General features: G+C 42.6%; 2 long non-coding RNA genes across 2 annotated transcripts; both read left to right on the top strand.

Moving 5' to 3' along the window:
• The first annotated feature begins 38,242 nt into the window (after nucleotides 1-38,242).
• On the top strand, nucleotides 38,243-60,883 carry LOC129143293 (uncharacterized). The gene is made up of 5 exons (XR_008546556.2): nucleotides 38,243-38,632; nucleotides 39,816-39,889; nucleotides 50,275-50,387; nucleotides 50,788-50,976; nucleotides 58,621-60,883. It is a non-coding gene; the product is annotated as an uncharacterized LOC129143293 (long non-coding RNA).
• Nucleotides 60,884-61,737: 854 nt separating this feature from the next.
• Nucleotides 61,738-65,233, top strand: LOC129143292 (uncharacterized). Its single transcript, XR_008546555.2, has 2 exons — nucleotides 61,738-62,817; nucleotides 64,833-65,233. It is a non-coding gene; the product is annotated as an uncharacterized LOC129143292 (long non-coding RNA).
• The last annotated feature ends 6,856 nt before the right edge of the window (nucleotides 65,234-72,089 follow it).

Genomic DNA, 72,089 nt, shown 5'->3' with positions numbered 1-72,089 from the left:
AGTATCTTCACCTGTATAAAACAGAGATGACAACAGTACGTACCTCAGTGAGTTCTTTCTGAAAACTGAATAAGAAATTATACTGTATAATTTATAATATATAGTGATATACATGCTATATGTGTAATATAGTATGTAGTATTATATATTTATACATAGGACATATAATACAGATATAGAATAATATATGGTATAGATATAGTATATTATACATGATTATATATAACACACATGTTATATTATATAATATAGTATATTATGTTATATACTATATATGATATACTATGGTTATAGCATATTATTATATGTTCCTTTAAGTGGTGCATGTAAAAGAGAATATCTTGTCTACTGAAATGGAAAAGAGAGCTGAGCGGAGCTGGACATGTAGGATTTCTCTGGCAGCAGCAAGGAGCTGGGCAGTGTCTATGGGGCAGGAGAATGGAAGGAAGGAGCTTTGACCTCTAATACACACGGAAGCAGTAGCAAGCTACCTAGAGAGAAGCAGGGGGTCAGATGACTTGTGTGGTGTGTGCTTAAGTGTGGGTGTCTGACAAATCATGTATGAAAGTCTAGAGAGGCACAAAGGGAAGGACAATGGAAGACAGCATTGGCTGATGGAGCCTGCTGAGGAGGAAAGGTAGGAAATGCTTGCATCACTTGGAGTGGACTTCCATGGTAAGCCTGGCATTATTGACACTGGTAACTGTGGACACCAAAGCAGATTGATTTCACAGATGATATTTAAAAATCAATAATTATTATATTAACCATCACATCAACTTACATTTCTATGTAGCCCTTTTTTACTTTCTCAGTGCATTTTTATACTGTGATCTTTCTTGTTCTCTCACCTCAATTCAGTAAAGCTGCAGATTTATTACTTTTCCTTCTTTACAAAGATGAGCAACCTGAGAGCAGAGGGGTTCTATGATTTTTCCAAAGCCACGTGTGTAACCTGAGGCACGCCTCTCAGCCATGGTAACTGGTAACTGGGGCGTCTTTTTATTGAGTTGTATCATTTCAGATATTATCCATCCTTTCTCTAAACCCTCTGAATAATCCTAAAAGTCCAGGTCCATCCCATTTATTTCCTTTGCATCCTTCATGCTCCTCCTCTTTCCAATTCCCCTCTTCACAACACACTGAAGCACCTCGAGATGCTTTACCCAACATGTGCTCAATGAATCCTCATGGAATGCTGGACCTTCACACTGGGGACACTGGCTTCAACCATTCACAATCCCAGCTGGCCTTCAGGGCTACTTGAAAACCTAAGTCTTCAAGGTTTTGCTGTGAGCACGGGATGAATTCTGGGAACCACTCCAGCTGATGCTCTGACACACTGACACAGTGGAGCGGCCAACTAGAATGAGGTGGATGCCAACCTGGAAACTGGCCATGCCCTGGGCCAGCCCCACTGAGAGCAAGCCACGGTGGTGAGGAAATGTGTCAGCCTTGGACGTGGTAACTTGAGGCACTGTTCTCTAAAGGGCTCACAAGTCATTCTGTGTTCAAGGGAAGGAGGTCATCATGTGAATTCTTTTTAAGCTGAAGGATCCTGATGCAGTGTTTCAGCTCCTTGCTTTAGAAATGGACAGAGGGCAAGGTGACCAAGTCTACAGGTCTCTTACTCCTGGAATAGAACAAGTTGTGAATTGATAACAATGTATTTTTGAGTTGGAGAGATCTTCCTTGTATGGAGATTAAAGTCCCCTGACCCAAAGGCTCTCTGGAGACAACTGAAATTTGAAAGATAGAGCCTAATAGCCAGCTAACCAGCCCTTCCTCTAAGTGCTCTGGGCTCTCTCCCTGTTCTGAGTCTGATCATCTGAATTTAATGTGGCTGGACGTTATTATCTTAGTTTGCCGCAGAAAAGCCTGAGCTGAAATAAGGTTTAATGTTATTCCCTTGGCCTTTATAGAGGATCGATAGGAGAAACATTTGAGGAGCATTCCTTTGCCTTTGCAGAAGTGCAGTGAAGACTGTGTCCATTATGCTAACTGGTATCCTGACTTAGTCCTGACACAATAAATCCTCTTTCTACACAATGCCAGGGAACGTCCATCTCTTCCAACTTGTATTCCTTTTCTCTTCAATTGTTATGGACTGGGTAACCCAGTGTGCATCTTTTCTTTTTTTCTTTTTGCCTTCGTTTCTAATAAACTCAGCATTAAATGCAACACTCAGCTACAGTAACTGGTTATTGCAATAATCAATAACAATTATTCAGTCACCATCACTATCAACATGTTTTTCTTCACTTTTTTATCTGTTTTTATCTTTTTTTTTTTTGAGACGGAGTCTCGCTCTGTCACCCAGGCTGGAGTGCAGTGGCGCGAACTCGGCTTACTGCAAGCTCCACCTCCTGGGTTCACACCATTCTCCTGCCTCAGCCTCCTGAGTAGCTGGGACTACATGCGTCCGCTACCACACCCGGCTAATTTTTTTTGTATTTTTTTAGTAGAGATGGGGTTTCACCGTGTTAGCCAGGATGGTATGGATCTCCTGACCTCATGATCCACCCCCCTCAGCCTCCCAAAGTGCTGGGATTACAGGCGTGAGCCACCGCGCCCGGCCTGTTTTTATCTTTTAATTGTCATTTTATATATGGCTAATTTTGCAGACTGCTCAAATTCTGCCTTCCATTTAATAAAACAAGAGGTAATAGATGATTGATAAGTAGAGATAGATGAATGATAGATCAATAGGTAGGGAAAACAAGCTAGCTTTGGGTGAATGGATGGAGGTATGGGTGGATGGGTAGACTGACCTATTTTATCATTGTGTCCAAGCAATTAACCCCAAAATGGAATCAGAAGTCCAGAGTTAGCCCTACTATTGGCTCAAGATTTCCATTCAATCCAATTTCACTGAAATGTGTTGAATATCTGTAACCTGAACACAAATTTCTCCAGGATATAGTTCATGTTGTATTCATATTTATGTTCAATGCAGTGCTGCCATATAGTAGGTGCTCACAAAATGTTTGAGACAAATTGAACTTACTCAAACTAGAAACTTACCAGGTGCAATACGCAACGCCCAGAGCCCAGCATATCCTTGGGGAGATATAATTCCCAGAACTGAACAGATAGCAATGGCCATATAATCAATAGGCCCCTCCTAGGCCATTTGGGCTGATTGCTGTAGGCCATTCTGGCTGCCTATTCCTGCTGTAGGCTTTTCTCATGCTATTTCCCCATTGACATTGCTCTCCCTCACCCCCATCCATTTAACCAGCTCCTACCAGCCTTTGAGACTTAAATCAAGTCTACCACCGTAAAACTTGTTTCCAATTCCAGCCTGCCCACATTTCCCCTTCTCTGATCATCCACTGTGCATGAGGCTTCTCTGATATCTTCAAGTGCCTGTGACTCAGCCACCCAAACATCCCATAGGCACCTCAGTTTCAGCCTGTCTAAAGTGGACCCCCACCTGACTGCTGTGTAATCTGAGTACTAAAGTGTGCAGGTGCTGTGGTGAAACAGCCTGAGATCAGATCTTTGTTACAGCACTGCATCAGCATCAGTCATCAGTCAGGGTTCACTCACAGAAGCAGAGCCACTAAGGGATGGATGGATGGATGGATAGATAGATAGATAGATAGATAGATAGATAGACAGACAGACAGACAGACATATACGTATATGTTTGTGTGTATACTTCAAGTATGTGTGTGAAACACATTATAGATATAGATACAGATATAGATGTGGGTATAGATATAGGTATAGATAAATATAGATACAGATACATATATAGATGCAGATTCGATATAGATAATTTGGATATATAAAGGAACTTTTTTTTGTAAGGATTTGACCTTACACAATTGTGGGAGCTGGTCTCTGTAAGACGTGTCTTTGCATCACGTGTTGGAGCTTTAAATGTGCAGGGCAGACCATTGGGAAGGGACGTTGGAGAGCAAGAGCCAGCTAGGCCCTACGAGTACAAGCTAGGGCCCATGAAGATGGACTAAGACCCAGGTCAGTCCTTTTGCCTCTGACCCTTGTAATGTGGGTCTCCTGAAGAAGCCAGAATCTTTGTTTCGGACTTAAACACACACCTGGCCCAGGAGTTGGGAAAGCTGAAGGAGGATTCAGGGAAAAGGTGAAGCAGATCCAACCGCTGCCTCACACCAACGAGGCAAGCCAGCAGATTAGCAGCACCAGGAGAGCCATGTCCATGCATGGGAGCTGCAAAGCAGTGACTGCCTCACCTCTGCCCTCCAAGTCTCCCACAGGAATCACTCCGTGGCCCATGATAACCAAAAACACACAAGAAAGGGAGTTTTGAGAAATTATCTTAGCCTAGCCACACTAACACAGTTCAAAGCCACCACAACCATGTGTATTTTTTGCGACTTTGGACAAGTGACTTAACTTTTCAAAGTGGCTTCACTTTTCAAAGCCTCAGTTTTACTATCCGTAAAATAACAAAAACATAGCAAAGCATTCCTATGAAAATTAAATATAGTTATCCCTGTTGAGGTGTTAGCACTCAACTACATGTTTGGCACATAGTTGGTGCTCAATAAATGTTAGCTGTTATAATGAATCTGGCCTCTCCTCTTATTCTCATATCTCAGTTGGTGGCCTTAAAATCCACCCTTTCATTCAAGCTGGCAACCTTGGAGTCGGATTCCTCATAGCCCACCACAAAGGCCATGTTCCTTAGCACATCCCTAGGGACTCTCCATGACCTAGACCCTGCCTCTTGTCCAGCCTCAATGCATGGAACTCAGTTAATCATGATCTTTGGTTTATGTCACAATTTCAGAATTGGTCCATGTATGACCTCTTTCTGTTTTCATTGATTTGTGTTTATTGCAAACTCACCACCCATGCAAGAACTAACACTGGCAATACTGTGTCTATGTGCTCCTTTCCATTACTCTTCCTGCCTCCCCCAAGCACAGGTGACCACCCATGAAGTCACTTGGAAAGCCTGATTCTAGATCTTTGTATAAAAGGGCTTGATAAGCCTCCCTGCCCACTCTACTTCCCACCTCTTGTGTTTTGAGGAACAGCCAACCAGAGGGAGAGTTTGGAATTGCCAAAGACACACATCCACACCCAGGATGGCTACCTCAGACTGCCCAGTGTGCAAAGAGAAGGAAGAGGTCAAATGCCCATTGCTCCAGCCTTTCAATAAATTAGCTCCACTCAACAAGAAACACTGATCAGTGGGAATCCTCCATTAGTCAGGTAATTCATTCCTCTCACATGAGTCAGAGCAGAAGACCACTACTATTTTAGTGCCAAGGTCTTTGACCATAGAGAGTAATCTCTGGAAAAGACTCTATTGATGGACTTCAGATAAATAAATTATCTTGCCATTTCATGCAAGCTAATGTGGGAATGTGCCTTTGTGGGTGATGGGGAAGGTTAAAAGCTTTCATCAGATTCTTGAAGGGATTCATGACCCAAACATATTTTAGAGCCACCCTACATGGAAACATGAGGGTCTGTTGCCCCTGATACTTGCCCAGGAGTGAGGGGTAGAGGATGAAAGGCCAGAGAGCCCAGCTCTGCCTCTCAATTCTGCAGAAGGCGGCACACATACTGTGGCTGACAGCTAATGTCTTGTGAGCCCACAGTGCCCTGTGCAGCCCTGCTAGAGTGCATAACTCTCCAGAAGGAGCATGGGCTAGATTACAGCATTCATTATCCCCCAGCTGGACAGCATGTCCAGTGAACGACCTACTCCATGGTACATAGTAGCCCTGGGAAGCTGCAGTTCCACTGCCAACCTAACCAAAAAGGGGACACTTCTCTTTCAGGATGTGGTCTCAGACAGTCAGGCCACCCTCTGTATGCCTAATGACTCATGTTCCACCACATGGCACTTCTTATACTGTTGTCTCTATGATAGAATAGCTCTTCTAGTGCCTGTGTTCTTTTGGAGGAAAAGGTATCACATTTCTCTATCCATTGCCCCAAGGTGTTTAGCATACCAGAGGTGTTGAGGGTCTGTTTGTCAAGTATTACCTGGCCCTCGGGCTGGAGCTTATGCACCTTTGTCCAGGCACAGCACATTGGTGAACATGCAGGACACACGCATCGTGTTCTTCCCAGCAGCAGCATGTATAACTGGATAGAATCCAGGCAGCCCTTCGCTCTCCCCCATAACCCATACTTTTTTCATTCACATAACAATCACATCCTCAGCAGGGAGAAGAGGAAGGCTGAAAAGGTGGGCGAGAAGGTGTATTTTCAGTGAGGGGGTAAGAGTAGAGAAAGGGGAGTTCCAGTGACTGGGAGAGGCAGTTCAAGAAGGAGCAAAGCAGGGGGTTATTCCCATACTGAGCAGTGGCCCAAAGGTACCCCTAAACCCTGTTTACTCAAGACTTTGAACACTTAACTTGCTGGGCACTGTGCCGGATGCCATGATTAAAACTTAGTCCTTGCCTTGTGGAGCTCACTACAGAGCTCACCTCACAGAGCTCAGGAGACTTGTTCCAGGTTGGGAGGTGAGGAAGAGCCAAGCCAGACTCACTCACGTCCTAGGTCTGCTAATTTTTAGCCCCATTTCTTTAAAACAACAGCCACTGCATAGCATGATTAAAAACTTAACAAATTACCACCCACCCTCCATGGCCCCAGGGCCCACGTCACCTGAGCAGGTGTTTTAAGGCCCAAATGCTTGTCAACTTCATTAGTATCTCATAGCCATTTGTAGGTCATTTTAGCTGTCAACCCAGCATTCCAGCAAGATGCACTGAAGTACCTGAGAGACTTCCCTCCTGAATTAGCTTGGGCTCCTCTGTTACATGCCCTGTCCCTACAGGAAGGCAACCATGAAACGATTCTAAGGACTTTTCTCCAGGAAGCAAATATATAAGATTTTGTGAGTTTGGCCTATCAGGGTGAGGATGCAGTGGCTCATGAGCATATTCAGACCAGGCGTCTTTCCTGCCTTTACACACATCACGTCTGCAATGCTGAGCAGTACCTATGCCGGGTCACTCCCGATGGAGCTGAGAGACTGGACAGCACTGCAGCGAGAGCAACACATGGGCGTCAGACCCAAGTTCCAGCACACACTGAGGCAGCAGGAGTTGAACAACTTGGGTGAGACACTGCCTGTTGAGTCTCCCTGTGTCCACTGTGTAAGACATTTCCCACTGAGTCTCCCTGTGTCCACTGGGTGAGACACTTCCCACTGAGTCTCTCTGTGTCTATTGGGCAAGAGACTTCCTGCTGAGTCTCACTGTCTCCATTTGCAACATGAAGGTGTTCAATAAGATCAGCGGCTATCAAGCTGTTCTTTTAGTCTCAGAACATTTTCTGCAAAAGAAAACAATCCCAAGAAGGACAACAAATAAAGCCAAAAGCAGCAGAGTTCCTCTGGTTGAAAGGGGCCATGGGCTATGAAAGAGGTCTAAAATTCTACCCCACACAGCTAGGTAACCCTTAAGGCAGCTCCATGGGACCCCACAGGACTCCACAGAACAGAGTTTACACAATGTTGTGCCAGACAATCCCTAACAACCCTTTCCTCCTTGACATTCTAAAGTCAGATTGTGAAGCCTTGTGGTCACTAATCTTTCTCACCATTTGCCAAAAACCCTTTCCCAAATTGGACTCCTCGTTTAAACCTCCCAAATGTTGCCTATTTTAATAATGAAATGAGCTCGCTAAAGTCAGTAGTTTATTTTCTAACAAGTATCAAAACAAAGTTTGCCATTCCTTACTGACCTTGAAAACACAAGTACCTACAAGAGTCAGGCAAATTCAAAACAAACAACCAAACAACATGAAAACAGATGACTGGGCCCCATCCCTCTGAGTACACTCTGAGTCAGTAGGTTGGGCTGGGCCCTAATTTCTATATTTTTAACAAGCTCCCAAAATGCTTATAAAACACACCAAGACTTGAGAATCCCAATAATATAATAAGAGTCCAGCTTAAGTGTGACCTCCTTCAGGGAGACTTTCTGACCTTCCTCTCCCACCAATCCTCCCCAGTCCTCCTCCATGATCCCAAAGTACCTTCTATTTACCTCTGTCTCAGTACAAATCACACTGCACTGTAATTAACCATCCACCTGTCTCCTTCCTTCCCCCAGAAAATCAAAAGCTCCTGGAGGATAAAAGTGTTCATCTCTGTATCCTCAATGCCTTAGTCTCAGCCTTAAAATGTGCTAAAATCCCTTCACTCAAAGAGATTGCAACATAGAAATTAAGACCTAAAGAGGTTTAAACAATAGTACAAAATAAGGGTCAATCCATCATACAAATACCAAGTAAGTTGTAAACAGCATGTGATTAATTAGAAAAATAAAAATAATAACTAACATTTATGGAGACTCTGAAAGGTTAAGTAATTTGCCCAAGGTCACACAGCCTGGGAAGTAACATAGTTTGAACTTGAACCCAAGTATCTGCCCAAAGGCTAGAGCAACTTAACAACTTAACAACTCAACTGAACAACCATTCCTCTCTGTGTATTAGCAACAATCAGTGCCATGGAAGATTAGAGAAAAGAGAGGCTAATAAAGCCCTGGAAGGAAGAACTGGAAAGATAACTTAGAGGGAGTGGAGGTGTGTAAGAAAGAATTTGGATTTGCCCAGTGAGAGATCTGGCTATGTCCCTAGCTCCTAGGAGGTAACCCATAAACTCTTTGCTATTCAAGGGGACCCCTTGGATCACACCTGATAGTTTCTGCTAATGAAGTGACTGTGTTCCTTGGGCCATATGATATCAGCTGGACATCTGGGGAAGGAGGGCTGGAGATTTAGTTCAACCACAAAGGCATATAGTCATTCACACTTGTATCATGAAACCTTAATAAATACTCTGGACACTGAGGCAGGGGTCATCTTCCCAAGTTGTCAATACTCTGTGTGAATCGCCACATGGATGCTGGGAGAATGTCCTGAAGACAAGACAGCTTCGCATTTGTATCCCTCCTAGAGCCTGCCCTATGCGTGTATTCCTTTGGCTGGCTTTAAACTGTGCCCATTCCCTGTAATAGATTGCAACCAGGAGTATAACAGCATTTCTGTGAGTGCTATGAGTGTTTTTAGTAAATCAAACCTGAGGATGGTTTTGGGAAACCTCTGAACTTGAAGTTGATGTCAGAAGTGAGAGTGGGCTGAGCACAGTGGCTTATGCCTATAATCCCAACACTTTGGGAAGCTGAGGTGGGAAGATTGTTTGAGCCCAGGAGTTCAAGACCAGCCTGAACAACATAGCGAGATCCCGTCTCTACAAAAAATCAAAAAATTAGCAGACGTGGTGGCATACACCTATGGTACCAGCTACTCGAGAGGCTGAAGTGGGAAGATTGCTCGAGTCCACGAGTTCAAGGCTTCAGTGAGCCACAATCATACCACTGCACTCCAGCCTTTGACAGGGAGAGACCCTATCTCACATACATACACACACACACACACACACACACACACACACACACACACACACAAAGAAATGAGTGTGGTCTTGTGTGGACCCTTCCTTCCAACTTTATAAGTTGGATCCTTGCAGTTCTTAACCCCTGAGGTCTCACATACTGGGGTGGTGAGACTTCTCCATCATTGACAATCAGGCTTACAGTTGGTACAAATAATAACACTAATACGAATGCTAGTTGAGATAATAAACACCTGGCATTTATATGTTTCCCTTCACAGCCCAGTTGTCATATCATTAAGACAACACTTTGTCCTCATTTAATCCTTTTTACTTCCCAGAGCATTCTTTCATCTGTGACCTCATTTTTCCCTCACTGCATGCCTGGGAAACGATAGACAGGATTATTATCCCGACTGGTGAGATGGGAGGCATAATGTGATCTGCTCAGGGTCACACATACAGCCAGAGTGACAGCTAGCACTGGACCCAGAACTCTCAGCCCAGGGTTCCTTTGAAGACTCCAACCAGCCAAGAAGAAAGCCCAAAATTCCTCATTCCATTTCTCCATAGGTGTTTTTGAGGCCCATACCTCTTAGAAATCCTGCAGAAGAGCTGAATGTTGAGAAAGCAAGAGAAAAGTGAGACAATGTCAAACCTTCTCCATATTTGCAATAACTATCTTGTGTGCTTTGATGGCCCAAGAAGCTTCCTTCTCCCTTTGTACTGGACACTGTGAGTAGATCTGCCTAGATCCTCTTGTACCCCTTTTTTCTCTGCACCCTTTTCCTGAGCTTCAGTGTACTTTTCTAACTTCCTGTACCTATGGCTTTTCTTCAGAGGACTATCCGGGGTACCAGAGCCACACTGCCTGAGCACCCAGAGAGCTGAAAGTGTCCCCTTGGGGGCAGCCTTTAGCCAGTGACTGACAGGTGCAGAGACTGAAAGCCCAGAACCCTGGCCTCTGTTTGGTATGACTTTGAGGTCCAATATGCTCCAGATGTCCCCTGTGGGATCAGGCTGCAGCTACCCTTTGCAGAATTTTCTGAAATCATACCCTTGCTAAATTTCTTCCCCTTCCCTGTCCTGCTTCCCAAAACTCCCTTCCCAGTTTCTCCTGGGAGCATTTCCTTAACCGATCACTAACAATCAAATCTCAGGGTCTGCCTCTTGGGAACCCAACCCAAGACACTTCCTAACTCATATCTAACATATAAAGAGTCAGAATCACAGGTTGTTGAAGTCAACAGGGCATCCAGGTTCATCCCTCCAGGGAAGGTACCACCAAATACCAAGGGGTCTGATAGAAAAATCTGGGTGCGAAATGGGAGTTTAGACTCTTACTAGCCATGTGACCTTAGGAAGTTTATTGAACTTCTCCAAGATTCAACTGTCTCATCCAAAATTGGTGTGGGGAAAGGGCCAGAAAGGGCAGGAATAGAAATATCTCCCTTGCAAGTTCATTGTGAGGCTTGGGTAGGCACAATGTGTTTATAGTCAGGGCTGATACATAGTGGGAGCTCAGTAGGTAATGAATACCTAAGTCTTAAAACACTGCATTTCTTACATAACTTATCACGTCGGATTCTTGATATATTTATCTGTGTGTGTCTGCATATTTTTCCTACACTGGAATGTAAGCTTCTTGAGGGCAGGAACTTTAAAAATTTTTTAAATCTTCATATTCACAGTACCTAGCACAGAAGCTAACATACGATAAATGCTTGTAGAGTGAGTGAAGGAATGAATGACCCCATACCTTTATGACTGAGAAAACTGAGGCTGGAGAAATGAAGTGATTGGGCCAAGGACACTTATCTAGTCAGGTGAGCACTGACTTCCTGTCCAGTGCTCACCTCTTTGTTTGCTGTATCTCTTGGCTCAAATAGCAGCAATATTCAGAAAGAAAAGCTTAGTTCACAGGAAGTGGCTGCTCTCACCTCCGGTTCTCTGTCCCTCTGCTGAGGCCCAGATGTCACTTGTTTTCTGGGTTCTGTAAACATGGAGCCTCTTTTGGGCCCCACTGAAGACAGCTAAATAAAAGCAGGTACAATAATTGCCCTCCAGCAGCTTATGATCAAGCCAAAGAAACCCATATCAGTCACTCCAACAGCCACTAGTATCATCCTGGTAAAGCAAACATCTTGCGGGCACCTAGTGCCAGGCTGTCCATCCCTGATCACCTGGAGCACAGGGCTGCTCCAGAAAATGTGCTCTCTCACTTTCCCCTCAGGCTCAAGTCTTTAAGGAATTGATGGCAGGAGAAAAGTCTGACAGAGTAGCCAGGGAATGAGAATTGTCATTTGGAAATGATTCCTGACATGGGGCTAGGGCAGAGGTTACATTCTGACAGCATGCACTCCAAATCATTTGTAAAGAGTCCTCATCATTTAGAGATACCTGCCGAACTATTACAGATGGAACACAATTTCTGGAATTTGCTTCAAAATAATTCAAGGGAAGCAGATGGGGACACAGATGAGTCAATGCAGGTGCATGTTCGTTGACACGGCTAAGTGATGGGTACATGGAGGTTCATGATAGCGCTTTCTTTTTGTGTGTATGTGTTGGAAATATTTCTTAATAAAAAGCTTACAATTTTTTATTTAGTAACTGTGTAAAGAGTTGACATAGAAAGCCTGAAACTGCTCTCCTTAGAAAGGTCTACTTGCAAGGGTGGCCCTTGACTGGCATCTTGAAACTTGGCTGGTAAACAGTTCCTTACATGGAAGTGAAACATTCTGTAACTGATAAGAGTGGCTCACTGCGACATTCTTATCACAGTGGGGTTTATGCTGGACATCTGCTTTCCTCCTGGGAGTCTGGAATTTCAGTACATGCTGGCAGAGTGACCAGCCCCCAGTGAAAAAGCTTGGGCAAGGAATCTAATGGGCTTCGTTGGGCTGAAACATCACACACATGTCGGTGCATTTTTGCTGCTTGGGGAAAAGTGGGCAGTGTGTGAGCCCTCTAGGAGGGAGTGAACATAAGGAAGGCTGTGCATGGATTCCCCCAGGCTCTGCTTATGTCTTTCCCCCTGTGATCTGCCTGTGTACCCCTACCACATTGTACTAAAACTTAGAAGTGGTGACAAACAAATGCTGAGTTCTGTGAGTCCTTCTAGTGGATCTCCAAACATGGAGGTGGTCTTGTCAACCCCCAACATAGTAACTGTATTAGTCCATTTTATGTTGCTATAAAGGAATACCTGAGACTAGGTAATTTACAAATAAAAGAGGGCTCATGGCTTTGCAGGCTGTACATGAAGCATAGCACCAGCGTCCACTTCTGGTGAGGCCTGAGGAAGCATTTAATCATGGTGGAAGGGAAGGGGAGCCAGTGTGTCACTTGGAAGAGAAGGAGCAAGAGAGAGAAAGGGAAGGTACCAGCCTTTTTTTAACAATCGGTTCTCATGTGAACTAATAGAGCAAGAATTCACTCATTGCTGAAGGGAGGGCACCAAGCCATTCATGAGGGATCTGCCCCCATGACCAAAACACCTCTCATTAGGCTCCTCCTCCAACACTGGAAATCACATTTCAACATGAGATTTGGAGGGAAGAAACATCCAAAATATGTCAGTAACCAACATTTTAAAATTAGGAGATTTTATATAAAAGTCTGGATTTCCAATTTCTCTTGAAAAAGTCCAATGAGTTCTGGCAACCCTAGGTCTTTACCTGGAGTTGAACACGGCCTTTCCAGTTCAACAGCTCCCACTCAAACAGCTTCAGTTGTTTATATGATCTGTCTAGCCCCTGCAAGCTTTTGAGTTTTAGACCCTTGAACAGGAGGAGGGGTCTTGACAGGTGCTTCAGAAACACAGGTTCCTGAGGCTGTGTTCATTAAGAGGAATTGACCTGCCATCCATTATAGGTCCCTTGAGCCCTTCAAGTCCAACAGATTCAGCAAGTATTTACAAACAATGTTTACTAGGCCTTGGGCTCATAATATTAGTGACAATAATAGTACTTATCATTTACTTGCTCTTGCCAGGCTTTATCCACATGGTTACTAATCCTGGCGACATCTCATGATCACCAGTTCCCAAAGTGATTCAGTCTACTATCACTAGGTGTCTATGCCAGGTGCAGGCAAAGTCCTAGGTAGTGGGAACACAAGGACAAATAAGACAAAGCCCCTGCCTCATGACCTTACATTTTTGTCAACAAATACAAACATGAAATTAATCGACAAAGGAATAAATATGATATATGTCAGGCAATAAGTGCTGTGAAGTGAAATCAAGCTTGCAGAGGGCCCAGAGAGGGACCTGAGGATGTGTGGCCAGGAAGACAATATTTCAGAAGATAACATTTGAGCAAGGAACTGAATGAGGTAAGAGTGGGAGCCATGCAAAGGTCTGGAGAAATAGCTTCCCTGGATCAGAAAGAGTATGTGCAAAGTTCCTGGGGCAGAAGTGAGCTTTGCTGGGCTGGGTTGTGAAAGCTCGGTGAACAAGAGAACAAAGAGATCAGCAGCAGCCAGATCATATGGGTCCTACAGGCTGTGATGAGGCCTTGCAGATGTTATTCTGGGTGAGAAGAAAAAGTATTAGAGGATTTTGAGAAGGATGTGGAAGCATAGGTAGAAACTGAAGCTCTGAGACAGTAAATAACATTGTCCATAAGTGGCAGAGTCGGAATTCAGTCCCATGTCTATCTGAGTCCAAAGAGAGTCTAGGGTCCATGCCAGTGCAAAGGCATAACATGGGAACATTTCCCTTCTTTTAAAATGTTTCTTCTTTTAAAAAATTTCCTAACGAAATTCTCAGTTTCCCTTCACTTTGGAACCCACTCTTATAACATCACAGTGCATGGGAATTTCCTAGCCCGGGAAGAGGACATCTATCAGGTTCAGCTTTTTGGCCAAGATCAAATGTAGGTGGATGCTCCTTAATGATCATGAAAAATTGTGAACACAGTTGCATGTACCACATGAACCCATACATGACAGCTTGTATGTAAATGCAGTTTTTATCAGTTAAATCACTTGAAAGTCACCGATATGCTTGCTACCTAAAAGAATCTAAAAGAAAGCCTTAGTTAAGGGGGGGGGAAAACCATCTTGGAACACAAATAATGACAAACCATTCTTCTTTCTTCTTCCAGAAGTATGGTTTCTGTACCTCAGGTTTTCTTAAAGCAGTGGATGCCTGAACTATACTTGTCAGCATCACTGCAATATATCACTATTATTAAGATATACAACATTAGATATGGCATGATAAGGTTTACATACGATTAAATCCCCCCCTTGGTGGAGAAGTGTCTACAACACAGAATGGAACTGGCTCATCAAATCTCAAGAGTTTACACAACCTCTTTAGAATTTCAATTCTCTCCTCGCTGTCACATTAAAACAGTCCCCAGGGACACTGGGACACTGGGATTTTTTAGTCCTGCATTTGAATTGTATCTGGCCAAACAGAACCAGCCTCGAATTCCCCAGAGGACTCCCACAGGAAGCAAATGTAGGTGTGTCCTCTGCGTGCTGATGATCAAAGAGAGAAACCAACTTTTGTGCCAGCAACTCTTGATTATTCAGGGGCGGATGATCCAATTTGTGGATTAGCTGGGCCTCTCGGCCTTTCCTGATTTCACTGATCATTAGCCCATGGCCCCCTCGGGCCAGGAAGATAAAAGGAGCACCAGGGAAAGCGGTCCAGTGGCTTCTTGGCCGCTCTGGTAAAAGGGGGCAGGGCAGAGGCAGTCGTATGCAGTAGGGAAAATGAGGTTTGGGGATTATCCGGATTTCAATGAGCTCACTTCTCCATAGCCCCCTCGCCCCCCACCTGAGCCCCTATCGCTGGGTAATGAACAGTTTACCTTGGATGGAGTGGGCCCTAGAAACAGCCCAGTGGATTTTGAATGTGATATTTCAAGGGCCTTGGGTCCAGGAGTGTGAAGTTGCCCTTTACAGGGTGGGAGACCCTGGAGAATCAATCTCCTCATTGCTTCTTTGCTGAGTGTGTCAGGGCAGGCATGGGGGGTGGGAGACACTGCCTTTTACAAGAACCTCTCTGCCCTACACAACCGCCAGGCTCTTAGCCCTAGAATGGGGATAGTCCATCCTCTTACAGGGCATTTCCTGGGGTTCCAAGAGCTACTGAGGAGGAGGAGGGGTAAGAGGGAGAGAGACAAGGAGAAGAAGAAGGAGAGAAAGGAGAAGAGGAAGGAAGAGGGAGGGAGGAAGGGAGGCTTCAGTCCAACCTGAATAGGCTTTTGATTCCAAGACAGTTCTAGAATAGTCCTTCTCAATATTCTGATCAGACTGATGAATAAGCGCTATGGAGATCATAAATCTAGATCCTCAGGGGAGTAAAGCCATCAGGAAAGAGGGCCAGAGGGATTCTGGCAGAAGGAGAGAAGCAGGTCTTCAAAGGCAAGATCTGCCATTTATCCACTGGGACTTTGGGCAAGTTATTCTCAAAGGCTCCATTTCCTCATAGGAACAGTCAGGATAACAAGAGTGAAGATTTCTTCACGCTGCTGAGGGAAAGAACTGAGATTCCCAAGTACAGGACCAGCCCAGTATGGGACTCATGGAAAGCATGGTAGGGATGAGTAGAGTCCAGAAGGAGCAGGCAAGTCCGAGCCACACCCACATTCCCTGCACTCCATTCCTGGCCCCTGAGTGGCTGGCTGGCTCCACCACTACTTGATGTTTCAGCCATTCTCAGCAGTGAGGCATCGGAACACGCTGGGCTCATCTATGACCTTTCCTAGACCCATAGTGTAGCAACAAGGAGTTGCTCTAGGGATTTTGAAACCGAGCTCCTGAATGGCACTGGCTTACTCCATGATGTTGAGAGGTCCTTTCTTAACCTGTGTTGCTTTTCTTTAAATGGGAGCAAGAGCTCCTCTTTGAGCAGTGTGAATTGAACACTGAAAAGTGTCATAAATTAAAGGACAAAGGCAAGGGGCTAGGGGATCTGAATTTTTTTTAATTACCCCCCAAAATCTTTATAATTGTCAGTTTTCAGCAAATATATATTCAGGAGCTGTGTGTCTAGCCATGAGCCTGGCAAGTGGATTACATAGAGCCTGATGCCCAGGGTGGGTGGGGGTGACCCCTGGAGCCTCTCCTTGTCCTCAAGGCTAAGGAGGTATAGGTTGATCTCTTTCAATGCCTTTAGCGGGCTGTGCTCAGTGCTGGAAGCCAGAGTGCGGAGGGAAGGCCAACACTTTCCCTAGCCAGAGACAGAAGGATCAAGAGCTGCAGTTCTCAAATGTTTTGGTCTCAGAATCCCTTTACACTCTTAAAAATTATGTGATTTATATCTACCTATAATACATATAAAAGTATATAAATATATTATTTTATATAAATATATAAATATACTTTATTATACAATATAATTATATGTTTACATATATAAATATATTATATATAAATATATAAACATAATACATAAAATATAATGTTTATATATAAAATAGGTTATATATTATATAAAATCAACTATATACTTATATAAATATATAATATATTAAATATATATGTTTATGTGCAAACATATAAATACATAATATATAGACATATATAAATATAAATATATATACATATAGAGAGAGAGAGTTTATTTGTTTGAGACAGGGTCTTGCTCTTTCGCCCAGGCTGGAGTGCAGTGACACGATCTTGACTCACTGCGACTCCTCCTCCCAGGCTCAAGCAATCCTCCCACCTCAGCCTTCCAAGTCACTGGGACTACAGGCACATGCCACAATGCCTAGCTAATTTTTGTAATCTTTGTAGAGACGGGGCTTCGTCATGTTGCCCAGGCTGGTCTTGAACTCCTGGGCTCAAGTGATTTGCCAGCCTTGACTCCCCAAAGTGCTGGGATTACAGGCGTGAGCCACCATGCCTGGCCATATGTCTATTTGTATTTATTTATTTATCATTAATTTTTTTGAAACAGGGTCTCACTCTGTCTCCCAGGCTGGAGTACAGTGGCACAATCATGGCTCACTGCAGCCTCAACCTCCCAGCTCAAGCAATTCTCCCACCTCAGCCTCCCAAGTAGCTGGCACTGCAGGTATACACTCCCATGTCCGGCTAATTTTTGAATTTTTTTGTAGAGATAGAGTTTCACCATTTTGCCCAGGTTGGTTTTGAACTTCTAAATTCCAGTGATCCACTTGTTCGGCCTCCCAAAGTACTGGGCTTACAGGTGTGAATAACTGCACCCGGCTATATTTATCACAGCAGAAATTAGTATGTTAGTATGGAAATTGTTTGACCTTTCCAACCCCCTGAAGGGGTCTCAGAGACCTTCAGCTTTTCCCGGACCACACTCAGAGAACTGCTGCTCTGGCATTGCGTTGCCCAGATTTTGCTGTGCCCACATGCCACCTGGAATCATGTTAAAATGCAGGTTCTAATTCAGTAGCTCTGAGGTACATAGTAAGACCACACTGCTGACAAGTTTCCAAGGGATGCTGATGCTGCGGCGCTTGGGCTCCACTTTGAACAGCAAGGCCACAGAGATCGGAGGACAAAAAGTTCATCTTTGTCTAGTGTGCTCTTACATCCGGCCTTACAAATTGGACAATTTAATTTAAAATGGTGGACATGGGTAGAAAGGCCACGCTGAGTGGCGAAGATGGCATAAGCAAAGGTACATATGTAGGAAAATGCAACTTCAGCCAAAGTGTAGGTTCATAAAAACCCCAAGCTGCCCACTGCTCCAACCCCTAGGCTATGTGTAGCTATGTGTAGCTTCTAGTCCAGGCAGAGAAGCCACTGGTCTCAGCATCGCAGGGAAAGGGGTATGAGACCTATCCCCATCCAATACCATGATCAACAAACATCTATGAGTACCAGCAAGAAACAAGTAACTCCAGTGGACCTCAGCTAGCCTTAATTTTCCATCATCCATCCTCACTTCAATTTTCCCTTGGGAGTCATCATTTTTCCACATTCAGTCTAAGTAGTTGGGGTGGAGTTGACCCAAAGTAAGAACAAGGTAAGAACAAGATAAGAATCAAAGCACAACTCCCTCTGGCCACAGTGATGGGTTCAAGAATGGGCACAGGACCCAAAGGAGGCCACTGAGAGCCTTCCTGGGCCTTCTCATGGTTTTATAGAGAGACCACATGAGGAGGCCACCTAGAGAGACATGCCCAAGGGGTCCCAGCTGTCTGAGTCTTCCCAGCCCAGGATCCAGACACATGAGTGAAGAAGCTTCCTAGATGACCTCAGCCCCAGAACCACCTGACTACAAGTGTCTGAGGAACCCTAAGCAAGAACTGCCTCACGGAGCCCAGCTGACCCTCGGATTCAAAAGCAGAATAAATGTGTGTTGCTTCAAGCCACTGTTTTGAGCCATTATTAGTATGCAATAATAGCCAGAACTGGGTCTGTTTGGCTTACCTATTAATTCCAGGGCTAAAATACCAGGAAACAAATCAAAGGCCGGGACAAAGAAGTCACTGCACAAAGAACAAGTTCCCCAACTGTCTTTGCTTCGGACCAGCACGTTGGTTGTAGATTTTGTCAGTAAGCTCTCACTGTGTAGCAGCCATCAAATAAGCCTTTTCATGAGAATTAAGCCAAACAGTCCAGGCTGCAGTGGTTGCAGAATGAGCTTTCCATAAAGTTTGGTGGTCTCCATGATAACACAGGACACTGCTCGTTCACTGATGTTGTACTCGCTCAATTAGTTTCTTCATCTCAGATTGTAAAATCCGGATGGAAGGAGACATTTCTAATACTTCTTCAGGGTTCCAAAGCCTGTGGTAGACTGTAAGACACATACTGGGTGCTTGATAGACATTTGTCAACAGCTTGCCTGATTTAAATCTGGGCCTTATATTTCACATGGGGAGGCCATGGAAGCCCACAAAGCAAATGGAGGCTCACATTGGCCAACAGTTTTCTCTGATGGTACAGAGGTAAATGTCCACAAAAAACATTGGGTAGCAGAGGAAGACAGCTGACAACCCTTACATAACCTCCAAAGGTCTTAGAGAGCACAGAGTCGGAGTTGATAGACCAGGATTGAAATCCTGACTCAGCCATCAGGAAGCTGGAGGCATTCGGTGAGGCCCAGCCCCTACAAGTCTCAGCTTCCTTATCTGTAAAGTGGGAGTAACAGTACCTACAAGATTGTGGTGATTAAGTGAGACATTCAGTATAAGGCATATGTTGACATGTGGCAGGCACTCTGTAAATAGAAATCATCATTGTTATCATTAGCTGCACATTTGGGAATAAAACTCCTGGCTTACTTACTTTACATGGCAGTTTTGTGGATCAAGGGAGAATAGACAGAATGATGCTTTAAAAATATTAATAAAGTTCAATGTCAATAAAGTTATTAAAAACCAGAGTAAGGTCTAAATCATCTGACATAAATATCCTTTCTGTTTGCACATGCAAAGCAGAATGCAGAATGTGAGAAAAAAGAGTTGGGGAAAATCCAAAGAAAGAGGCACATCACTGATCCACTCACACAGAGCTGGAAAGAACCTTTAAAATCACCCAACTCACCTCGTTTTTCAGGAAGGGAACTAGGGCAGAGAGTGCCGCTGCATGGATGAGGCCACACAAGCTAGTAGGCAGGACCAGGAAGGGAACTCCCAACCCACATGCCCAGTCTGGTGCCCTTTTCACTATTTATCACCTTTCCGGCTTGCATTTGCTGTGTGATAATCTAGGTATCTGCCCATCAGAACATTCTTAAGTGGACACTGGACGCAACTGAAAAGTAAACAAATGCCAGATCAGTTTCATCGTTGGAACATTTCCTCACTTCCTGGCAGTTGCAGAGAAAATGCCTCTGGGGTATCTTTCTCTAATTTTCTTTCTCAATAATGGTATAAAAATGGTAACGAATGCTAAGGAGGAGTAATGTGTCTTGGGGAAAATTTAGCTTCTGCAAGCTGGTTTTCTGTCCACCCTACAAAGTCACTGAGCTCTGGGATGCTGGCTTTCTAAGTCTGGCTGAAGCTCAACCATGAGGCCAAGTGCCCAGCTTTGACAAAGAAAGCTCTTCAACACTGGAAGAAAGATCGTCAATGTTGGTGTCTGAGTTTCTCTGTTATAATGAAGTGTTCAATGTTTTAAACACTGCTGCAATGAATGTAATGGTAGATTTAAAAGCTTTTTTTTTTTTAATTGAGATGGAGTCTTGCTCTGTTGCCCAGGCTGGTGTGCAGTGGTGCAATCTTGGCTCACTGTAACCTCCGTCTCCTGGGTTCAAGTGATTCTTCTGCCTCAGCCTCCCGAGTAGCTGGGACTACAGGAATGTGCCACCACACCCGGCTAATTTTTTGTATTTTTTTTTTTTTGGTAGAGATAAGGTTTCACTGTGTTAGCCAGGATGATCTCAATCTCCTGACCTCGTGATCCACCTGCCTTGGCCTCCCAAAGTGCTAGGATTACAGGCATGAGCCACCGCGCCCAGCCTTAAATGCTATTTTAATTTCTTGCATATAACGAGGCTGTCTTTTATTCTCTGGTTACCCAGGTTTGAAGGCCCAGTCACCTCTGACCTGCCTCTCTGCTTTGAGCTCCATGTGCTTTGGCCATCAAATCTTACCAAATCATTCTTTCTCTCCATCCCCATAACACTGGCCTGTAGCAGCCCTCATTCCTTATGACCACCATAGCCTCCCACTGGGATCTCAGAATCCAGGCCTTGCGCCCAACCCCAAATCCCTCCTGGGCACAGCCCCTGATTCACCTTTTACAAATGCCCCCTAGGTCTGTCACTCTGGGGCTCCCCTCATCCACAGGCAAGTCTTAGCCTGCCTTTATCTCTCTCCTCTTTCATTCCTGCTCTATCTCCCTCCATCCTCTGAAACAAAAACTAATTTGTTGTTCCCTCCGGATTGCATGCTGTTCCCTGCATTTGAATGCCTTTCTCCCACCTCAACTCATCGAAATCTCAACCAATCTTCAACTCCTAGGCAAATGCTACTGCTTCTTTCATGAATTCTCTGCTCCTTACTCCAGCCAGACATTACGTGTCCTTGTTCCCTTGTCAGGCTTCCCTCCCATAACCTCAGATCAAGCCACCACGTTGCTGTAACCATGCACTTCCTGGTATCTGTGTCTTTGCTTGTCACAGTGCCCCTCCCAGAAGACATATTCTCTTAGGTCAAGGAAGATATTTCATTCTCTCCCCCCTGCAAAACAAAGCATTTTGTTTTCCACGTTCCATAAGCTCAATAATTATTTGTCAATTGAATGAAAAGAAAAAACATAATACAACTACTCACCTGTTTTGGGGGGCTTTTTTTGTTTTAACGGAGTGCCTTCCAAGAGCTGAGGATTGGATTTATTAATTCTGATTTTTTACTGGATATCAGTTTGAAAATCAAAGTCTGTCCCCATGCCTCAGTTTCCTCATCTGTGACCACAGGTGAAGAATAATTCTTCCTAACCTACTTTACCAGGCTACTTATTTTCACCTAAAAGGTGGCAATATTATGCTTGTTTTGTTTTGTATTGTGTTCTACTTTTAAGCAGGCTAAGTAAACAGAGACCTGGAGGATTCTGTTTGGAAGAGAAAGACGATGGGCCCCTTACTTGGAGTTCATTGCCAACCCACAGAAGAGAGACAGGTTCTCTCACCAACCAGAAAAGAAACAGCTGTGGTGACAGATGTTGGTGGTGCTGATTATTCCAGGGCTGTTTGCATTCAGATTTCCCAGGCATTCTCGGTTTTCTGAAGTCAATCTCTTTTGATGGGTTTTCCCAGGTCTTGGGGGTGAAAACAAACCGCTCCTCTTGTCGCACGCATTTCATTTATTTCCTCTCTCTACTCCAGAAACACACAGATAAAGGACACCCACCCAGCACACGCACTCCCCACACCCACGTGGCCTCACGTTTCGTTTTGAACATAAATGGCCTGGGGGAGAGAAACCTTTTCACTCCTCCTTAGGCTGCTTTTTGGTTTTGTAGGTATGTGTGTTGGAGAGGTGGGGAGAGAGGTCTGGCCAAAGTACATCCAAGGCCAGTTTCTCCAAAAGATGTGGAAACTTCTGATCTCACCCAGGGACTTCAACAGAATACCAAAAAGGGGTGTCTTTGTTTCCTCCAAATGGAGTATTTACTTTGAGCTGGTAAAATGAATTAATGAAAAGAAAGGACACCTTCAGCTTCTGGGGAAGGAGTGATAAGTAAAATCAGAGGAGGGGATTCCTTCTTACCCTTACTCCCCAAAATCAAGGGGAGGATGGAGGATGGTGAGAGAGGGAGGATCCCATAGGGTATTCAAAAATAGACCCTGCTAGAAAACAGGCTGCTCTTTTCTGGGATTAAAAGTTGCCTCAATACTGTAAGGCCCATGTATATGCAAGCAGTTGGGAGTTATTACGGGCCTAAAATAGGAAACCATTCGCTTGATCTTTCGCTTCAATCCTATTAGGGGCCCCCTGGAGCTCGAGAGAGATACCAGCCTGTCATGTCCCTGTTGCTGTGACGACCCTGTCTTTATAGAACAAGAAAGAGAAATGGTAGTGATTGGCAGACCTTGCTTGCCCCGTATGTAACACAAAGGGCGACAAAACGAAGAGGAAGTGAGGCCCTTCTCCGAGGTCTGACGCTTCCTAACCCTACACTACCTTCCACCTGGTCCCAGTCGCCCCCACCCCGACGTCCTCCAGAGGGAAAGGAGAGGCCACTGGCCGTTAAGCGCTAATACCCAAAGATCACGAATGACTTTTTTGGGTCTAATTGCGAGTAATTTTTAAAGTCCGTCTTTGATCAACTTGGACTGGAGAAAATATACGGGAGGGGCTGGAAGCGAAGATGGGGGCTGCTAAGGCGACGCCGTCAACCGGGCACTGTTTGCGGGACGCTGGGCGGGGAGGCCGGGAGGCGGCCGGGCCTGACAAACCCCACCATATGGTGCGAGACTCCAGCTCGCCGGTCATAAATAACCGCCTCCCTTTTCGGGCTTTCTCGCCCGGCTCCTCCGATTCCCGCTGAAGTGGGAAAAGTGTAAAATGCTGTTTGTGTCCTTTTTTCTCCGCTGTGTGCGCGGGAAGGAGGAGAGCGGCCTGCAGTGGCGGACGCGGGGCCGGGCCACCCGCCAAAACCTGGCGCCCGGCGGGGCGGCCCGCAGAGCCAGGCGACAAAGGCCGCGCCCCGGGCCGAGCTCTCCGCCCGGCGCCCGGTCCCATTAGGGGCTGTTTATTGCAAAGTAAAACCAACCTATCGCAGCGGCGAAGGCACTTTGTCTCTGCCGGGTCCCTTTCGGAAAACCGGTGACCCGGCGGCCCGACGCGTCTCGGGGCGGGGGCAGCTGCTGTGCGCGGCGGAGGCGGCCGGAGCACAGCGCGCACGGTTCTTTCCAAGCGTTTTGCTGGGGACAAGTGCCTTTCTCTGAGGTTTACAACTCGCCCCGGCTCTGCTCAGGCGCCCACGGTATCCGAAACTAGGCTGCAGCCTCCCGAAATCACACTAAACCCGAGCCGTTGCGAGGCCCCGGGTTGCCCAAAGATTGACAACGATCAGGAGCTAAGTCTGGTTTCCGGGGACCTCGTGGGGAGCTCTGTGCCCAGCACTTTTCTCTCGGACTCTTTGCTGGGGGAAAGAAAGAAAAGAAAAAAAAAAGAAAAAGAAAAAGAAAGAAAAGTTTCTTTCGGGGGAAGCAGTGAGACAGGAAATGAAGATTCGCTCTGTAGTTTAGCTGAAAGGAAACGCTGTCTAATCCTGACATGTATCGCATTTAAAATAAAATTCTTTTATCTTCATGCGTGCCAAGCCCCCAAACATTGTTCGGACTCCTACGGGGGGAAAGACGTCATAAAATGAGAATTTGTTTCATTGTGGGTCGCTCTGCCAACACCGGGCTTTAAAGGAACGCCAAACAAAGCGGGCGCCAGGACGGGGGCTTCCCAGGTGAGCCCGAGACGGGATCGAAACTCCTCTCAGTCCACGAAAACGCCCAAGAATAAGTTGTTGAATAAAACCCACCCGTCCTCCTTGTAAACCCCCCAATTTCCTTTCCAAAACCCCATCCCTCTCCCAAATAAATCACGAGCGGCTCTCTTCCCATGCCAAGCGCCCTTGGCTTCACAATAAGCCCGGAAGATTTTAAGCAACGATATTGAGGTTTGGGAAGAGGGAGCGCGGGGCGTGGGATTCGCTGCTGCCCTGGGTTCAGTGTTCTTGGTTCTTTTCCCGCCAGGCGTGGTAAAGCAAAATATTTTAACTGCAACCTACAAGCTTGTTTTTTATCTTTTTTCCCCTAACTTTTTTTTTTCCTTCCAAGAAACAGATCAAGAAAAACTAATTACAAGGCACGGCACCAAAGTTAAATGAAAATGTAATCCGGCAATAGAGAGAGAAAATTAATTTTTTAAAAGATAGATTTGAGTTAGAAACAAAAATACATTGTTCTCCCTGGTAACGTTTGCTAAACCTATGCTCGATTTCGGGCTGAAAAATCAGTAGTAACCCAGAACTCTGAGGTCACTCTGGATGCGTTTTCTTTAGAAATTCTAATTCGAAAATGTTCAAGCCTTCATTTGGAGCTTTGTTTTGTTTTCTGTATAAAAAGGTTTGGAGTGTTTTGCTTTTGTTTGTTTTGTTTTCTTTTTATTCAAAAAATACTCCTTCTCTGTTTAGATATAATAGAGTGGTCTTGGAGATTAAGAGAATTTAGGAAAATATTTTTGATGGTGCCCTCAGTTGATATGTTACTGAAATAATAAATTGTTTTTTAAAACTTTCTTCTTTCTAGGTAGATGTCCCATCTCTAAAAATGCTCTTGACTATTGGAAACGTGGGCACCAGTACACACAGCTGATGAGCTGCTCTAAGCCAGGGCTTGCTTCCAGCAACTCCCCTCACACCAAATGAAGAGGGTTTTGTTATTTTGGTTGTTGTTAGTGAAAGCTTTCTGTTTTGTTTTTTGTTTTGTTTTTGTTTGTTTTTAAACACTCTTGTTGGGTCTTCTACATCCTATATTATCTTCCTAGGAGAAGGGTTAATTTTCATTTCAAAAATGCGTGTGCTGCTGCACAAACGTCATAGTGCTTCATCCTAAAGATTTTTTTATGTCTAAATATTAAAATACTATAATGATTCTTTAATGGAATAAAATGTTTGTCCAATTAACCACTTCTTTGCTATTTGTTAGAATCTCTAGGAACATAGGCCAGTTCCTTAATGTAGCGTTTGTCCTAAGCCATTAAATACTCCATCTTAATTTTATTACATTAAGATATTCAAAATTATCTTCTTCAAATCTTTGTGTCACGTTTCTTTATTAGCTTGACTCACATCAACTGAGTCTCAGCAAGAAATAAGTTGACAGATGTTAGACAACTTGAAGGGGAGTTATTTGTTTTTAAAAAGATTAAATATTCCTGTCTAATTTATTTTTAAATCTCTCTCTCTCTCTCTCTGTTTTACTGTACTTGGACAGGGTAGGGCTGGAAAAGAAAGCCACGTCCTCCTTTACTGTATCAGCAGTGAATTTGCACCACCTTCTGGTAGGTTAGAGAATGACGAAAACACCCGCTGCTTCCATAAAAGAATTCTTTTATTCACTGTGGTCTGTTGTCCGATTTGTAGCTGAACTCAGAGCACCACTTAGCTTCTCAGAACTCACAGCTGATCTCTCCTATAGCCTGGTTTTATACAGATTCTTTGAACTGGGAAGTCTTTTCTTTATCATATCCTTGAGAAGGCTCACAAAATCCCCAACCGGTCCCTGCCTGTTAATTTACTGAAATGCCTGGCAGGGAAGTAAAGGATGGCTGGAGAATAGTCATTTCCTATTCTATTTTGGCTGTCCTCTGTAGAGTGCTTGAAAACAAATCGGAGGCTATAACTGTAGCAGCAGAGAAACAAACGCTTCTCTTTCTTGGTTTCATAAGACCCTCATTACCCACAATTAATCATAATGACATGCTGTATTCAGGCTCCTTGCTGGGGACAGCGAGGAACACACAGATGTGGCTTTCTGTAGATTTCAATCCCCTCTGCAGTATGGATTTCAGGATACAAAGCTTGTTAGTACACATTACTAGCCCCTGGATCTGCGGTTTCTCTCACAAGTGCTGGTCAGCACTAGAGTGTGGAGGGTTTCCCAGACTTCAAATGAGGAACGTTTTTTCATGGCCCTCCTGCGTGGTGATAAAGACCACAGGGTGCAAAGGTTGATACTTCTTTCTCAAAGCCAAGCTAGATTTTAAAAAATGGAATATATACCCAGTAAAATGCAGTATGCATATATGTGTGTGTTACGTCTATCTTATGTGAAGGTCTCTTATTCAAGGAGACAATAAACTTGATGGTGTGCACTATAGAATATGAGGAAAAATGAAGACCATGTTCTAGTAACATAGAGCCCCAAATGCTTTGCCTGCAAAACTGAGCTCAGAGAGAGAATGATGCTCAATTGGGTTAAATTAGTGAAATCATTTGATGAATTATTAATCTTATGTTAACCAACTGAGCCCCTGATAGGTGCCAGGTCTGTGAAGCTGAAACAGCCATGCTGGCTGTCGTGGGCTAGTTGCAATTGTCTACACCTGAATCAGCAGGGGCTTTCCAGCTAATTGTGTTAAAGGGATCTACCTACACAAGGCTGTTTGTTACTTGCATGATGTTAAGACAACCCGAACAAGAAAGATCAATAATTATTTTGTCATCACCTTACTCAAAAGTCTTTATTACAAACTTAAGAAGATTGTGAAGAAAGTACATGGAGAAACCTACAAACTTTCTTGATGAATATTCCAAGATAAGATTCAAATAAAGGTGAAAAAGACTGTTTTCTTAAATGCAGAGACTTAATGTTGTGAAGACATCAATTCTCAAATTTACATACAGACGGCCTTCCATATCCATCCATGGATTCCACATTCGTGGATTCAACCAACCTCAGATGAAAAATAATCAGAAAAAAAGTTGAGTCTGCACTGAACAGGTACAGACTTTTTTCTTGTCATCATTTCCTAAACAGTACATTATAACAACTATTTACATGGCATTTACACTATATTTGGAATTATAATTAATTTAGAGATGATTTAAAGTATACAGGAAGAAATGTGTATGTTATATGCAAATACTACACTATTTTATATCAGGTACTTGAGTATTTGGGGATTTTGGTATCTGAGTGAGGTCCTGGGACCAATCCCCCACAGATACCGAGGGATGACTGTGTACATAAATGAAATCAATAGGATGAGTGAGTTACAAGGGTGGGATAGAAGGGAATTTGGCAAAGTAATTCTAAACTTCACATAAGAGAATAATGCAATGAAAACAGCAAAGACATATTTGGGAAAAGAATAAAATTTGACCTAATGATACGTTCTATAAAACTCCAACTTTAACAGGATGGTACTGGTGTGAAAATCAGACCAAGCAATTAAACAAAGAGTACAGAAAGGATGTATTTTATTAAAGGACATATTTTATGTATTTATAAAAATTCAGTGTAAGATAAAGTTGACATCTCAAATCAAAGGCCTGAATTGCAGATTGTTTACTAAACATTGTTGGAAAAACGTACTATCCATTTGTTAAAAGGAATACATACCTTAACCAAAAATAAATTTCATATTGCTGAAGAGTTACATTCAAATATTACATTGTAAAAAGAAAATCAGCAATAGTCACAATTGTCATCTGACAGCAGAAAAAAAAAAACCAAGCCAATAATTATAAGAATAGATTGGGGACATGCTAACCAAGAACACAGTGAGGCACCATTTAATATCCAGTACCCACACACATTTTAGAGACCATATTTTAGAGACCATATTTTAGAGACCATAACACTATTCAACTGACAAAAATTTTAAAAATCTAGCAATACCAAGTGTTGGAGAAGATGTGGTCCCCTGGGATCTTTTTAAACAAGGTTTCTGGAAAGGAAAGATATATATAGTCCCTTGGCAAACAGTTTGGCACATACCATATAACCCAGCAATTCTATTCCTGAGTATAGACCCGACAGAAATCTTTTCACCTGCACACCAGAAAAAAAATATGTAAATGCATTCAGAACAGTAATAGGCATAATAGTGACCTGAATGTCTATAAATGGGGCAGTGTTTGAAAAACTGTGGTATATGGACACAACTGAATATGTGCAGCAGTGGAAATATGGTAGACACAGGTAAATAGCAATTATCCTGAGCAGAATAATATTAAGTGGAGAAAAGCTAGTGCCAGAAGATTACATGCAGCGTGACAGGCTTTTTATACAAATAAAAACAACTTGAATAAAATATGTACTTCCTAGGAAAGCATATAGATAAGATGAAACTATATATCTAAAAGAAAAAGATAAACACAGACTTCTGAATATTTTTCTCAAGTAGAAGGAGGCAGGAGGATAGGAGGTGTATAGATCTCATGGAAGAATATAAATTATTTCATGATCCTAGTTATTCTATTAAATGATGGGTTCATGGATGCTTACCACATTTTAAAATCATGAGATTGACTACACATGGACCATGTGTGCACCAGTGGTGACAGTGTGTCGCAAATAAGCAATTCTTTGCACCCAAGATTCAGTCAAAATTAAATAATATAAAACACGAAAAATATAAAGGTGGTCAATTTTCCAATGAGGAAGGTTCTTATGAACAAAACAACAATTGCAAAATGCATAAAGATATTATTGTCACCTAAAATATGACTACCTAAAATTTTTAAAACTTTTCATATCAAAAAACATAATTTAAAGTATTAAAAGCTGAACAAATTAATAGAAATATTTTAAATCTGAGTGTAGTGGCACTTAGGGAGGCTGAGGCAGGAGGATCACTTTAGGCTAGGAGTTCAAGACCAGCATAGGCAACACAGGAAACCCTGTCTCTACAAAAAGTAAAAAAAAAAAAAAAATTAGCTGGGTGTTACGGTGTGTTCTTGCAGTCCCAACCACTTGAGAGGCTGAGATGGGAGTACTGCTTAAGCCCAGGAGTTCAAGGCTGCAGTGAGCTATGATCACACCACTGCACTCTAGCCTGGGTGACAGAGTGAGATCCTGTCTCTAAAATATGCATATATATATATATATATATATATATATATATAATATATACACACACACATATATATATTCACTATAAGTACAAAAGAGTTAATTACTTTACTGTATAAAAATTCCTGGCGGGGCACGGTGGCTCACGCCTGTAATCCCAGCACTGTGGGAGGCCGAGGCGGGCGGATCATGAGGTCAGGAGATCAAGACCATCCTGCCTAACACAGTGAAACCCCGTCTCCACTAAAAAAATTACAAAAAATTAGCCGGGCATGGTGGCGGGTGCCTGTAGTCCCAGCTACTCGGGAGGCTGAGGCAGGAGAATGGCATGAATCGGGGAGGCAGAGGTTGCAGTGAGTCAAGATCGTGCCACTGCACTCCAGCCTGGGTGACAGAGCGAGACTCCGTTTCAAAAAAAAAAAAAAATTCCTTTGAAGCAACAAAGACATCCTAAGTGAGAAATGGACAAGAAATACAAACAGGCAAGGCACAAAAGAATATATATAAATGGCCAATAAATACATGAAAAATGTGTTCCAATTCATTATTTTATTTTATTTTAAAAAGGAACAAATTACTTTAAAGATAGAGATGAGGTCTCACTATGTTGCCCAAGCTGGTCTCGAACTCCTGAGCTCAAATGATCCTCCCTCCTCAGTCTCCTGAAGTGCTGGGATTACAGGCATGAGTCATCACACCCAGCCCCATTCATTATTAATCTAAGAAATGAAAATTAAAATAACAATAAAACATAGCAAAGATAGAAATGGTTGGTAATGCATGGTGTTGGCAAGGGAATGAGGCAATGGGTTTCCTCCTATAGGCCAGTGTCAATTATTGCGATATTTTTGGATTTCAATCATAATCAAAATCATAATAGTAGCTAACATTTATTGAGACTTTATAATGTACTAAGTTTTCCTCCAAGTGCTTTACATGTATTTAATCCCCACAACAACTTCAGAAGGCAGGAATTCGTATTATCTACATTTTTCAAATGGATAAAACATTGAAACATGTATTTAAAGCCTTCAAATTGTGCTTATTATGCCACATTAGCAACTTCTTATGCCTAAATTGTTCAAGATAAATTCAGAGAGGGCTGTCATCTTTTAAAAATTTTCTTCTTGTTCATATATTGAATTGTCCCGTAAATACAATGCTTCCAAATATTGAATCTTTCTATACCTTGGGCTCAAAGGGGTCCGAAAAATGTGAAAAAATATATAAGCCATTGACCAGCTATTCAATTTCTAGGGATGTTTACAAGGAAGTGAAAGAATATATGTCAAAATTTAGCTACAAGGACAGTCATCCCTGTGATTGCTGAAATAAGAAAATTATAGTAACTAAAATGTCCAAACAATAAGAAATTGGTTGAAGAAGTATATTCATAGGAGGCAATTGTCTGCAATCCTTTTTTAAGCTCATCAAATTGTTTTTGTTGTTGTTGTTGTTTTTATTTATTCATCCTAGAGTCTACTTCCAGATCAAACTTTTTAATCAAACATTTATTTTGAGACATTTATAGATGCATGAGCAGTTGTAAGAAATAATACAGACAGAGCTCATGTACTCTTTACCCAGTTTCCCTCAATGGTAATATCTTGGAAAACTATAGAACAATATCACAAGATTCAGAAAGTTTCCAACACCATCAGGATGTTTTATAAAATGTGTTGCCTTTTTATAACCATACCCGCTTGCCTCCTACCTTCTCTCTCTCCTTAACTTCTAGTGACCACTAATCTTTTTCTTCATTTCTATAATTGTATCATTTCAAGAATGTCATATACGTGAAATTATACAGTATGCAACTCTTTGGCTTTTTTTTTTTTTTTTTTACTCAGCATAATTCTCTGGATATTTATGCAGATCACTGCTTTTTATTGCTGAGTAGTATTCCATGGTATGGAAGTACCACATTTGTTTAACCATTCAGCTACTGAAGGACAGCCAGATTCTATTCACTTTGAGAGCAATTACAAATAAAGCTACTATAATCATTTCTTTGCAGGATTTGTGGGAACATAGGTCTTCATTTCTCTGGGATAAATGCGCAGGAGTGAATTGCTAGGTTGTATGGTGGTTTCATGTTTAGTTTTTTAGGAACAGCCAGCTTGTATCCAGAGTGGCTGTACCATTTTACATTCTCACCAGCAATATATGAATGCTCCATTTTCTCTGCATTCTCATCAGAATTTGGTGTTGACACCAATTTTTATTTCAGCTATTCTGATAGTAGCGCTATGTCACGCAGTTTTAATTTGCATTCCTTGATGGCTAATGAAGTTGAACACCTTTAATGTTCTTCTTTGCCATCTGTATAACTTCTCTGGTGAAATGTCTTTTTATGTCTTTTGTTCATTTTCTAATTGGGTCATTTCCTTGTTAAGTTTTGAGAGTTTTTATACATTCTACATATTAGCCCTCTGTCAGATGTGTGACTTGTAAATATTTTCTTTCACTCTGTAACTTGTCTTTTTTTCTTATTAACAGAGTCACAGAACAGAAGTTTTTAATTTTGAACCACAATTTATTTTTAATTTTATGAATTAAGTTTTTGGTGTCAAGTCTAAGAGTATTTCACCTAGCCCTAGATCCAGAAAAACTATCCTGTTTTTTGTGTTTGTGTGTGTGTTTTTTGTTTTTTGTTTTTTTTTTTTTTTTTGAGGCAGAGTCTTGCTCCATCACCCAGGCTGGAGCGCAATGGTGCAATCTCAGCTCACTGCAACCTCCACCTCCTGGGTTCAAGTGATTCTCCTGCCTCAGCCTCCCAAGTAACTGGGATTACAGGCACGCATCACCATGCCCAACTAATTATTTATTTTATTTTATTTTATTTTATTTTATTAGTAGAGACAGGGTTTCACCATGTTGGCCAGGCTGATCTCAAACTCCTGACCTCAGGTGATCCACCCGCCTCAGCCTCCCAATATCCTTCTTGTTTGTTTTTTGTTGTTTTTTAGATACAGTCTCACTCTGTTGCCTAGGCTGAAGTGCAGGGGTGCAATCTTAGCTCACTGGAAGCTCTGCTGCCTAGGTTCAAGCAATTCTCCTACTTCAGCCTCCCGAGTAGCTGGGATTACAGGCACCTGCCACCATGCCTGGCTAATTTTTGTAGTCTTTAGTAGAGTTGAGGTTTTGCCATCTTGGCCAGGCTGGTCTTGAATTCTTGACCTGGTGATCCACCCACCTCAGCCTCCCAAAGTGCTGGGATTACAGGCATGAGCCACCACGCCCGGCCTATCCTGTTTTTTAAACAAAAGTTTTATGGTTTTATGTTTTACATGTGAGTCTATAATTAATTTTGGGTTAATTTTTGCATAAGGTGTAAGGCATAGGTCAAAGTTCATTTTGTGTCCATTGTTCCAGCACTGCTTATTGAAGTGGCTATTCTTCTTCCATTGAATTACCTTTGCATTCTTCTCAAATATCAGATGAGCATATTGGATCTGATTTTTGAGTTCTTTATTCTGTCCCATTGATCAATATGTCTGCCCCTCCACCAATACTACACAGCCTTGAAATCTGTAGAATTCTTATATAATAAGTCTTGAAATTACATAGACTGATTTCTCCAACTTTATTTTCTTTTCCAAGATTGTCTTAGTCATTCTAGTTCCTTTGCCCTTCCAGCTAAATTTTAGAATAATTTTGTCTATATATACAAAAAAAAAATCCTTGCTAGGATTTTATAGGAATTGCATAAAATCTGTATATCAATTTAGGGAGAACTGACACTTTTACTATGATGAATCTCCCAATCCATGAACATAGTATGTCTCTCTCTTTATTTGGAACTTTGTAAACTTTCATTATCATTGTGTAGTCTTTAGCATATGAGTAATACACGTTTTCTTAGATTTATATCTAAGCATTTGTGTTTTTTGAGTGATTGTAAATGGTATTGTATTTTACATTTCCATTTCAACATGCTTATTGCTAATATATAGAAATGCAATTGATTTGTGTCGATTTGCACTCAGTAACCTCGCTGAACTCACTTATTAGTTACAAACAAAATAGTTTCGATCTGTTTTGTATGTGTATTTCTTGAAATTTTCTGCATAGACAATTATGTCATCTGCAAACAGGGACAGTTTTATTTGTTCCTTTCTAATTTGTATGTCTTTTCCTCTTCTTGTCTTATTGTAATTAACTAGAACGTTCAGCACTACTTGGAATGAAAGTGGTGAGAGTTGACATCCTTATTCTAGTCCCAATTTTAGAGAGCAGGCATTAAGTCTTTCACAACTAAGCAGAATTTTAACTCTAGGGGTCTAAAAATAAATGTTTTTTATTAAGTTGAAATTTCCTCTATTTCTACTTTTCTCTAAGTTTTGTCATAAATGGGTGTTGAATTTTCTCAAATGATTCTCTGTATCAATTTATATGTTAATGTAATTTTCTTATTTAGCTTGTAAAATGGTGGATTACATTGATTGATTTTTGAATATTAAACCAATCTTGCATTGCTAGAACAAAGGTCACTTGACCATGTTGGTATAAATCTTTGTATGTTTTTCTAAATTCCATTTTCTAATATTTTGTTAAGGATTTTTGTACCTATATTCGTAAGAGTCTATACTTTTCTTTTTTTGTATTGTCTTTGGTTTTGGGGTCAAAGTAATATCGGCCTCATAAAATAAATTAGAAAGCGGTCCCTCTTTTGTCTTCTCAGAGAGATTATGTAAAATTGGTACTAATTTTTCTTTAAATATTTGGTAGAATTCTCTAGTGAAACCATATGGGCCAAGAGTTTTTTATGGGAGTTTTAAAATTATGAATTCCATTTTCTTAACAGCCATAGGCCTATTGAAATTATCTATTTCATACTGGATGAGTTGTGGTAGTTTGCATTTTTCAAGAATGCCAGTCACTTCATCTTCTTGTAAAATGTATGTGTGTAGAGTTGCTCATAGTACTCTCTTATTATCCTCTGAATGCCTTCAGGGTTTGTAGTGATATCTCCTGATACTGGTAATGTGTCGTTTTTTTTCTTGCCACAGATTTATCCATTTCATTGACCTTTTCAAAGAACCAACTCTTTGTTTCATTGTTTTTTTTCTATTTTCTGTTTCTATCTCATTGATTTCTATTCTTATCATTTTTATTTCCTTCTTTTTGCCTGCTTTGGTTTTAAGTTTGCTCTTCTTTTATAGATTCTTGAGGTGGGAGCTTATATTATTGATTTGAGACTTTTCCTCTTTTCTAATATACAGATTTAGTAATATAAATTTCCCTCTCAACAATGATTTCTCAGTATCCCACAAATTGTGATATGATATAATTTTATTTTCATTCAGTTCAATGTATTATTTATTACTCTTGAGACTTTGACTTTGATCCGTGGATTATTTAGAATAATTGTGTTGTTCAGTTTCCAAGTGCTTAGAGATTTTTATATTACCTTTATGCTATTGATTGCTAGCTTGATTTAATAGTGGTTGGAGAACACACTTTGCAGGATTTCAGTTGTTTTAAATGTGTTGAGGTTTGTTCCATGACCCAGAGTACAATCTATTTTGATGGCTGTTCCAAGGGCACTTAGAAAGAGTATCTGTTCCACTGTTGTTGAGTGGAGTGCTCTATAAATATTCATTTCATTCTTTTGGTTGATAGTGTTGAGTCTTCTATATTGTTGCTAATTTTCTATCAATTGTTCTATCAATTGTTTAGAGAAAGATGAAATCTTCACCTATTTATGAATTTGTCTATTTCTCCTTTAATTGCTATCAGTTTTGGCTTTGCATATTTTCAGATCTGTTGTTTGTTATACATTTAGAATTGTTATATTTTGTTAGATTTATCCTTTCATCATTGTATAATGTCCCTGTCTATCAATTTTCTTTATTCTGAATTCTACTTTATCTGAAATTAATATAGCCACTTCTGTCTTCCTTTGATTGATAAATGTATCATATATCTTTTTCAATTTTTTTACTTCCAACTTGCCAATAACATATTTGAAGTGAATTGTTTTTAGTTAGCAGTCACCTGGGCCATGCTTTTTCATCCACTCTGTCAGTTACTTTTAATTAATATTTTATGATCTTTTACATTGAATTTATACATTAATATATTAGAGCTTAAGTCTACCATATAATTTTTTGTTTTCACCTTGTTCTGTTTTCACTGTTATTTTCTCTTTTCTGCCTTCCTGTGGATTACTTGAACACTATAGAATTCCACTTTGATTTATCTATGTTTCTGAGTATATTTCCTTGTATAGATTTGTACTGATTGCTGTATTATATATCCATAACTTATCACAGCCTACTAGTGATAACATTTTACCAGCTTGGGTGAAATATAAAAATCTTACCTTCACTTAACCTCTATACCCTCCACCCATTTATAAAATAATTATCTTGAATATTTTTCCATGACATTTAGAACCACATCAGATAGTGTTACAATTTTTCTTCCATCATCAAACATAATTTGGAAAACTCAAGACAAAGAAAACCTATTGTATTTACCTCTATTTTTGCTTATCCTATTCTTTCTTCTTTCCTAATGTTCTGAGGCTCCTTCTTTTATCATGACCTTTCTGTTTGCAGCATTTCCTTTAGCTACTCTTTTAGGGTAGATCTGCTGGCAACAAGTTCACTTAGCTTTCCTTCATCTCGAATGTCTTGATTTCTTCTTGCAGCACATGAAAAATACCGTGCCACTTTCTTCTGGCCTTCAAGGTTTCTGATGAGAAATCTGTTGCCATTCTAATTGTTTTTTTCTTGGAAGCAAGGCATCTTTTTATTTTCTTTTTTTATGGCTGCTTGCAAGATTTTTTCTTTGTTTTTAGTTTTTAGAAGCTTAATTATGACATGCCTTGGTGTAGATTTCTTTGGTTTATCCTGTTGGAGATTTGCTCCACTTGTTGAATCTGTTGGCTTCTGTTTCTTGCCAAAGCTTGGAAATTTTTAGCCATTATTTTTTCAAGTACTTTTTCAGCCCCACCCTTTTTTTCTTCCTTCAAGATTTTAGTAACACAACATTAGATCTTTTGTTACAGTTCATGGTCTCTGAGCCTCTATTCTTTTTTTTTTCAGTCTATTTTCTTTCTGCTGCTTAAATTCGGTAAAATTGCAATTGTTCTTTCTTTGACTTCACTGATTCTTTCCTTTGTTTCCTCCATTCTGCTGTGGAGCTCATCCACTAAGCTTCTTATTCTGGTTATTGTATTTTTCAGTTCTAAAACTCTCATTTGGTTCTTCTTCATATCCTCTATTCCTTTGCTGAGATCTCCTGTTTCTTTTCTGAGGCTTGCTATTTTTAAATTGGCTTCCAGGTGTTCATAATTGCTCATGGAAGCATTTTTATGAAGACTACTTTAAAATGCTTGTCAAATTATTCTTACATCTCTGCCATTTCTGTGTTCAGCTCTATTGATGGTCTTTTCCTTAGTTTGAGACCTACCTGGTTCTTGGTATGACAAGTGATCTTTGTTTGAAACCTGCATATTTTTATATCGTTAAGAACCTCTAGATCTTATTTACGTCTTCTATTATAGTTAGCTTTGTCTGACATCACTCCAGCAGGAAGAGGAGAGATACTACTTCATTATTTTCCGTGATGGTAGAAGTCCAAGCTCCCCACTCAGCCACTCCCCATGGAAGGAATCTCATCCTTACTGCTGGGCAGGGTGAGTTTTTGCTCCCCACTAACATCGTGATGTTGGGGTGCAAGGAGAACTTGATATCAGGCAGAGCTGAGAGTCTTGGCTCCCTATTTGGCCTTCTCTAACACTGCTCCTGTGTGTGGGTGTTGAAGCACCTCATGACAGGCTTTGCTAGCATGTGTAGGACTGGTCCACAGTTTATCCTGTGGCGTTTGGCCAGAGTGTAATAATTATTGTGTAAATATATTCTCCCTTGCTAGGCTTCCCCTTTACTGAAACTTTACTAGAAAGTCTTTATTTATTTATTTATTTATTTGTTTGTTTATTTATTTTTCGGTCTGTGCCTCTTGGAGTTTCCAGGTTCTCAGCTTCTTCAGCTCTAACATTGGGATATATAAGGTTAGAACAACAACAACAACAGAATAACCAGGAAACTCATCAGTGAGTCATTGTTTAGGTCCTGAAGCCTCTATCCAGTCTGCCTTTTTCTATCCATTTTTCAGTCTTCTTATACGTGTTTTATATATAATATTCAAGGTTTCTAGTTGTACTCAGAGGAAGGAATAAGGAAAATTTTATCTACTCCATCTCCCCAGAAGTGGGAGAGTCTGCAGTTCTTTTAAATGACATAAAATATAATTATTGATGTGGAATTTTTCTCGTAATATGTTGCTAAGTCAAGTTGTAAAACACTGTAATTATATCTTTACAGTAGAATGTGTATACGAAAGTCTAGAAGAGTGTCCAGAGTTGGTATCAGTGACTAACTTCCAGATATGGGGATCATAACTGATTTTTATTTTCTTTTCATCAGTATTTTCTGATTTTTGACTTGAAAAGCACTTGCATAATTTTAAAAATCATTTAAAAGTATAAATGAAATGAAGTATTTGTATATATTAGAAATAATAACTATAATATTAGCTGTTTATTGAGCAGCAGCTATTTTGTTTGGGTCAGATGAAATACTGAGTAGTTTATATGCACTATTTCATTTAATCTTCACAGAGGTAAGATAGGCTTTATGCACCCCATTTTACAGGTGGAGAGACAAGTTTGGCGAAGTTAAGTCACTTGACTATGCTTACAGAGTTAGTAAGAGCTGGGATACTAACTGAGGCTTGCTGACTTCCTGCTACCTCCTAACAATCACTGACATATTTGTGGTGCTTTATAGTTTACAAAGCATGCTTCACACATGCTCACATTTAGTTCTCCTGATAACCTAGAGGTGAAGTTGAAGGGGACGCCAAAACCTGACCTCCAGAATTTGGTTTCCATCTAGACCTTCAGTGAGATTCAGATTGTCACAAAATGAGAGTGGACTAGATGAAGTCTCTCCAACTCATTGTATCCAACTTGCCCTCAGGGATACTCTCTGGAATCTTACCATCCACAAGGCTACCTACAGGGACCTAAACATCCTGTGTCCACAGAGCCTCCCATGAAGAACGAAGAGCCAGTTCAGCAGATGGATAGAGAAAACACTCCCCAAGGGTCACTGGACAGCAGTGCTACCACAAGGGAGACAGGGGCCTGGGTCGCCTCCCTACCCCTGAGTAGAAACACATCACTCATAATCCAGATTCAGCTGTGAGCCCCTTGTTCTTTATTTCCTCCTACCTCAAGCTCCAGAGGGAGAAATTCTGCAGCATCTCTAGGAGGGAGAGACGGAGTAAGTAGGCAACATCTTTGGAAGTAGCCATGTTGGTCTTCCAAGGCCTCCCACTTTCTTTTTATTACCCAACCCCTATTATACTCAGGAAGTGTCCTCTCCCTACCCTTCTAACCTCCAGGGCCCAGGAAGGACTTCTTTCTCATCTAGAATTTGTTCACTTACACACCATTTGGTCTTCATACATGTTCTGTTTGGCTCACATGATACTAGTTGGTTTTTAGTTGGCCAGTTAGTTTGATGTGAAGTAATTGACATATAAAAATCAAAAAAGTTCATAGAATTCAGTGACTGGATTATCTCAAAAAGCTGGAAGATCTGGCACTAGGGGTCATGTGGCTTCATGGTGCCAAGGTACTAGGGCTGAGTGGCACCCACTCCGTCACTGAGGCCCATTCTCTCCAGTTTGCTACAGTCCCCACTGCTCTCTCTTATGAATAGTCACAGTTCACTGATTACCTAACAAAAGATACACTTTTGTGTACCCTGCTATCAATTAATTCCTCCTCTTTTCTCTGCCTCCATAAAACACTGTTTTCCTCTCAGATTTATCAAAGGTCTTCAAAAGGAAGCAATCTGATCAAACTTATTGCCACCACAGACACTTGCTATCGAAGTCTGCTCCCAGACCAGCAGCCTGGCATCACCCGGGAGCTTGCTATGAATGCAGACTCTCAGGCCCCACCCCAGACTTCCTGTATCAGAATGTGCATGTTAGCAAGACCCCCATTCATGTGCATGTCAGCATTTCAGAAGTGCTGTCCCATGCAGCTCTTTGCCCCTTATCCCACCCAGGGGTATATGTGTGCTCAAAGAGAAAATTTATGACACTAATCAGTGAGATTTTAATGTGAATAAGTGAAGCTGAAGACATGTCATAGATTTTAAGGGAGATCTATTCAGATTCACTGACTTTACAGTCAACAAGAGACTCTGGCAATATGCTCATGATTGGTAGCCCAGCTCCTACTTTGTGGCTAAAAACTTGGAAGCTTGGAGAGGGGAGCTGTCTTGTCCAAACTCAAAACCTAGTAGCAGAGCTAAGAGGAAAGAGAGGGGAGGCTGCCTTGCAATGTTGTCAGAGGAAGAGAAATGACACTACTCCTAGATTACTGATCTCAGATTATTTGGGATGGTTTCCAAGAAACTGATATTTACTGTTGGTCCTGCTTTGTCTACATAGGTGGCTCTCAACTTGAGTGTGCAGCAGAATCACGTGCAGAGCTTGGTCAGCTGATTGCTGGACACTACACACAAGTATGTGGATGCCTTGGGCCTCAGGCCAAGCTGCTTCTGCCCCTCCCATATACACCTATGCCAATGCTTCAGCTGACTAGTCAGCCTCGGGAAGGATGGTCCACAAAAGAGGTCCATGTAGGTCCTGATTGAAGGCTGGGAGCCATTCAAGAAGGGAATCTCAGGGTCCCAGAACACAGAGTGTGGCCAAGAAGGTGGAGGGCATGGCCTCCATATGGGCACTACCCTTTCACCCTCAAGACTCCTCACCCTATCAGCAGGGCATAGCCAGAAGCAGCCAGAGCTGGGTCTCTAAGCCTTGCTATTCAAAATGCAGCTGGGCCCCAGCAGTATCTGCATTGCTCTGGAGCTCGTTAGAAAGGCAAAATCTCAGACCCCACCCCAGGCCTCCTAAATCAGAATCAGCACTTTAACAAGACCCCTGGGACATCTGGGTGCACACAAAGTCTAAGCAGTGCTGGCCGGCGTACAGGACCAGGTGGGGCCCTCTTACCTGAATCCAGGGGCAGTACTAGTTATGGAGAAAAGGAAGACTGCTTTAACGTGTCATTGGGCCCGCACAGAATCTGCTAAACAGTAGCAAACAACTAATATTGGTTAAATTTGATCAAGTTAATTGTGGAATAATATGAGTTATCTCTAATTTTATTTGAATTTATTCTCCCAAATGATCATTTCATAATGTAACATTGCTAGAACAAAATACTGTTTTTGAGGGTGTGGGGGAGAGAGAGAGAATGGTCACGCTGCTTATTGTGCTAGCCTGTTAGCTGCACGCTACTGACTGGTTAGCCAAAGAGTAGCCCTAGACAGGAAAGGTCTCAAGTTGGTGTACTGTGGACCTAATGCAGCCCAGATGGTTTCTTTGGTATTAAAATTGGTATTTTCTAGCCTCTCTTATAAAATAGAATAACCTGTAAATATTGAATCCATACCCACAAATGCCCACAATTGCTGGAGCTGAGTCCTGCCCCTTTCAGCATGGATGAGCGCACTCCATGTCCTAGACTCCAGCCCTCTCAGTTCTTTCACCATCTTCCTTACTGATGTCTACTGGCTATGCTGCTGGCTTTTGTGGGCATTTATTTAGAATTCCTTGCTACAGAAAGCACCAAAATTTGGCTACTGTAACAGATAAAGCAAAACCCCTCAGAACAGGAAAATTTCCGCTGAAGTATGCATTCAAGTATTTGAATGCATACTTTAAGGACATGGTTGGTCCTGCTATCTGTGAGGCTTGTAGAGCAAACATTTTATTTCAGTCCTCCTCAGGGTGACTGACTCATTGATGGGGTGCCCAGCCACAGTTTTAAACCTGGAGTTTTGGTGAGGATGTCCCCTTTCCCATCCAGGCATTTTCCATGAGGTACATCCAGCCTTCATCTTCTTTGCCAATTAATGGGCCTAAGAATAAAAATCACAAAGGAAAACAAGGACAATTTCCCCCACCCACATTAATATTCTAAAATATTAGAATGGATTCTTCCTGCTTGCATCCCTTGTCTTTGGGTATTGGAAAACCAACATCTCTAAATTCTATTCTACATGGTGATTAACATTATGGGATGCATTATTTTGAAAAGGTCTGCAAGAACACATACATGCACACACACATGTGCGTGCATAGATTAATATACATGTCTATATATGTGTGTAGATGTATGTATGTGTATATGTACATATATTGATATATATCTGTGTGTATAAAGAGTCCTATCAATCGATCTATCTATAGAAATTGATTAAACCATGTCAGTTCCCTAAGTACACGTTAGGATATTTGGGAATGTTCAGAGACACCATTAGGAAGGACATGCCCCCTCACAAAATATCCAGGGACACATTGGCTGGCTATACCATGGGATGCTGACTGACAGCACCTCTTCCTTGGTGCTTTTTCCTAAGTTAGTTCTTACATTTTTTTCTGATACTGGCTCAGTGTAGAAGAAAAAGGTTAAACCTCCTAATCCCTTCCTAGGCAGAACTGAAAGGATTTGGGCCTCTGATCATCAGCACTGCAAACTTCTTTGGATTTATTGAACTGCATGATTACAACTAGGAAAAAAAAATGTATGGAGTACTTGGGAGATGAGTAGTTTGAATGGAAAGTAAGACATGAATAATTAATGGGATTAAGAGACAGAGTACCTACATTTATTTTAAGGTGCCCCTGACAGCTCAGAGGGGTTTTAAAAATCCTTAAGACTTTAAGGATGCCTCATCTCTGTGGAAAGTCACACCAGCTTTTCATGTATTAGTTCAACTCCAAAAGTCCTGAAATAACTGGGAATGTGTCTGAGTTCTAGGGTGAAAAATACAAGTGTAGAGCCTTTGTCTGACATTTTAGGTACCACTGTTGACGATACATTGCAGAAAAGTATATCAGGGCCACAGGCCACCTCTGAGAGGAGGCTATTGTGGAAACCACAGAGATCTGGAATGCAATCATGGCGTTGCTCCTAACTGGAGAGTGGCCATGGGCAAGTCCCTTCCCCTCTCCAGTCTCCACTTTCTTGCATCTACAGTAAGAAGATTGGCCCAGGAGACTCTCAGCTCCGTCCCTGCCCTTGACTCTGCCCAGCCATGATACAGTAGACTGAAAAATAATCCCCAAGGTTTCCTGGTGCTAATCCCAGATCTATGAATGTGACCTTATATGGCAAAAAGGACTTTGAAGATATGATTAAGGATTTTGAGAAGCAGTGATTATTCTAGATAATCTGAATGGGCCCTAATTATGACCACAAGTGTCCTATAAGGGGAAGATACAGAGATATCTGACACAAAAGAGCAGAGACAGTGATGGCAGAGCAAGACTGGAGTGATGTAGCCACTGGTGAAGCAACACGGGCAGCCACCACAAGGTAGAAGAGGGAAGGAATAGACTCTGCCCTGGGATCTCAAGAAGAATCTAGCCCTGCTGACACCTTGATTTTAGCCCTGTAAGACTCAGATCAGACATTTGGTCTTCAGAACTGTAGGAAAATACATTTCTGTTGTTAGCCATTATATTTGTGGTGATTTGTTACAGCTGCAAGAGGAACATGTCATACAGAGACACTGGCCTTCCAGAGGCTTCGTGGCTGTCTCCTATGTCTCCCACCTGGCCTGTTTCATGGAATGATGTTACCTGCCTGTTGATCCCTGAAGGCATTTGAGTTGGCAGTCCCTGTAACTCATCGCTCAGCAGAACTCTGGTGCTATGGTCACCCACTTATTTATTTACTTATTCATTTATTCAGCCAGTGTTCATTGAGTACCTGAAGGCCTCACACTCTGCAAGTACTGAGGATGTAAGAATGGACAAGACATATCCCCTCCCTTCCACGGCATTGGGTGACAAGACTGGGATAGTAGAAAGAGTGCCTCAGATGTGGAGAGACAGAGAGAAGGGATAGTGCCATCGTTAGCCACCACGAGGGGGTTCCCAGGGGGCAGCAGGAAGGTCCTAGGTGCCAGACAGGGCTCAAAATGGGAGGTGGAAATATGTCTGGGCATTGGCGACATTGCTGCTCATGGCCATGGAAAGGAAAACATCTGAGTACAGGCCCAATCACCTCCTCACTGACCCCAGACACTATCCATTCCCTCCCATGCCTATCCAAAGACAGAACCCTCAGGTGCACTCACTGGCCAGCACTTTCTCAGACTCCTGCCTCTTGGTGGTTTCAATTAGTGTCTTTCACACTGAGAGCTGTGACTCTCATGCATTGGGAAATCAATTTAGTAGGTCACAACCAGCATTTTAAAAGCAGGATGGAATCCTGACAAAGGTCTAATATCCAGAGCCTACAAGGAACATAAGCAAATTTACAAGAAAAAAATAAACAACCCCATTAAAAAGTGGGCAAAGGACATGAACAGACACTTCTCAAAAGAAGACATTTATGCGGCCAACAAACATATGAAAAAAAGCTCAACATCACTGAACATTAGATAAATGCAAATCAAAAAGATAATGAGATACCATTTCATGCCAGTCAGAATGACGATTATTAAAAAGTCAAGAAACAAAAGATGCTGGTGAGGCTATGAAGAGATAGGAGCGCTTTTACATTGTTGGTGGGAATGTAAATTAGTTCAACCATTGTGGAAGACGGTGTGGTGATTCCTCAAAGACATAGAACCAGAAATACCATTTTACCCAGCAATCCCATTACTGGGCATTTACCCAGAGCACCATAAATCCTTCTATTATAAAGATACATTCACATATATGTTCGCTGCGGCACTATTCACAATAGCGAAGACATGGAATCAACCCAAATGCCCATCAATGATAGACTGGATAAAGAAAATGTGGTACATATTCACCACGGAATACTATTTAGCCATAAAAAGAAACAAGATCATGTCCTTTGCAGAGACATGGATAGAGCTGGAAGCCATTATCTTCAGCAAACTAACGCAGGAACAGAAGACCAAACACCACATGTTCTCATTCATAAGTGGGAGCTGAACAATGAGAACACATGGACACAGGGAGGGGAACAACACACACTGGGGCCTGTTGGGGGGTGGGGTGGTGTGCAAGGGGAGAGAAAGCATCAGGAAAAACAGCTAATGCATTCTGGGCTTAATACTTCGGTGGTGGGTTGATAGGTGCAGCAAACCACCATGGCACATGTGTACCTATGTAACAAACCTGCACATCCTGCACATTTACCTAGGGACTTAAAATAAAATTTAAAAAGAAATTAATAAAAGCAGAATGGAATTGAATAGGAAGTATTAGTGTATTGCACATTGTTAGTGAAGACACTGCTTTGAAAAAGTTTAGTTTCAGAAAAAGACGTGTGTATGCGTGTGTATGTGTTGGTGGATGAGCAGTGCCCCTCACTGCTGTGATGCAGGAACTCAGAGCCTCCACTCTGCCTCATCAAGCCCAGAAGTGTTGCCGACGGCAGGACACTTGAGCTGACTCTGGAGATATGAGTTGAAATTTGCAAAGAGGAAGACAGGAACAGAACGTATTAAGATTATGGAGTTGTGAAGGGGGCTGATGTGTCCAGAGAATGGGGAGAAGGTTTACAAGGTGGGTCTCAGGGGTGTAGACAAGACTGTTCTGTATAATTGCGCAGGTCCACCCTGAACAAGGATGCTCTGCTGAAGGTACCAGGGGAATCTAAAATTCAGCACGGGGCTGACGAAGTCTTGTGCCACGGCTTTTCCAATTCACACAAAGATGCCATCTGCTGGCCAACCTGTGTGCCTGCAGGGCCGGGTCAGCCCAGTTGGAGCATATTTTTCTACTTTAACTGAGGGTCCCTATGGGCTAGAGCAGGCTTGTGTAGGCAGAACTAGCTGGGAAGGCAGATGGGATCCAGAAAGCAAAGGAAATTTCTCTGGGCAGAAAAGTGAATGTTTCACCATCAATTCTTTTTTTTTTTTCTTTTTTGAGATGGAGTTTCACTCTTATTGCCCAGGCTGGAGTGCAATGATGCCATCTTAACTCACTGCAACCTCCACCTCCCAGGCTCAAGCCCTTCTCCTGCCTCAGTCTCCCAAGTAGCTGGGATTGCAGGTGCCCGCCACCAAGCCCGGCTACTTTTTAAATTTTTTTTAGTAGAGACGGGCTTTCACTGTGTTGGTCAGGCTGGTCTCGAACTCCTGACCTCAGGTGATCCACCCACCTCAGCCTCCCAAAGTGCTGGGATTACCAGTAAGAGCCACCATGCCCGGCCATCAATTCTTCTTGGTCCGGACTTCTTCCCATTCCCAAGTTGGGCTCCCTACTGAGATTCTGAGGTATTGCTCCCTTCTTAGAGCACTCCTAACCATTCTTGTCTTCTAGCTATGGTCTGCTCCTTTGTCTCCTCCTCCAGACAGCCTCTCCAGAATCCCCCACAAGGACGAATTACTGCCCTCATTCAATCCTTCTCTTGGTCCAGGCAAGTCCGTGTTCATGCATGTGTCCTGCATGCAGGGGGCATGTGCATCCTTGCATTTCAGTCACTCAGGTTTCTCGTGTGTGCTCAGCCCATCATTCACATGGAAACACCTACGGAGGGCCACATAATCTGTCGCTTTGCAATTTCATATAGCTGCCAGTGACTAACGGACCACTAATGGTCCATTAGTGAACCATTTGTGGTCCACTAATGAAGGAGATCAATGTATAGATGAGAAGTTGTAGGATGGGTGCCAACGAGCTGGGCGTGAAGGAGCTCTATCCAGGGAGGATTTTCAGCCATGCAGGGGTGTATATTACCCCCACTCGCATGCCAACCTCCCCGACATCAGACATCAGAAATATCCATAAGGAAAAGCCTTCCAGGCCCTAATCAGAGACCAGACTGGGAAGGTGAAACCTTGTGGCTTCTTTTCTTATTGATAGATAAAAAATGGATAATGTCTTCTTTCTCAAGAGCATATTTAGATACAGGCCAGGGAGCATGAAGATGTGAAGTATCTGAGAAAGGACAAAGGAACCACTTATGGAAACAAGACTTAAAAAAAGAAAAAGAAAGAGCACACGGAGGTTGGAAGAGCCCCTCCCAGCCACTGTCACTCCACCATGCAGTTTCATGCTTCTCTGCCATGAAGATTTCTTCTCCTTCCAGACATCAGCTACTCCTGATAGTCAACTTCCTCACTATCCATAAGCAACTTTAGACTTCACCTGGGGGATGGGGAGGTTCTAGGAGACGACAGGATGGAAATTAGCAGGGTCCAGGGTTAAGAAAGGAGTTCAGGAGCAGAGGCTGGTGTGATGAAGGCCAGCTTGCCAGATCAGGAGCAGAGGTTGGGTATAAGGGAGAGAGCAAAGCCCTCCAGGACAGACAGAGCCTGACTCCCTACCACGTGTTGCCACCCCTTCTGAGGGAATGCCTAGAAAGACAGATGGATGCACACAAACACACACCCAATAGCAAACACTAGTCAGCATTGCACAAAATCTGGTGGAAGCTTGGCACCACTGTGGACACAGGAGCTGCAAAAATGAATGGAAACAAGACAGCAAAAGCAAAAACAGACAAATGGGATCACATCCTGCAAAAATGTTTCTGCACAGCAAAGGAAACAACAAAGTGAAGAACCAACCCACATAATGAGAGAAAAGATTTGTAAACTATCCATTCAATAAGGAACTAATAACCAGAATAGATAAGTAACTCAATTCAATAGCAAAATAATAATAATTTGATTAAAAATGAGCAAAAACCTGAATAGACATTTCTCAAAAGAAGAAACACAAATGGCCAACAGGTAGATGAAAAAATGCCCAACATTGCCAATCATCAGGGAAATGCATATCAAAACGACAATGAGATATCATCTGGAGAGGATGCAGAGAAACGGGAACCCTCATACACTGTTGGTGGAAAAGTAAAGCAGAACAGCCATTTTGGAAAACAGTATGGAGGTTCCTCAAAAAATTAAAAATAGAACAAACTACCATATGATCCAGCAATCCTACTACTGGGTATATATCCAAAAGAAAGGAAAGCAGTATATAGAGAGGTACCTGCACTCCCCTGTCCATCGCAGCACTATTCACAATAGCCAAGATACGGAATCACCCTAAGTGTCTATCCGTGGATGAATGGATAAAGAAAACGTAATACATACACACAATGGAATATTATTCATCCACAAAAAAGAATGACATCCTTGTGTGTATGTGTGTGTGTGCATATATATGTATATATATATGTGTGTATATATGTGTGTATATATGTGTGTATATATATGTGTGTGTATATATATGTGTGTGTATATGTATGTGTGTATATACACATATATAACATTTTCTTTATCCATTCATCCATTGATGGACAGTCAGGCTGATTCCATATCTTGGCTATTTTCAGCAACATGAATGAAATTGGAATGCATTATATTAAGTGAAATAAGCCAGACACAGAAAGATGAGTATTGCATGTTCTCACTCATAGATGAGAGCTTAAAAAGTGGATATTATGAAAGTAGAGAGTAGAATAATAGATATGAGAGGTTGGGAAGAAAAAGGGGGAATGCAGGGGATGAAGAGAGGTTGGCTAATGGATACAAAAATACAGTTAGAATGTATAAATTGTAGCATTCAATACTACAGTAAGGAAATTATAGTTAACAATAATTTACTGTATATTTCAAAATAACTAGAAGAATTGTAATGTTCCCAACACAAGGAAAAGATACATGTTTGAGGGGATGGGTATCCCAATTACTCTGATTTGATGATTACATGTTGTATACATATATCAAAATATCACACGTGCCCCAACAATATGTACAACTAGGATATATCAATAGAAAAATTCAAAAAAATAAAAGGAATGAGAACAGACCTACACTTGAGAATAGATTAAATAAGCATGGTCCTGGCCCTAAGGCCATCACCATGGAGGCTGCTGGCATTCACAGCCAATCACAGTTCAAAGCAGATCATGCAATTACACTATAAATAATGTAATGTGGGAATACAGAGAAGAGCTGGATTAATTTGTGCCAGATTATGTAGAAGCCTGAATGTCACAGCCAGACTTGTGGTCTGAGCAAAGACATAATGCAATCAATCTATACTGAAGAAACACCCAATTTTTTTTTTTTTTTTTTTTTTTACAGTCTCACTCTATCACCCAGGCTGGAGTGCAGTGGCACGATCTTGGCTCACTGCAACCTCCACCTCCTGGGTTCAAATGATTCTCTTGCCTCAGCCTCCCAAGTACCTGGGATTACAGTCATGCACCACCACCCCCAGAAAAATTTTTTTTTTTTTGTATTTTTAGTAGAGGTGGGGTTTCACCATGTTGGACAGGATGGTTTTGAACTCCTGGCCTCAAGTGATCCACCAATCTCGACCTCCCAATGTGTTGGGATTACAGGGGTGAGCCACTGCACCCAGCCCCAGAAAGATATATCATTTAGGCAAGATTGGAGGGTGGAGATCAGAGCCGGAGGACCAGTTAGAAAGAAATCACATTTAAAAAATGATAGTTCCTAACCTTTACTAAGCACTTCCCGTGCGCCAGGCCCTCTTCTAAGTGCTTTACATATATATATATATATATATATATATACACACATATATATATATATACACACACACACATATATATATACACACATATATATATATATACACACACACACATATATATATACACATATATATATATATATATATATATATATATATATATATATGTAGCACATTTGCATCCACAGGGTTTGCAGCATTATGGGCTGAACTGTGTCCTCTAAACTTCATATGTTGAAATCCTAAACCCCAGTACTTCAGAATGTGAACTAATTTGGAAATAGGGTCTCTGCAGATGTAATTAGTTAAGATAAGGTCATCCTCGAGTAGAGAAGGCTCTTTATCCAATGTGACTGACATCTTTATAAAAAGGCAAACTTTGGACACAGATTCACACAGGGAGAACATCGTGTGAAGATGAAGACAGAGGTTAGGGTAAGACATCTAAAGGCAAGGAATACCAAAGATTACCAGCAAACCACCAGAAGCTAGGAGGGAGGCGTGGAAAACATCCTCCCTCATGGCCCTTAGAAGGAATAAACCCTGCACTGCCAACCCTTTCATCTTGGACTTGTAGCCTCCAGAATGGTGGCACAGTAAATTCCTGTTGTTGAAGCCACTTGGTTTGCAGTACTTGGTTACAAAAGCCCTAACAAATCAATACAGTCTGTCTGTTATTGTCACACACTAGAGAGAAGGAAACTGAGACACAAAAGGTTAAGTAACCCCAAATTACTAAGCCAGTAACTGGTGGGACTTGGTTGGTGCAGAGTGCCTCGCTCAACAGTCCACAGGTGCAACCTCTGCATAAATCCAGCCATCACAGGAAGTCACAGGGCCTGAGCCAGGCCAGCAATGGTGAAAGGTGAAAAGGGAAAAATAATGTAAGAGACATTTCCCAGAAAGAAGTCCAAGACCTGGTTTCTGGTCAGATATGGCAGGTGAGAAGGAAGCAGGAACATCTGTCCTTGGAAAATGGCTCCTCGGTTATTAATGGTGATTACATCTAGATATTATTATAGTTTAAAAAGTATTGGGGTAATCATGTGTTTTCTATCCATTTTCCCAATTACAGAACACTCCATGAGGTCAGAGGCAGTGTTTGTATCCTCACAATATATGTGGATATTTCCACATATATGTTTTGCATATTGCCTGGCTTTAGAGTCCACTGGGTAAATATTGGTGAAAATGAGTTGCTGCCACCTGTCTTTACGCCACAGAACACAAAAGAAGAGGGTGTAGGAGTGTCATTTAAATATGTTTTTATTCTTGAAAGAACTGTAGGCTGGGATCAGCAACCACTGTAGTCTGCTATGTCAGAGCTCTACTCCTCTCATAAAATTACTCCTGGTAAGCAAAGGTGACCATGTAAATTACCAAACAATTTCTGATTTTGTAGGGAGCATGCCTGGATACACAGCTTAGGGACAAGAAACCTACGCTCACCAAGTGTCCACCAGCTCCTCGGCAAGGAGGGAGTAAAATGAATTTTTTCTGCCACAACTTCTCTAGGTAAATTTAGAAAATAGTGCCAGAGAGTCACGTGCAGGTGGCAACTAGACTGAAATGAAAGCCCACAGCCCGACACCAGTGACACTCAGCAAATGCATTGCAATGAGTAGAAAGAGGGAAGAATTTATCATGTAGCCAACCACAGTGCTAAGGGCTTCATAAGTTGGGACAAAGATTTGTTGACCCCCAAAGTCTATTCTTTCCCATCTTCCATAAATAAACTTTTAGCAGGTCACATGAGCACCAAGAATAAAGACTACATTTCCCAGGGTCCTGTGCAGCTGAGTGTGACCACGTGACTTGGTTCTGTCCAATGGGATGTAAGCAGAAGGGCTATGAAAGCACTGGTACCTTTCTTAAAGTATGGTTGGTCCACACCCTTTGTCCCTTTCTTTTTCAGGCATTTGTCTGGTCTTCTGCTGGAAAATGTGGATGTGGTTGTGATCATACTAGACCCTGGGAATAAGGACAAACCTGATGAATGGTGAAGTGAGCAGAAAGAAAGTGGATCCCAGAGGACTTTTCAGAGAGGAGCTTCCAGGCCACAGTATACATCTGTGGACTTTGAAGCAAGATAACTACTATCTGTGTAAGCACTGCTATGTGGGGTCTCTGTTACTCATAGCAAACCTAATCCTAACCATCACACATATATTGGCTTTCTCATTTTCCCAACAATGAAATGAGCAGGACTTAATATCCCAGTTTATGAAGTAACAAAGGTTAGGAGAATAACTCATCCAACATCACACCACCCTGAAGATATGAACTCAGGTCTGCCTGGCTCCAAAGCCTGTGTCCTTTCCTCTATATTAATTAATTCTGCCTCTGCACTTGGGAATCCTTAAGCACTGTGAGCACTGTGAATTTATAGTTATGTTGCTTTTCACAATTTGCTGACATGGTTCATGCACTTGGTCAATAAGACCTCTGTTTGGTTCCCTACCAAGGCCTACAGGTGTCTTTGCTCTAAAACAGAGTCAAGGCTAGACAGTAACAGCATCCTGGAACATCACAGCCATATACTTGTGGTCACAAAGAGAAACCAGGCCCAGAGAGTGTGAATGAGTCTGTAAAAGCCATCCCCACTTCCAGCAAAGTAAACCCAGGTCTTCCTCCTACTATTGCTGGCTTACAGAGAGTACTGCTTCTGTGCCTGAATATGCCCAGACCAGGAAGACCATTCATCATGTTCATCATATGTTGTAACTGCTACATTACATAGAATGCTCTCTTCTCAAGCCGCAGACCGACTCAATGGTCTCCTATCAGGTTTGGGGAGGAGCAGAGGCTTTGGCCTATCACCTGTTACTCCAGAAGGCAGAAGCTGGATCAGGACATGTGGCAGCATTGAGTGCAATGCAATGGGGTTCTATGTACAAATTATGTAAAACTTGGGATTTATTTTTTTTAAAAACACAACATATACAACCCATTGGTCAAATCAGGAGGGATCAAGGAAAGAAACACCTCTAAAGGCCTGCATAGAGAGTATCTTATATGTGGCTACCCTTTGGAGAGTCTAGGCCTCTTAGAATCCCAGAGATTCTTAAGAGAAAAGAAAGGTTGTTTGTTTATGAGGTGGGATTTTTTTGTTTGTTTTTGGTTGGCTAGCTGATGGATTTTTTTTTTTCTCTAGTGCTAGTCTAGTCATTGATTGCGCTAACTAGTGAACATTACCATTTATGGTTGTGAGGCCCAAATGCAAACATTCTCCAAGTCCAGGATTTGTTTCTGGGAAAATATGCACAAACCAGAAGCAACCAGTCTTCTCTACCTGCACCTACCTGCACGCTTGCCATACATTGCTAATCAATCATCCATCGCATGCTTTGCCACAGGGTCCTGGTGGAGCAGCAGATCCCTTCATAAAGCACTAAGGCTGCCAGTGCCAATCAAATGAAATTGATTTCTTATACTGAAATACATTTTCTGGCCAGGAGCGATGTCTTCTGCCTGTAATTCTAGAACTTTGAGAGGCCAAGGCGGGTGGATCACTTGAGCCCAAGAGTTCAAAACCAGCCTGGGCAACATGGCAAAACCTTGTCTCTCCAAAAAATACAAAACTTAGCCAGGCATGGTGGTGTTTGCTTGTAGTCCCAGCTACTTGGGAGACTGGGGTAGGAGATCACCTGAACCCAGGAGCTCAAGGCTGCAGTGGGCTGTGATCGTGCCACTGCACTCCAGCCTGGACAACAGAGTGAGACTCTGTCAACCAAAACAAACAAACAAAAAACGAAGGAGGGGAGGAAGGGAGGAAGGAAGGAAGGAAGGAAGGAAGGAAGGAAGGAAGGAAGGAAGAGACATTTTCTACTCCGCTTTTTGAGGACAGAGATTAAGTCTCATTCAGGTCTATGTTTCCAACACTTAACAGGAGACTTTGCATACAGTAGAGCCTTGGAACACATTTGAAGAGGGAAAAAAGAAAGAGAGGGAGGGGACAAGAAGAGCCATTAAAAGAATTAGGTTAAAGGGGTCCCCAATTGTTTGTGGAGAGGTTGGATTCGATCTCTCACCAGACTCAGAACTCAAGGCTCCTCTCCATCTACCTTGCTGCAGTTGGCCTGAGAATATCACCACCCCCAAGAACTAGTGAGCTCCTGCAAGGACTTTTTTTTTTTTTTTAACAGACTTTATTTTTTAGAATAGTTGTAGGGTCACAGAAAAATTGACACTCCCTGCCTTCCCACATGCATAGCCTCCCCATAGTCAATATGTCCCCACCGAGTGGTCCATTAGTTACAATTGATGAACTTACACTGACACATCCCGGCCCCCGAGAGTTCATAGTTTATGGTTCAGTCTTGGTGTTGTACATTCTATGGGTTTGGACAAATGTGATGTTATGCATCCACAATTACGTTACCATACAGACCACTTTCCCTGCCCTAAAACTCCTCTGTGTCCACCTATTAATCCCTCCCTACCCCCAGCCCCTGACAATCATGGATCTTTTTACTGCCTTCACAGTTTTGCCTTTTCCAGAGTGTCATATATTTGTAATCACAATATATAGCTTCTTTTCAGATTGACTTCTTTCACTTAGTAACATGCATTTGAATTTTCTCCATGTCTTCTCATGGCTTTATAGCTCATTTCTTTTTAGTGCTGAATAATATTCCATTGTCTACATATACTACAGTTAATTTATCCTTTCACCTAATTAAGAACACCTTGGTAGCTTCCAAGTTTTGGCAATTATGAATTAAGTTGCTATAAACATCCACATGCAGGTTTTCATGGGCGTGTAAGTTTTCAGCTCTTATGGGTAAATACCAAGGAGTGTGATTTCTGAATTATATGATAAGAGTATGTTTAGTTTGTGAGAAACCACCAAACTTTTCCAAAGTGGCTGTACCATTTTGTATTCCCACCAGCAATGAAGAATAATTTCTGTTGCTCCTTCTCCTTGCCAGCATTTGGTGTTGACAGTGTTCTGGATTTGGATCACTCTAATAGGAGTATAATGGTGTCTCATTGTTGTTTTAATTTGCATTTCTCTGATGATATACGATGTGGAACATCTTTTCATATGCTTATTTGCCGTCTGTGTATCTTCTTTGGTGAGAAGTCTGTTAAGGTTTTTGGCCCATTTTTTAATCTGGTTGTTTGTGTTCTTACTGTTGAGTTTTAAGTTTTTATCTATATTTTGGATAACAGTCCTTTATCAGATATTTTTTCCCAAATATTTTCTCCCTGTCTGTGGCTTCTCTTTTTATTCTATTGCCAGTGTCTTGCAGAGCATAACTTTTTAATTTTAATAAGGTCCAGCTTATCAATTACTTCCTTCGTGGAGCATGCCTTTGGTGTTGCATCTCAAAATTCATAATCAGGGCCAGGCACAGTGGCTCACACCTGTAATCCCAGCACTTTGGGAGGCTGAGGCGGGAGGATCACCTGAGGCCAGGAGTTCAAGAGGAGTCTGGCCAACATAGTGAAACCCTGTCTCTACTAAAAATACAAAAATTAGCGAGGCATGGTGGCATATGCCTGTAATCCCAGCTTCTAGGGAGGCTGAGGCAGGAGAATTGCTTGAACCTAGAGACGGAGGTTACAGTTAGCCGAGACTGCGCCACTGCACTCCAGCCTAGGCAACACAGCAAGACTCCACCTAAAAAAATAATATTAATAAAATAAAATAAGTCATCATCAAATCCAAGGTCATCTAGATTTTCTCCTATGTCACATTCTGAAAATACTGTAGCTTTGCGTTTTACATTTAAGTCTGTGATCCATTTTGAGTTAATGTTTGTGAAGGGTGTAAGGTCTGTTGTCATTTTTCGCATGTGGATATGCATGGTTTTCTATGCAAACACACTGTTGCTGAGGTGGAAACAGCACTAGCTCAGGAGCCAGCAGACTGGGTGCTTGCCCCAGCATAACCACTAACCTGTTGTGTGACCTTGAGCAAGAAGGAGGCCCTCTGGCCTGCTCCCCATGTGCAGAATGAAAGCCCTGGGCCAAAAGGCTGTTGTAGATCCTTCCATCCTCCAATCTGCAGGGTTCCCCTGCTATTGCTCTCCTTCTAGTATGACTGTAGGACACATTTGCCCCTCATTCATGTTCCCACCTCAACAGCAGCTCTCCTGAGAAGCCTTTCCTGGGTATCCCAGCCCATGGGCAGTACCTTCCTCAGAGCACCTCCAAACTGATGCCCCCTACCCGCCCCACATTTAGCTTCTGTTGCATGGTGATACCGATGGGTGTGTCCTCTCTCCAACTAACCAGGAGATTTCTTGAGAGCTGAGAATGCTTTGTATTTCTTCTATATGTCTCACAAGAATAAAAACAAAGTTAATAATATAATAATAGCAACAACAATAATAATGATATGATGATGATTGCTACCCTTTCCTGAACATTTCAAATACATATGCTCATCTAATTCTGCTACTACCCTGAGAAGTATTATCATCCTCATTTTGCTAACGTGGAAGCTGAAGCATAAAGAGGTTGTGGGACTTGCCCAAGGTATCCCAGGAGGAAGAGTTTGGAATCTGGGTGCCTTGGCTCAGAAACTATGTGTGTGAGCACTAACTGCTACCAAAGCTCGAGTAGGTGCTGAGCTCCCATCCCTGCTGCACACATCATGTCTATGTGTGTGGCTGTTCAAACATCTTCAGTCTGTGGCACATGTTTATATTCGTTCTAGCCCATCTCTATGTTCCCAATGCCTGGTATAATACTCCACATGTGAATGTCTGGATGAATGGAGATGTTCTAAAAGAAAGGTCACCACCCACCACCACCACCACTGCCGCTCCCCCAACCCCATGGCCTTGCCAGACATTCCACTCGTCCAACATCATTTATCCATCCATAGCCCCACCCCATCCCCCACCCCCAAGCACATTACATACCCTTAAAGCTAGTAGAACAAGCTAAGGAAGATCCCACTCACTTCAAATGGTGTTTACCTAGCACTCTATCTGAGCAAAGCCCTGCATAAATAATTCACCTGTCACATTCTCTTTTAGTACATTTTAGGACTTCCTAATAAACTCTGGACAGCTAACTAATTTACAGATCTGATGGCACAACATGCCCATTTACACAGTAGCTTCTAGAGAGAACTTGCCAAGAAATTCTTCCATTACTCCCTGCTAGGTCCTTCCACTTTCAGTGGAACCAGAGGCTCAGACAGGACTCTAACTCTTCCCCTTCTGTCTGTCTCCAAAGCCACTGCCCATCCTGGTTTAGTCCAACCTTTCAAGAGCCTTACAGTGCAGTGTGGATATATATTACTTGGGGACCTTGTTAAAATGCAGATTCTGATTCAGTTGGTCCAGGGTGGGGAGAAAGGGTCTGAATTTCTAACAAGCTCCCAGGTAATGCAGATGTTCCCGGTCCCTGGACCACATTTTGAAAAGCAATTCCCTAACTCCTGCTTCAGCAGAACCCCGCACTCCCAAGCCCGCCCTCCATCCTCCCAGTAATCTAGCGCACAAGATCGATCACATCGCTTCCCCTCTTGCACCTCCTGGGATCCTGTCCACACTTCTTGGACTGACTCTAGCCACTTGACTGGGACCTCAGCCTTTTTCTGCTTTGCCTCCTTCACCCGCCCCTGACCCATAATACTATTTACTATCCCTCAACATACCCAGTGTGTTTCTTCCTCCTCTGTAAAACTGCGGGGTTATCTCTGTTGCTCCAGAAAGCCTTCTCTGACCTCCCTTTTCTTCCAAGTGTGATAAGAAGCCCTCCCCTCTGCCTCCACAACACTTCTATATACCTGTCCCATAGCACAGGTGTATTGACCCAGGTTGGTCTCCCCACTAGACTGAGACTTTTGTGAGGACAGGGACCATGTCTTCATATCCTCTGTGACTCAACAAATATTTATTTCATAAACAGATGAGAACCTCATTAAAGTATTCCTTCACACAATGAGGGAAGACAGTTAATAAAATTTCTAAAGGAGCAATAGCTACTTTGTTCTTAAGAGTACAAATCTTTGTTACATGTAGAATCTAACTTTTTAAGCCTAATTAGATATTTGCCTATATTAATGTATTTTACTATGTCATTTGCTTTGCAAAGTGCAGATAAAAATTCCAAATGTTGGCTGGCATTAAACAACTTCTAAGGGTGAAATTAGCAAATTAAATGAATTTGGTCTACAACTGGCACGGGAGATAATGCTCCTTGATTTGGCTGCAGCACGACTTTTGCTCAGTTGTTGGAGGCATTGTTTCATAAATGGTCTCTTAGGAGGATTATAATGGGAATGGCTAGTGATATTTAACAAGGTAGGTAGGTAGATGATAGATAGCTAGATAGATTATAGATAGATAGATAGATAGATAGATAGATAGATAGATAGATAGACCTTTCGCACATTAGGGATAAATATATCAACCACAAATAATAATAACTATCGTTGACTGAGCAGCGGCTCTGTACCAGACCCTGGGCTAATTCTTTGCATCTCTGATCTTGTGGTCTCCTCTAAACAATCCTGGGAGATGATTTTCATTATCCCCATTGTACCAGTGGAAATATTGAGTCTCAGAGGTTGAGCAACTCATCAATGAGTAAACATTTAGTGACAGAGGCTAGGCTGAGATCAGGTTTCACTGCTTGTAACCACCAAGCAAAACTGCCTTTTGTCAAAGGTTTACAGTGGTCCTGTGTAATTAAGAGACAAGGGCATCTAGTGGCCATATGGCATCAAATACAAATAAAGAGCCTTCATTCCCTGTGATCTGCAGCCACTTCAAAAAGACACTTCAAAGACAGAGGCAATACCCAGGATGTCCAGCCCAATGGGGGAAATTCAAAGCCAATTTAAATCCTTGATGGAATCCCACTTGAAGTGGGGAGTCTAAGACAAATGCATGTAAATGAAAATCTAGTCATTAAGCATAGAACTAGTAATTTCCTGGAACTAAGTCAAGCAAGTGTCACATAGGAGCACCCTAGAGAGAGGATCAATGTGACTAGAATAACTGGAAAGGAAAGTTAAACAACATCTAGGGAGAGCCCAATATGGTCCAAGTAATACCCCATGCTCTTCACCTGTGTGATATCATTCATTCCTCAAAGTGTCCCTGTGACGCACTCACAGTCAGGGCCATTTTACAGATGTAAAAACTGAGGCTGGGAGAGATTCAGGAATTGCCTCATACGTGGCAGGACAGTCTTTCAAACCTGGGTCCATCCTGTGTTTTCTGTGGAGTATGCTCACCCCCCCAATTCCTCAATCCCTACAAGCCTGCCATTCCTAATGGATTTGTTAAAGTTCTCTAAGTAGTCACTTGCCAGCAAACTGATAGAGCCCAGCTTGAGGCTGTGGTAAACACCAGCCCTTGGTGGGGGGTGAAAGACTGAAATTTCAGGAAATTGTGGAAATACTAGTAATTTGAGAGCATTGAGACACATTGAAAGAGCAGGAAACAAAACAAAACAAAAATACTCCAAACGTTCATTCTATTATTGGAAACCTGAAGAGATGAAAATATGACCTTTTCTGCCTCCTTGCTTCCAAAATAGTGACAAATGTGTTTTATATTTTTACAAGCTATATTAACAGAAGCGACTTCAAATGTGTGTGGCCTCCTGGGAGCTCGATGTTTTGATCTATCTTTTTGTGGCTGTTCTTTGGCATGGAGAAAAGGGACGCTTTTCTAGCAGGCCAGTGTCTATATGGTTTTGATATGGCCCAAACTTTGGCCAAACAAAGCCGTAACCCAGCCAGTCTCTCAAACCATATCTCTTACCCAACTCACAGGTGCCCCTTCCAACCTAACTGCTGAGGCCTGACAGATACCAAAGAGGATCTTCAGAGACGCCAGAGGTCGGGTGCCATCCCTGGAAACGAGGAGAACAGAGTGCTGGAAAGAATCTTCCATTCTTTTTTCCTCTGAGCCTTGATTTCCATATCTGAAATGAGGAGACTCTGCCTACTTCCTGGAGAATCGTGAGGAACAAAGAACTTTTGCACAGTACCTGATGTAGTAGGCACTTAATAAAAGAAGCTGGACAGATGATTGCCTTTCTCCACAATCACCTCAAGGGAAATACTAAAGCAGAAAAGTCATTCTATGGGGGCAGCTTCAGGGCAAATGAGGAAGGAGGCACTCTTCCCTTCTACTGCCTTGAAGGTAGCAACCACTGCCAAATGACTGCATGTCCATGGGGGTGCAGGCAGCTCTGTCGCACTGGGTGGCAGCTACCCACATCCCACTGAGGCTCAGTGGGAAATAGCTACATGACCGGGGAGGAGCTTGATGGCAGGGACTTCTTTAAAAGCAGAAGCCTGGTCCACTTCAAGGAGCAAGTGGCCAGTGCCCAGGCAGCCCATGTCTGCATCCTCGGCTACTCTACAGCATAACTCATACAGCTATGGAGTGCACCCTACACACAGGCCCTGAACCAAGGAAGCAAACGAGGGCCAAAGCCCAGCCCATCCTCCATGCAGCCAGCCAGACTCCCTGGCTGGAGGAAGGAGGTGCCTCTTGAATTTTTATAAACCGCATAGGAACTAGTGGTGGCCAGGTGCTTCTTTGGAGTTTTTAAGACTGACTTTGAATCACAAAAAGAGTCTTTGCCTCCTTCCACCAACCTTATCAAGTCTCCCCTATTTGCTAGCCGACCAAGCCACAGTCCCTGCCTCGAGGGGCCCAGAGTCTGAAGATGGGACAGACTTGGAAGTAAATGACTGCAGGACAGGATAACCCAGCTAGGACAAGTGCTTCTGGAGAGACAGAGGAGCAACTGCCCAGATCACAGGACCCATTAGGGGCAGGGTGCAGAGGAGAAATCTTCATCAGAAGGATAAGGAAGTGCAGCCAAATGAAAAGAGGGAATGAGAGGGAGCAAGAGGAAAGGAAATGCAGGGAAAGGAAGAAGAGAATAAAGAAATATTGCAAAAGATGAGATGAAAGTGAAAGAATGAAGAGGATCCCAGCCAGTATGAAGAAGCTTGTGAGTGTGTGTGTGCGTGCATGTGTGCACTTACACCAGACAGAGAAATATAGGGGTGGGGTACACTCTGCGCAAGGCATTGAGATGGTCACTTTATAGACCTTATCTCATTGAGTCCTTATAGCAATCTTGTGATCATTACTATTCCCATTTTACAGATAAGGAACTTAGACAGATGGAAGCCAAAAGACCCAGCTGATATATGATGGAATCCACGCTGCCCCCAGTGTACCACAGGAGAGGCAGAGCTGTCCTTTGCTGCTGGTGACTCAGTCCCTCCAATGCCCCTCTTCGTCTTCCCCCTGTGTCAGGCTATTGGATCACTGCAGCACCCCCTGGAGCCCCGAAGCCATGGCCTCAGCACCACAGTGACGATTTCAAATGCCAGCTCTGGCTGAGGCTAAGGTTGCTGGCATGAAATCAAGTCTGCCATTAGCACAATGTCCAGGGAACATTTGGGCAGCTATCTGTCCCTCTCAGCCCAGGTACATGGGGGTTATGTTGATTAAATAAATCTAATCATGGAAATGAACTGACCCAGGTGATGGGCACAGCACTCAGCTCCAAGTTACTGGTGATTGTCAGAAAATCCAATTAAGATAGAGCTGAGCCTACTGTGCTGCATACAGTTAATTGAGGGCAAGGGTAGGGGCAAAGGGGAAGCTAAGAAAGGAAATCATGTCTTAATATCCATTAAGTTAATCTCCCTCTTAAGCAGTGCCAGAGAGAGTCCAGGAAGAACCTAGAAGAGAATTTAATGGAAACTAGGTACCAGCCTGCTTTTAATATTTTCTTGACATTCTGGCTGGGGGACATGTGACAGGCACAGGAGACAAGGACGTGCAAGTCTATGTGTCATTTACGGAGCCATGGACTAGGACTGTGGAGGCCCAAGGTCAAATCTGTTCTGGGCTCCATCACCAATTAACCACTTGATATTTGACGCTGTCCTATCTGAGCCTTAATAAAATGGAGTGCTAGAACTGGACCAAAGCCACCTGGTGGCTTTGAAGACCTTCAGCAGGAGAGGGGAAGAAAATGAAAATACAGGAATTTGAGAAAAATCTACCAACCTTATCACAGTGAGCTTGTGTTTCGGCATTATGATACAGCACATAGGAAATAGGGGGTGGCTCAGGGCAGGGAGAGAATTTGTTTCTTTCGTCCATTTGAAATTTATTGAGCATCTATATGTTCCAGGTTACAGAAACAAATACTGCATGGTCCTCGACCCAGAGAAAATCTCTTATAGGCCATGGGAGGCTGAGAGGTGTCTGTTTTTCTTCCCAGTATATCCCCAACATTTAACAACAGGTTAATACTTAAATATAGTAGATTCTCAATAAATATGTGTTGATTAAATAAACAAACCAATTTAATTCAAGACAAGTAAACGGACACTTTCAACGAAGCATTTTAAAGCTATAGGGGAGAGAAAAGTGTCCTGGGAACTCAAATATGCGGCCCTCACCCCTACTAGGGAAGCAGAAGGAGGGAGCATCCCGTCCAAAGCTTCCCAAGGGGCGCCGGACTGCGTGCTGCAGCTGTGGGGGTAGAAGTCTTCAGATAAAAGATGGGGAAAACAGACCAAAGCAAGTCTCGCTGGCCAGTGACACTCCAGGAGCATGGCCCATGGAAGGATCCAAGGCTGAGGGATCTGAGGTAGCCCTACAGAGATACTCTGCCAAAATCCAGTCACGGGAAGGAGGGAGGAGGCGAGGAACGAAAATGAGATTTGGTTTAGGCCGGAAGAACGGGCTGCGCCAACGAGAAAATAAAATGGCGAGCTGGGAAGGGTGTAGCGCGGGCTAGAAGGGCGAGAAACTTGAGAACCACGGGCGCGGGAGACTGGCAGGGATGCAAGCCCGGAACTGGCGGAGGGGTGGGCAGGCGCATGCGCGCGCGCAGCCGAAACTCCGGCTGATGAAACTGACAAAGGCGAGAGCGCGCAGCAGCCCACAGCAGCCGAGTTCGCGCCGCCGGTAGGTGCTGCCATGCCAGGGGGCGGGATCGTGGAGCGCCTCGTAGAACCGCACGAAAGCAAAAACAAAGCCATCTCTCCGAAGCAGAAATAGAACAGACGTGGCCGGGGAAAGCCAAATATTTGTGAGATGATGTGAACAAAGGGGGAAAAGTCAATCCAGGGAAGTTTGAGTTTCTGGTTGGAGGCTTCAGCGGCTCTGATCGGTGGATACTTTAAGAGAACATCCTTTGCCCCCGCTCTCCCTCTCTCCCCGAAGAAAAATAAGTCCTTGGCAAAATGAGACTTGACGGCATGAAAAGAAGGTCTCCAGACTGTCCCAGCTGGCGCGGGCGGGGCCGGGGCCGAGGTGCCGCTTGGTGACACTGCAGCCGCGGCTCAGCACTGTCACCCAGAAAGGCCCGCCGACGTCTGTATGCAGGGAACGTGGCTCTTAGCAGAGCCTGGAGAGGCGCAGGGCCAAGGAAGTCTTTGTTTTTGTTTCTTTCTCTAGCCCTTCCTGCCAATACATCAGGGATATAACTCCTTGGTGTTTCTGCCTTACAATCGCTCCTTATACCCCACCCAGATCCTCAGCACTGCAGCTCCCACTGCCACTGCCCGCTGTGAGTCACCTCCCCCTCTCCCTTTTTTAAACCAAACAGCAAGGCCATATTGCAGTTATCCATAAATGGAAAAGCAAGAAGCCACCACTACCTGTTTGAGAAGATGGCATTTTAATTAGCACACTCCGGCTGCCATAAACCCGGGCTCCTGCCCCACCTCTCTCCCCCCGCCCCTCCTCCCCCACTCCTCCGCCGTGCCCTCTCTCAACCTCCCTGCTCACCCCCATCTATGTAAAAAAGCCATAAAGCCTCTCTCCAATCGCTTTCTCGGAGGGAGTTTTTGCAACCCCCACAACACAGGTTGATTGGAAAGGTCTCTCTCCTGGATAACAACAATTCAATGTGCCTTGACATTTTAATAGCCTGCCGTCCTGGTGAACACAATCGAGCAAGGCAGTGAAGCAAAAATCATTAGGTAAGCAAGATAATCTAAGCGGAATCTGCCGCCTGCAGGCTCACATCTGGGGGCAGGTTGCACCGCTGGGCCGTCCACAAAGCTGGGCTCCTCCTGTCCTGCAGCGCCTTTGTATATGAATACCAATATATACACTTGTTTAGCTAGAGACACACACTTACAGGTTTTGGTAGATAAATACAGTCAGGCAAGTGTACCGACCACTGACGCCCCAACATGAAACAGCGTAAGAGTACACAAATTTACCATGAATCAAAATATCCACCATCCCACCAAAGCGCCACCAAGATAAACGTACGGCTCTAAGCGCGGGTTTGCTATATCAAAGAGAACAAGGCAAATACTTGTTGGGATTCCTAATACCAACCATGTAAAGGCTTTTGATGCATATATATATGCCCCCTGAGTGCCCTAGGCTGGTATTCTCCTGCGTGCTGCTGTCCAACTTGGCTCTGGTCATATGGCTTTTGGGCTTGAAATGGTGCGACCTACCTTATTTTCTATTGTTATCTAAAGGAATGCATATATATGCGTTCATTTATGTAAATATTTTGAATATAATGCCATGGCTAGATATATAATTTAAGCATAATATATAACATAAAATATTTATACTTATGTTTGCAGGGAACTGCTATTAAAGCTTCACATCTAATAACTCATTTAATCCTCAAATTGTAGGTACTGTTATTATCCCCAATTTACAGATGAGATAACTGAGGCACAAAAGTTTGAAGCAGCTTGCCCAAAGTCATCTTCTAATAAGTGGTGGAGCCAGGATTTGAATCCAAGCAGTCTGGCTCTAGAGTCCAGTGTATTATCCATTAAGTTATGCTGTTTCATAAAAAGTAAAGCACACAAGTAGATATAAAATGTGTTGCATGTCTTCATAAGGTCAGTGCATTCTATTATGAATTTATATATTTATGTACATGCATAACACACACGTTTGTGTGAACTGTCAAAAGGTGCAAGGAAGTATGTCTGACTTCTTTTTAACATAAACACCTGCCTGCACTTGTATATTCAGCCATATTCATGTATTGAGCATCTTGTGAGTCCCTAAGCCATGTGCTGGGGTACTGAGGATACAATAATTAATTAGACACAATGGCCACCCTCAAGAACTCATCACCTATGAGGGAGTCAAACAAGTAAATAGATGCTTAACCTTGAGGGTGATAGGTTAGAGGCTGACACAGAGCTGCAGAGACTAGGATGGCCCCTTCCCCCACCCATCCCCACCCTCCTGACATATCTTGCACCAGAATCTTCCAGGGAAGCCACACACTTATTCCCATGAGGTTGTCATCACTCAGAACATGTTGAGGGTTCCCTTTGGGAATTGCCTTCTAAACCATTTTATAAGCTGCCCAAGAAAATGATTCTTGTTATTTAATAATTACATATAATATGCACACTCACACCCCTTTCTTAGGAAGGAGGCAGAAGTGACATCACAAAACCCAGGGACCAACAGATGATAGAAAATTCTCCTGTTGGAGTCCAACCCTCCCCAGCTGGTCCATGCCCCTCCCTCTCCTTCTGCACACAAGTCCCCCAGCATAGATCCCGTTCCCTGGATGCTGACTTGGCAAGCTATTCACTTTATGAATATGACCCTCAGAGGGGAGAGCCCCTCTCAGCAGCCCCCGAACTATGTTATCACCATTATTAAGGAGCTTAAAGAGGAGCTGGGAGGACAAGACACCGCTGGAATTGCAGCCTGATTGTGATTGATGTGTTCCTATTAGCGCCTCAGTGTTATCTCTCTGGATAGCAAGAACAGCCAGTGGCTTGTAACACAACAGATTACCTGAGTTCTCAGCCTTAGAAGGATGTTTAAATAAAATATAGTCGCTCTTAGCAAGAGGCTCATTTTCTCCACGAGGCTCCCAGACTATTTCATGTCAGCTCTGATTCGCTGCGACTCTCCTCAGTAAACATGTCTTATCATTAATAATTCTTTACAAGCACAATCTCCAAGAGTCCTCTCTCTCTCTCTCTTTCTCTAGGTGGCTGGACTCAGACACATCACGCTCCAGTTTGGGTTCCAAGGTGCTTCTCTCTGGATTTTCACCTGCCTTGCCAAAAATGATTGATTACGCTGGGCCAACTGGGTGTCCGGCGATACCCAACAAATGACTTTGGCCCCTAACCGCAGGCCTTGGCCAGATAGAAATCAATATTTCACCATTAAAATCTATCAAAGAAGAGTTAAGGCACCATCTGTCCCTGCCGCCTCTGTATGGTGTGTGAACATTAAATCCGACACTTGTACTACATGGGTAATCAATATATAGTGGTTCACAGATCATTTGTGGTCCCCTTTTAGCAGTGATGGATGTCTGGAATCGTTGTGATTCATTTTGTCAGACCATTAAACAAGATTCTGTCCAGTTCCTTCCTGATTTCATTTAGAGGATCATTCTTCACAGTTCATAAGAGGGAAACAGTTTTACCAATCTGCTTCTATTTCAATAAGTCACTTTATAGAGATTTTGTGTCCTCCAGACTATAAAAATTCTGGAGAGATAGTACAAACAGACCTCTAAAACTATTCACTGCATGACATATGCATAAAGTGTGAAGAGAGGAATGTAAATATGTTTACCTCTTTATCTGCAAATGTTGGTTTTAACCCCCTCCTAGCTGGAGAGCTGGCCAGGGTACTCCAGGCATCGGCCTGCTGTAGCAAGAGGCGGCTAAAGTTTGGTGACTGGAGGCTAATTTACAGGGATGACGAAAATCCCCTGACTCCTTATGAGCATGGTGGAAAGCAAATGGGAATGGCTCTTCCAGGGGCCACATTTTAGAGACTTTCATTTCTATGGTCAAGATGTCCTTGCCCCTCATGCAAATGGTTGGCAAATGCCTCTGCACTCCCAGACAGCATGCTGACCCAAGAGAAGCAAGACTGACCTTGCCCTTGAGGGCAGGAGTGTGGATGACCAGGAAGGTCTTACATGCCAATATGGCTACCATCTGTGAAGCACCAACCTGTGTCAGGCCCCATACTTGCACAATTCTTGCCCTTAACAATCCTGAGAGATAGGTACTATTATCTCCACTTTCCAGTAAGGAAACTGAGACTCAAAAAAGTTAAATAACCTGCCTAAGATTATTCTAGTCAGGGAATGTAAGAGTCAGGACCCAAACTTAGGCCTGTCTGATGCCAGCCTCCACACTGAACTGTAGTCAGATCTCAGCTGGTGGCCATTAATCTGCAGATGATTTTGTTTCAACCCAGGTGAATTTCCTTTAATGCTCCTGGATGTCTTACTTGCATCAACCAACTATGGTGTTACTAGGAAACAGAATTTTATTCTATCCTTATTTTAAGTAAATCTACAGTAAGATCACTAAATTATGCACTCCAAAACGAAACAGTGGATTTTAAACTATTTTCTGTTTTGGGATTATTGGGCAATTACTTCACTGTTGCTGATATTAGTGTAGATAAGTAGATGTCGATTTAACTATTAACATAAGTACATATACATATACGTACAGACTTACACACATAATTTATATATAATTATTGTATGTCACATAAGTATATATAACTTAAAAGATCTTAGAGATGATTTAGCTTTTCCTTTTTTTCTATGCTTTTAAAATAAAGCAATGGAGGCTCAGCAGGACTAAAAAGCTGGTCCAGGGACAAGAATCTTGTTTTCTGATTCCCAAGTCAAAATGCTTTGCCAAAAAATTATAAGTAATAGAACATTACACAATTATGATTTTTTTGGTTTCATATTTGTGGAGGGGATGAGTGGAGAGAGTTGTATTCATTTTGCAGTTTACAGAACAGGAAAACGGCCAGTGCATTCTTACTTCCATTTCAGTTCACTGACTACTATGCCATCCTGCCTGGAGATGGGCGTTCCTTTAGATAACAATAGAAAATAAGGTAGGTCGCACCACTTCAAGCCCAAAAGCCATATGACCAGAGCCAAGTTGGACAGCAGCACTCAGGAGAATACCAGCCTAGGGCACTCAGGAGGCACATGGCATGGCAGAGAGAGCTTGGACTAGGCTTTAGAAAGATTAGGCAAAAAAATCCATCTGTGCTCCTGTGTCACCTCAGACAAGCCACTTAGCCTCTCTGACTGCCTTTTTCCTTATCTGTAACACTGAAGCTAATTGCACCTATGTCAAAAGATAATTGCAAGGATTAAATAAGACAATACAAATTTCAGCACAGTTCCAAGCACAATCCAGGTTAGTGCCCTTTCTTTTTCCCTTCCTTCCTCCCTGACCTTATTTCATAAATGTGTATTATACCATATTTCAGTCTCCAGTAACAACCTGTAATGGGATCTGCCACATAAGAATTTATCTAAGTCTTTCTTGATTCTAGAAATATTAAACCTAAGAATTAAACAGAGAATTGCAAGGTCTTTGGTTCAACCATTGACCCGGTGCAGAAATCACTTCCAGCACCTGCCTGATGGGTCATTTTCAATGACCAGGAGCTCAAGATGTCTAAAGAAGTCTGCCTCATTGCTGGACAGTTTCTTAATGATAAATTTCCTGCTAAACCTGCCTCCATGTAAATTCTATCCTTCAGTCCCAGTAACAACTCCAATCCATAACCACCTCATGTTCCACATAATTTAATAGAATGAAAAGAAATGTTCCCTTTAATTTGTGTTCAAACTATCTTCTTGAAGCATTTTGATGATTTCACTAGAATATAAGAGGTTTGTGACTGTGCCCAAGTTGGCATTATGCATGTCTTTCTATGTTAGCTTTGAGCACATCCCAGCTCATATTGAGTGTGGTGAAAGAGTTTTGTTTCTGTTTTTGTTTTTTCTCTCTCTTTCATGGACCTCACCCTGGTCCTTGCACTCTTTGGGCTCTTGCTGTCTCTGCAGTTCTATTTTTGAGTGTGAAACCTATAACTGCTCAGAGCATTTCCAATTAAATTTTATATTCAGTTTTCATTCATCTATTTCTTTCTTTTCATTCTTTGCTCTTCCTAACGATTTTTCTCCATCCACCTGTTTTTTCCATCACAAATATCCCAATCAAGGCAGAAATGCCAATCTATACTTTGTGTTTGAATAATGCCCCTTAATAATAGGATGAAATGAAGTCCAGCTCTAAGAGCAAGGTCAGCCGCAGCACCTGTTGAGGCAGCTGTTGTGCACCTTCAGCAATGATCTTCAGACATCAGCATAAAGCCCCTGTGAGCAGGCTAATATCCACTCCAGGATCTCAGGGCATACCATGGTCTCTCAACTATTCCCACTATTCACGCACTCCAAAATTACTAGTGCCTGCTTTGCCTGGTTGCCTAGTTCTGCGATTACTCTGTGGCACTGAGGTTAATCTTGTGGGCCCTACTCAGGTCTGAATCTTCCAAATCCCACTTATTGCTGAGGTATCATGTTCCAAATGTTAATATCTCAAAATGCCCATTTTTGCTGCTAGGTTTCTTGTCTGTTTGTAGACCTCTGAATCCAGTGTCTTTGGTCATACTTGGACATATACAAATTTCTTCTTGTAAATGTGGCCTAATTAGGGAGAAAAAATTCTGCACTAGTTCTTTTTAAAAAGTCAGTTCTATACACATCCATTCAGGTAAAATTGCACAAGCTCACACTTGACCAGGGGCTGCTTGAGCCATACTCAATTAGAGGTCAGCCAAGACACAAGCACACCTGCCTGGCACATGCCTGTGCTCATCTGATGTGTACTAGCAGCTGAGCATGCAGCAATCACATACACACACACATACAGTCTGAGGTCTGAAAACCACTAACCTAATCCCTCTCCCTCTCTCTGCTCAGGCATAAGCAGAACTACTTCTGATGGAATAGGTTATACATTCCTAAAGATTTCCCGGTATTCCAGATATTCTCTCACTCTTTGTCCCAAGATCAAACAGTATACACCTCTCAAAAGTTTCTTTCAGAGCCAACTTTGGCCCATCTTGCTGTAATTAAAGCCCATCCTAGGGGCTTACAATTTTTGCTTATTTATTTATTTATTTATTTATTTGAGACAGAGTTTTGCTCTTATTTCCCAGGCTGGAGTGCAATGGCGCGATCTCAGCTCATTACAACCTCTGTCTCCCGGGTTCAAGCGATCCTCCTGTCTCAGCCTCCTGAGTAGCTGGGATTACAGGCGCATGTCACCATGGCTGGTTAATTTTTGTATTTTTAGTAGAGACTGGGTTTCATCATATTGGTCAGGCTGGTCTCGAACTCCTGACCTCAGGTGATCCACCCGCCTCAGCCAGGATTACAGGTGTGAGCCACCACGCCTGGCCTAATTTTTGCTTCTTTATAAACTCTTCTTCTTAATAATAACACTCTTAGTTATATACCTACCATTTGTGAGGCATCATATTGGTTACCGTGTGAGATTATTTTATTTAGTTCTCATAGCAGCCTTCTGCAAGACAGATTTTATTTTCTCCATTTTGAAATGAGAAACTAGAACCATAAGAGTTTTAGTAATCCACATGATATCATACAGCTAATAAATGACAGAAGGAGGCGCAAACTCTGGCCAGACTCCATCAGCAGAGCTACTAACACCAGGCTATATTTTTATCAGGAAAAAAAATAGAGTTAAATATATTCACCTTACAATTGTAGTGAGATCTACATACAGAGTTCTGGAAGCAGAATCCAGGCCTCATTAAAAATCTTCACAGCTATTAATTACCTCTACCTGACTTAGCCCCCAAATCATGTCCTGTTATCTAAACATCGACAATAGTTTTTCTAATTGCACTTTAAACTCCTGATGAAAGGAGCCAGTTAGCCTATAAGTAAGTCATTGTGCAAAAGGGACACAAGACTTAAATCTCTTCTTTCAACTCAGAGCCACAGAAGAACAGAGCATCAAGAAAGGGATCAGAGCATTTCACCTCTTCTGGTCCACATGCTCTTTGGCCAGCAAGGATTTGGGAACCATGCTGAAATTAACCACCCAATGGTGAGGAAGGAAGATGGGTGGCTAAACCAGCCCTGGAAGCCTGCACCTGGGCAGGAGACTGCTGCACAGCAGGGCCTCGTTCATGGGTGACCTCCTCAAACCACCAGAACCTGTGGCCAAGAGGACGAGCCTGACTTATGGTGCCCTTACACTCCAGGGAAAGGGGTGCAGGGTGCCAGGAGGAATGTTAGAACTAGGAGACTCAGCTAGTGGTTATCAGCTGGGGTGGGGCATAGGATCTCCCTGGAGGGCATTCAGACATGTGACAGTGAGTTGTTGCAATGACTGAGGGTGCTGTGGGTAGTTAGTGGGCAGGGAAAGTTCTAAGTGTATTCTAATGTGTGGGACAGTCCCATGCAATGATGAATTGCCCATTCAAAATGCCAGTGGGACCCCCATGACTGAGTCTCTTTTCTAAATTTATAGATGAGGAAGGATTTCAGTGAATCTCCTGAAAGAAATCTAGAGAAAATTTTTTCTACCCAGTGTTGTCAGTGCAAATTCAGCTCCTCCAGGAAAACATTTTATGAAGGTTGTTACTTCCTCTTAAACTCATCGAGAGGGCTGCAGCTTCTACAAATAGAAAGGGAAATGGTATTCATTAAAGTTATCAAATCCTGCATTAAATATAATAAAGACAATCTCATTTCCTCTGGGAAAATGAAAAATCTGTGAATCAGATGGCAATGGAAGAAAGGAAACTGAGGCTCAAAGGGGTTGAGTAAGCTGACTAAGGTCACACAGCTCATCTGTGACAGAGGCAAGATGCCAACTCAGCTGTCCCAGGCAGAAAATCACACAGTCCTTCCATGGAGCCCTGTGAGGTCAGCCAACACCCACTGGGTGCCTCAAACCACGCCTCAGGTCTTCTGAAGGCTCTGCCAACCTGGAGCAAAATCAAGAGAGGCAAAGTTCATCTGAGAGCCTTCTCTCCTCATGTGGTTCCCTCAGCTTCATCCCTTTACCACCTGACTTGGCCAGTAGAACCTGGTTCTCGATTGCTGCTGCCAGGAGCTTTGCTTTTGATGCAAAAAAACTTGAATATATAAGAAAGGAAGTTCCTGTGGTGGAACGGGAGTGGGGAAGGGCATTACTGCTAAGGAGAAAACCTTTCTACAACTATCACCATTTTACAACTTTCCCTTCCATAAGCTAGCCTTTGGGACCTGTTGAGGAAATTTCCAGGTGTGGCTTTGTGCTTCTGACCAACTCTGAAGCCTTCCACTTTATTTCTAAGTGGCTTTGAACCATCAGGACAGCAGGGAGGGGAATTATAGTGAGGAGAGATCTGGGGTAGGGAGGGGAAATGGCACTTCACTGTGGGCTCTGAGACCTGCAGAAAAACAGGAAAATGAAAAAGAACAGTGCCGATAAGATAATGGCTCATCTTGGCAATTTTTAAAATTCTGATGTATTTACCAGAAAGTGGTTGGACTGAAATTTCCATTCTATCATTTCCCAGCTTGTGGCCTTGAACACGTGCCTTAACATTGCTGAAACTCAATATCTTCATTTGAACAAACAGAGTGGTGATTTCCACCCCACAGTGGTGTTGTTCAGAATGAACATGAAAATAAAGCAGCGAGCACGTAGTCGGCTCTCAGTAAGTAGAAGCAGCTATGACTGATTTGCTGGAAAATGGACTGCACAACATGGCTTTACATAGGAGAGTGCAAAAGAGCTCATCACCTCCAAAGCTCTGACTCTGCTTTAGGGGAAGAAGACTGTCAATCTTTTCTTCCCCTAAACAGTAGGTGGGGGCGGGGAGAAGGAGCAAGGAGGGGAGTTTTCAGGGTAACAAGACTAATCAGGATTTCACCATCAAAGCAAATATATCCAATTAGCAGCTATTAAAGAAGCATTTTCTGGCACTGTGCACAACAAAGGCCATTCTACCTAGCGGAAATTAATCTTAATTATTGGTACCTGCACACATACGTGCAAAGGGAAGCAACTCACATTAATCTACATTAAACTTAATAGCAGTCCGTGTATTATCTACTCTGAGTCAAAATTGACTGCTGGCCCCTGTGTAGATATCTGCAGTGCTAACTCAAGTAATTACAGAGCAGTGGGTCTCAAAGACACAATTTGTTCCCTATATAATAAATCAGCTACTAGAAGCTTTTTATAATTAAAAACCAAAAGAAAAAAAATAGAACTGTATAGGCAAATGTCATTTTCTTCTAAGGGAAATTAGGGAAAAGAAAAGCGTGTATCCTTCTTGCCTAGTCTGAAAGGGGAAGGAAATACATGTCTCTGATGGATTCCTAAACAAAGAGAGAAACAAATACAGTGGTAGAGTTTCAGAACTATGG

This window comes from Pan troglodytes, chromosome 13 (genome assembly GCF_028858775.2).
Source record: "Pan troglodytes isolate AG18354 chromosome 13, NHGRI_mPanTro3-v2.0_pri, whole genome shotgun sequence".
NCBI lineage: Eukaryota > Metazoa > Chordata > Mammalia > Primates > Hominidae > Pan > Pan troglodytes.
This window is presented reverse-complemented; position numbering and strand designations above follow the sequence as displayed.